Here is a 60948-nt window from a genome sequence, read left to right as displayed (position 1 = left end):
TCAATACACTTTCATGACTAAAACTCTCAACAAACTGGGTACAGAAGGTATTCATCGTAATATATTAAAGGTCATTTATGAAAGCCCATAGCTGACATCATATTCAATGGCAAAAAAAAAAAAAAAAACTTTTCCTTTAAGATCAGGAACAAGGCCGGATGTTCATTCTTGCCACTTACATTCAACAGAATACTAGAAGTCCTAGTCAGACCAATTAGGCAACAAAAAGAAATAAAAATCATCCAAGTTGTAAAGTAAGAAGTAAATTAATCTGTTTGCAAATGACATGATCTTACATAGAGAAAACCCTAAAGATTCAAAAAAAAAAAAAAAAAAACCCCAGTTAGAACAAAACTACAGTGATTAAAACAAGATAGTGCCATCATCAAGACAGATATAGACCAACAGAACAGAGTTGTGAGCCCAGAAATTAATCTTCAACAAGGCTGCCAAAACCACACAACGAGGAAAAGATAGTCTCTTTGACAAATGATGCTGGGAAAATTGGATATCCACTTGCACAGGAATGAAATCAGACCCTTATCTCACACCACACACACACACACACACACACACACACACACACACCAACTTAAAATGGATTAAAGACTTAAACATGAGACCAAAAATATAAAACTCCTAAAAGATAACATAGGAAAAAATCCTCTTGACAATGGTCTTGGCAATGATATCTTGGATATAACACCAAAGGCACAGACAACAAAAACAAAAACAGACATGTGGGACTTCATCAAACTAAAAACCTTCTTCACAGCAAAGAAAGCAATCAACAGAATGAAAAGACAACCTACAGAATATTTGCAAAATATTTGCAAACCATACACCCAACAAGGAGTTAATATCCAAAGTAAGACTTCTACAACCTAATAGCGAAAACAACAAAAAGAAAAAAAGAAAAGAAAAGAAAAAAGAAAAGAAAAGAAAGACCCAAATAAACTGATTACAAAATGGGCAAAGTTCTTGAATGGAAATTTCTCTAAAAATGATGTACAAATGCCCAACAGATACATTTAAAAAGTTCTCAGGACACCTGGGTGACTCAGGGGTTGAGCATCTGCCTTTAGCTCAGGGCACAATCCTGGGATTCTGGGACTGAGTCCTGCATCAGGCTCACCACAGGGAGCCTGCCTCTCCCTCTGCCTATGTCTCTACCTCTCTCTCTGTGTCTCTCATGAATAAACAAATAAAATATTTTTTAAAAAAGATGCCCAACATTACTAATCATCAACGAAATGCAAATCAAGACAACAATGAAATATTACCTGTTAGGAAGGCTATTATCAAAAACACAATAAAAGTAACAAGTATTGGTGAAGATGTGAAGAAAATAGAATCCTTTTACACTGATGGTGGCAAAATAAAATGGGGCAGCATGGAGGTTCCTAAAAAATTAAAAGTAGAACGACCATATGATCCAGCAATCCCACTTCTGGATATTTATCCAAAAGAATTGAAATAGGGATCTTGACAGATGAATGGATGAAGGAAATATGCTATACACTACCAAAATGGAATATTTTTCAGCACATTCATTTGGGGAATCATGGGAATATAAATAATAGTGAAAGGGAATATAAGGGAAGGGAGAAGAAACGTGTGGGAAATATCAGAAAGGGAGACAGAACATAAAGACTCCTAACTCTGGGAAACGAACTAGGGGTGGTGGAAGGGGTGAATGGGTGACGGGCACTGAGGGGGGCACTTGACGGGATGAGCACTGGGTGTTATTCTGTATGTTGGTAAATTGAACACCAATAAAAAATAAATTTATTATTAAAGAAAAAGGAAGAGAGAAGAAAAGAGAAAAAAAAAGAAAATAAAAAAGAAAACATCCTACCATATGTGACAACATTGATGAATCTGGAGACAACATTATGCTAAGTGAAATAAGCCAGTCACAAAAAGATAAATCTGCGAGTGCCTGGGTGGCTCAGTAGGTTAAGCCTCCAACTCTCGATCTCATCTTGGGTCTTGATCTCAGAGTCATGCATTCAAGCCCCACTTTGGGCTCCACTCTGGTCCTTAAGCCTATTTAAAAAAAAAAAAAAAAAGACAAATCTGTACGATTCTTCTCTAAAACAGTTAAACTCAAAGAAGCAGAAACTGGGAGCAGGAGAAAATGAGGAGTTATTCAATGTATATGAAGTTTTAGTTCTGCAAGATTAATAAGTTCTGGCAATCTGCCTTTCAACATAGTGCATTTAAATAAAATACATATTGTGCCCATAAAAATTTGTTAAAAGAGTAGATTTTACATCAAGTATTCTTACCAAAAACAAACAAAAGGGCATGAGGAAACTTACAGAAAGTGATGGGTATATTTATTATCTTGATTGTGGTGATGGTTTCACAAGTGTACTATATGCATCCAAACTCATCAAGTTACACTCATTAAATATATGTAGGGTTTTTCTGTGTATCAAATATACCTCAATAAAGCTGTTAAATAAAAAAAAATAAAAAATAAAGCTGTTAAATAAAAAAGGGGGTGTAAATAAATAATAAACTAGCCTTGGGGAGTGAGGATCCCAGACTTACTGTAATTGCCAATTTCCATGTTATAAATATTCCCACCCTGACCAATGTCAAGCTACTGCGATACTGGAAGAGATGCACACATTCTCACTGTACAAGCCAGCTCTGGTATGCCACTGGATAAGAACATTTTGGGGACACCTGGGTGACTCAGCGGTTTAGTGCCTGCCTTCGGCCTAGGGCATGGTCCTGGAGTCCTGGGATCAAGTCCCACATCGGGCTCCCTGCATGGAGCCTGCCTCTCTCTTGAATAAATAAATAAAATCTTTAAAAAATAATAACATTTTGGAGACAACTGGAGAAATCTGAAAGTAGACCAGGTATGTTGGATGGTATTATTGAATTTATACCGGTTTTCCTACGTGTGGTAATGGTAATGTGATTGTGTGGGAGAATGCCCCTATTCTTGTGAGGTACATACTGGAATATACTGATGGCATCCTGGTGTCTAAACACTACACTCAGATGTGTGTGTGTGTGTGTGTGTGTGTGTGTGTGTGTGTGTGAAGAGAGAAAGAAAAATGTACCAAGAGGTTAATGGCTGAGGGATACACTGATGTTTGTTAACAAAACTGTCCTTTCCAATTTTCTGTGAGCTTAATACTTTTCAAAAGAAAAAAACTAATTTGTTACAAACAGAAGATTTCATATAAAAATTTGGATTTTCATTTTCTATTGAAAAGATCCTAAAATTGCAATTTGGGCTCATGCTCTCAAATAGCACCATTTCCCTGAAGCTAACAGACTAGAGATGTGCTTTCCAGTCAATCAGTACCGGGCCCTCTCCTCCTTTGACTTATTTTCCTGACCCCTGTGGGCATTTGCCTTGATGCTCCGGATCCGATAACTATTCAATGAATGTATGATGGCTGCCTTCCAACCACTCAGTAGAGTAGAAAAGAAAAAAAGAAAAGAAAAAAAGATGGTGCCTATTTAGTATTCTATTGTTGCTTCTGTAATTACTCTTTTTTTCCAGTGCCCTAGGCTAATATTTAAAACTAATTTTAGGCTTTCTCAAACTCATTTTACCAGCTCCTTCTGCTGACTCTTTCTAAAAGGATGACATTGCTTAAATCCCTTATAAATTCCGGATTTTAGAATCATATTCCTGGGTTTAGAGAGCTCTAGACATGAAAGAACTTGATGAGTGACAGTCACCTAAACTGCTTTCTCCTCCGGCCCACTCCTGCGATGGCTCAAGAAGAGTCCTGACACCCGGGTGGCCCAGGGGTTAGCGTCTTGCCTTTGGCTCAGGTCGTGATCCCGGGGGTTCTGGGATCGAGGCCCACATGCGGCTCCGTGCAGGGAGCCGCCTTCTCCCTCTGCCTGTGTCTCCGCCTCTCTCTGTGTGTGTCTCTCATGAATAAATGAAATGAAATGTCATGAAATGAAACGAAATACAATATAAAACAAAATAAAAAGAGACTCCTGATGCGAGAGTTTGGCCGGCAGAACGCCCGTTTCGGGAAGGGCTGCGACGCCGCGGTGGCTTTGGCGCCCTCTGCAGGCCGCCGCGAGAAGGGCAGCCGCTTAAGCCTTCCGCGAAGTTTCAGGCTGTGCCTGGACTGTGACGTCGAGGAGGGTGGGGAAAGGGGCAGAAGTCGCTGATGCGCTTCGAATCCAAAGCCCGTATTCTAATTCGTCACTTAGCCCTCCCCTGAGACCACGGAAGTTTCCAGCTCTTGTGCAGCACAACTTTTTACGCCCAGCGAGTGGGACGCTCTCTGCTGTCACCGGGATGATGGGGCAGGCGAACGGCTGTGTCTCACGCTGAGGCCACTTGATCAAAGTCCCCTTTCCCTTGTTTTCCTCTTAGAACAAAGCGTTTGAGTTTAGAAAAAAAAAATTTTTTTTTTTTGAGGCAGACACTGTATTTGCTTTGCGAAATCATTTGTCAGGGTATCTTCTCTGTGCCAACGAGGTAAGTGTTCTGGATGACTCTTCTTTGCTGTTGTCTTTTTTTTTTTTTTTTAATGGGGAAATGTTTCCAGAAACTGTTTTTGCAGAGGATGAATATTCTTCTTGATGAACCCACTCCTTAAGAATGACTGTGAATCTCTTCTTCCGGAGCCTCTTGATTAGGGTTAAGATAACAGTTGAGGACAAAGTCAGAAAGCAAAAGAGCATTGCAAGGAAACCAAGTTATGTTGTAGGGAGAAACCATCTGAAAGCGAGGTGGCAGTTCAGAAGAATAGAATCTGGCACTTTCTGTAATTCTCTTCTCACCCCTGATTTCATCTTATGGAGGAGATAGTAGCTCCAGGCACTGGGAAACAGAAAACACTCCGCAGGGTGTAGGAAAGACTCTAACAAAGTAAGAGCATTGGTGGGTGATGATAAGAAATATACACAGATGATATATGTTGGCAAATTGAACTCCAATAAAAAAATTTTAAATAATTAACCTTAAAAAGTATATATAAACAGATGAGATTCCATACTCAAATAAATTTTGAGCAGTCACATGATTCAGAAATCACCCAAGTCTCTCCATGTCTCAAAAACAGCTCCTACCTTTTCTGGTCTGCCAGATATGGGATGGGGTTGTCATGTCGTTCAAAAGTCCCAATTCAGTGGTTCAGCTCATCTCTACCAAGGAACTTATTATAAGCAACGTTTGGTCTACAGAGGGCCTAGCACCCTTTCTAGTTTACAAAGAGCTTACATGCACTTTGTGTCCCCACCTCCCGGCCCCTCAAGTCTGCACTCTCTCTCCTACCTTTCAATTCACACCTATTTTGGTACCAAATACTTGCCATTCGGACATAAAAACCATTTTCTTGGGCTGGAAGGGGAAAAGAGAAAACTATTAGAAACCTCTGCTTTACAAATGTGGGAACAATCTCACAGGGAAATGAAGAATTTTGTTTAAATTTATACAGCCGGTTAGAAGCAGAGGTGGAACTAGAACCCAGGTCTTCCCATTTCCAATTTGCTCACTGACTTTCCTCAGTGATTGGAAGCATATTTTTTAAATGGCTGCCCTGGCTCAGAAATTTATAATGTGGAAATGTTATGTGATTTTAAGAGGCATGAATTCCCAGTTTGTTTTTGCTTGAGCTGTCTTTTCTAGGGAAAGGGAGGAAAAGAGAGGAGAAAATTAGGGAGGTAGGGAATGAACACTGAGAAGTATTTGGTGCTGGGCACTTTTGTATAAGTAATGTCACTTCATCTAAAACTCAAACAATTCTTCAACATAGCTGATTTGCTAGAATTGAGTAGTTAATCCATCTGTCAATACAATAGCTATGTTGATGTTTGCAGAAATCCAAACTGTAATATCAGGAAAAACTGGTTATAAATCCCTGTGACATGTACTTCTTCCAGGCTCTACTGACAAATACAGGCATCCCCATTTCCATAAGATCTCATCTAGAATGTTCCATGGAACTTTCCTTGGGGACTTTGTTCTATATTATGGTCAGTCTATCTTGCCTCGATGCAAGATTAAGAACCGCCCTTAATTCATGTAATATCTTTGTTGCATGGCAGGAGATGACCCATGACCAACTATTCTTCAAAAGACACTAGAGGCTTTGAATAGGAACTAACATTTTTGCTCCTGCGGTTCTTAGGGTCCAGAAGCACTAGGTGGCAGCAAAGGGCTCTTTTATTCCTAGGGTATCTAAAGTCCCAAGGGGCACCTAGCTTGCTCAGTCAGTAGAGCATGTGACTCTTAATCTCAGGATCATGAGTTCAAGCCCCACGTTGGGCATGAAGCCTACTTAAAAAGTAATAATAAAAATTAAAAAAAAAAAACATTTTAAAGTAAACAAAATCTCAAGGGGATCAAGGGCCTGACTACAGTAGAACTAAATTTAAGTGAGCACTTACTATGTAGGAGACACACTTCTATAATCCTTCCAACATATCAATCATTTAATTTTGTGACAAATATTTAAGAGATATTATTATTATTTCCATTCCCATTGTACTAAAATGAAAACCAAGGCCCAGAGATGATAAGCAGCTAGCCTGAGGTCACACTATTAATAAGTGATGGTAAGACTTAAAACAGTCTGATTTCAGAGCCCTCATTTTTAACCAAAATGTGAATCTGCCTCAGCTAAAAGAGGGTGTTTATACCACTCTAAAAGTTAAGTTCTATAACAGAAGGTTCCTTCTAGTCTTGTCATATAAAGAAGCTTAGCCCAACCTTCCTCTCTAACAGAGTGCCATGGCCAGGCGAGTTGCTGTGATTGGAGCTGGTGTGAGTGGCCTGTCCTCCATCAAGTGCTGCTTGGACGAGGACCTGGAGCCCACCTGCTTTGAAAGAAGTAACGACATTGGGGGACTATGGAAGTTTACTGTGGGTAACTTGTTACTTCCCATTTCTATCCATCGTAATCTGGCTGTCTGCTTTGTCCCTGCTCAGGCATGGTGGCTTCAGCCTACCTTGTTGATCACATAAAAAAGCAGTTCACTTCAACAACACAGGCTTGTGTACAGTGCTAACACTGTGCAGGATGCAGTGTGACAGGTGATAAACCTGGAGAGTAGGCAGGGCAGGGACAGTGGGAAAGGGGAAGAGATAAGTCTGATACACAAACACAGTATTGGAAGTTACAATTATTTCTAGACCACGGACATTAGGAGACTAACAATGTCACATAGGTTAAGCCAAATGGCACTGGTGAGTATGAAGCAGATGACACTTTTGGAAAGATGGAAGTTGGCATTAGGAGCAGAGCTCCAGCCCCCAGGCATTTATTCAAGTCTTTGAGAGGAGAATTGGCAGGAGTGAAGCAAGAAACCAGACCCTGAAAGGTCAGGTGGGGGGTTGGATAACCCTCACATTATCAAAATAAAAAGAGCCAAGGCACTGATCAATCCTTTGAAGGAGTGCAGTGTACCTCCTGGGAGGTTATTCTTGGAGCTAGGCCAGCTCTTGGGTGACTTAAGCAACAGAAGTAAGGACTGGGAGTGGCTAAATACCACCTGCTGGCTAGGATTGGTCCTGGTAACTGGGAATAGCAGGCTGTCCAGCAGGGACCTAGGGATCTGTCCCAGTGGTGGGGTGTAAAGTATCAGAAGGTAGGAAGTCTAAGTACTGGATGCGTCAGGGGTAAGAGAAAAGCAACATTCAGCGGAGTTCATGCTAGAAGAGTACTTCAAACTGGTATGAATGAGGGAAGCCTTCATGGAGAAAGTGGCATTTGCCAGTTTTTGATAGATGGTGAAGAAAACAGAATAAGCAAATGTATGTAAGCAGATATGATCACAGCCCTGGGATTATAGTATTATAGGATTAGGATTATAGTATGGGGGTGGGGGGTAGTTTCTTCTGTTGTACTGTAAGCCTGATTCAGCCACCAAATGTCAATGTGGAAAGAAAACATTGGGTCTGGTTTGTGTACCTTCTGCTATTTGGCCCCACAGTTGATTTGGTTTTTTTCTCCCATGCTAAAGTAATATAGATAAATTTTAGAAAATAATATTGAGTTAAAAAAAAAAAAAGAAAGAAAATAGGATGTTTGGGCAGCTCAGTTGGTTAAGCATCTGACTCTCAATTTCAGCTCAGATCATGATCTTAGCATCATGAAATCAAGCCCAATGTAGGGATGGAGCCTGCTTAAGATTCTTTCTCTTCCTCTCCCTTTGCCCTCCCACTGGTGTCAGCAAGTACAAACGCTCATGGAGACACACATTCTCTCTCTCTCTCTCTCTCTCTCTCTCTCTCTCTCTCTCTCAAAAGTATAAAGGGAGGCACCCAGCTGGCTCAATCAGTTGAGCAATGGACTCTTGGTTTCAGTTCAGGTTGTGATCCCATGGGCCATGAGATGGAGCCCTGCATCAGACTCCAGGTTCATTGAGGAGTCTGCTTATAGATTCCTTCACTCTGGGACACCTGGATGGCTCAGCGGTTTAGCGCCTGCCTTCCCCAGGGCGTAATCCTGGAGTCGGGGAATCGAGTCCCACATCAAGCTCCCTGCATGGAGCCTGCTTCTCCCTCTGCCTCTCTGTGTGTGTGTGTGTGTCCCTCGTGAATAAATAAATAAAATCTTAAAAAAAAAAAAAAAGATTCTCTCTCTGTCCCTTTCCTCATTCACACAAGTTCACTCTCTCTCTAAAATAAATGAATAAATCTTTAAAATATAATAAAAAAGAAAATAATAATTGCACTAAACAAAAGGAAAAATACAAATTAAATATAATATCAATATCCATGGGTCCTCACTATTAAAATCTTTATATATGTTGTACATCTGAAACTAATGTGACACTGTGTCAACTATATTCAGAATGATAATAATAATAAATGTTGATGTAGTTTCTCTCAACATCTATATACTATTTATTTCTCAAAAATGCAGTATAGGGACACCTGGCTGGCTCAGCAGTTGAGCATCTGCCTTTGGTTCAGGGCATGATCCCAGGATCCTGGGATCGAGTCTCACATCAGGCTCCCTGCATGGAGCCTGCTTCTCCCTCTGCCTATGTCTCTGCTTATGTCTCTGCCTCTCTCTCTCTCTCTCTCTCTCTCTCTGTGTGTGTGTCTCTCATGAATAAATAATTTTTAATGCAGTAATAGTATTAATTTTCCCTTATTTGAACAAGTACCAGTATGTATAATGTCTCTCTACCAGGAGGGGACAAGATGTACAGGGACCCTGCCCTCCTTACAGTCTGGTGATAAAGACCGTAAAGACATTACACTGCAGTGTGAATGGTTCTATGTTAGAAAAGCAGGACACTGAGAAAGCACAGCAGCTGCCTCAGGGAAGGCAACAGCTAAGAACAGCTAAGAAAGACACTTTTTTAAAAAAGAAGTAGAAATTAGCTTCGGCTACCAGAGTTTATTGGTGCCTTTAATATGCATGCTCTTGTTTCTTTGCTATGTTTTTAGTGTGCAACATTGAGACAACAGTGAGTTAGGAGTCCAGTGAGAAAACAGAGGCTACCAGTATGTGATTTTTCATACAGTTGAACTAGGACAAAGAAAGACAAGGCTAGAAGGGATATGGGTTGAAAGGGAGTTTTGTTTGGCTTTTAAAATTATCTTCAATATTTTAATTCCTGATGGGAAGGAGCCAATAAAGAGAAAGTGATTGAAAATATAGTAGTAGGGCACCTGGGTGGCTCAGTCGTTTAAGCATCCAACTCTTCATTTCAGCTCAGGTCCTGATCTCAGGGTCATGGGACCAAGCCTTGCATTGGGTTCCATGGTCAGCTCAGAGTCTGCTTGAAATACTCTCCCTCCCACTCCTAATGCACCTCCCCTCGCTTGCGTGCGTGCTTTCTCTCTAAAATAAATAAATAAATCTAAAACAAAGAAAGAGAAAAGGGAAATATACCTAGACAATAAACACAAAAATCAGTGAGGACTTCTGTGAACAAAGACAAGAGAAAGAGATCTTCATGAGTGGAGGGATTGATGACCGCAAAGAAAGAAGAGAAAAATAAACGAGTTAGACCATAGGCCCCATGTCCATGGAATCACTGAATGGCAATGTTAGTCTTAGAGAGTCCTGCTAAATTGCGTTAACTTCTTTGTAGTTTGAGAAAGATATGGTGTTTAATCATTCTAATCCCGCCAATGATTTCTGATAACTGTAGATCCAATACTACATTTTCATGGAACTCTTTGGAATTAGAAGTGGAACACTGACTGCTAATGATCTCTTTTCTTCCTGCCTCCCCACCCCATCAAGCAAACTATGTTTCACCACAGGAGATGTCTAAAGATGGGATGACCAGGGTCTACAAGTCATTAGTGACAAATGTCTGCAAAGAAATGTCATGCTATAGTGACTTCCCCTTCCAAGAAGATTATCCCAATTTCATGAACCAAGGAAAATTTTGGTACTATCTGCAAGAATTTGCTGAGCATTTTGACCTTCTGAAATACATTCGATTTAGGGTAAGATAACTTGGGTTATGGAAGGTTAATGAATGGGTCTGCCCATCCAATCTAATGGAAAGGGGATCCTAAGTAAATTTATTCCTAATTTTATCTCTATATAAATAAAGTAGGTAATAAAGATTCTTCACTTCTTCCATCTCTCATGGTTTATTCAAAAAAATCATTAAATTAGACTTTCCTGGTGCACCTGGGTGGCTCAATCATTGAGCATCTGCCTTTTACTCAGGTCGTGATCCTGGGTCCTGGGATCGAGTCCCACATGGGGCTCCCTATAGGGAGCCTACTTTTCCCTCTGCCTACGTCTCTGCCTCTCTTCCTGTTCTCATGAATAAATAAAATCTTTTTTTAAAAAAAATAGGCTTTCCTGATTCCTCTTCTGAATCCAAATTCTTATTCAGGAAGAAATTTAGAATTTTTTTTTTTTGAGAGGAAAGGAAAAATGAATTTTGTTCATGAAACCTGTGGGGAAGCAATGGCTAGGAATCTGAATCACAGAAATTATAATGAGCCAAAATTCCCTTCCTGCATTTTCCCAATGCATTCAGTATTATAACTCACCACTTCTAACTGGGAATAAAGACCGAATGTTTCTTTCTTCCAGTGAAGGCTTGCAGATATTTTGGGTCCTACTCTATATAACCACTTTTAAGTCTTTGCACCAGTTACTTAATTTCTTTAGGGAGGAGATAAACCAATATTGACAGACCCTTTAACCTGAGACTGATTTGACGCATATGAAATAACAAACATGGTTACCAAACCAGCTGTTACATGAAGTCTCAAGGTGATTGATAGAAAGTGAGTGTTTTTCTGCCTATTTCAGACCACGGTGTGCAGTGTAACGAAGCGACCAGACTTCTCTGAATCTGGCCAGTGGGATGTGGTCACAGAGACAGAGGGGAAACAGGAGCGTGCCGTCTTTGATGCTGTCATGGTTTGCACTGGACATTTCCTGAATCCCCATTTGCCTTTGGAGTCCTTTCCTGGTGAGTCATTTCTACCTGAGACTATGTCTACTTTTCTGAGTTCTTCTACAAGAAAGCCATTCATTTGTAATTGGAAATAATTGCTAATGATTATAGACAACTCCATGTTCACCCTCAGAAATAATATGTACAAAATAACTTTGAAAGGTATAAAGTGGGTGCGGGGGGTGCCTAGGTGGCTCAGCTGGTTAAGCATCTGCCTTTGGCTGACATCATGGTCACAGGATACTGGGATCAAGCCCCACATAGGGCTCCCTGTTCAGCAGGGGGTTTGCTTCTCTCCTTCTCCCTCTGCCTGCCAGTCCCTCTTTTTGGGCACTCGCTCTGTCTTGCTCTCTCTCTCTCCCTCTCTGTCAATTAAATAAATATTTTTTTTTATTTTTGATAGTTACACAGAGAGAGAGAGAGGCAGAGACACAGGCAGAGGGAGAAGCAGGCCCCATGCACCAGGAGCCCGACGTGGGACTCGATCCCGGGTCTCCAGGATCGCGCCCTGGGCCAAAGGCAGGCGCTAAACCGCTGCACCACTCAGGGATCCCAATAAATATTTTTTTTTTAAAGAAAGGTATAAATCACTAGGTAGGTGTCAGGTCTTCTTACTTATTAATATAAATGCTGCTGTTATTGAAGATTTTTCATGCCTGTCTGATTCAAGTTCAATGATCACATAAGGTTTATGTGTCATTAAAAAAAACACAAGCTTTTGAATTTTGTCATTGAATTACAGGTCATTTGAATCAGGAGTGGTCTGTAATTCAGTAACTTAAAGGAAGTGAGAGTCTAAAGAAACGTGACAGATTTGTTTTTAAGGAATAGAGCAGCAATTATACATCCAAAGAAATATTTTTATACTTCAAAACAGTCACCACAATAATAATCCATATATCTCATTATACTAAGGCTATAACCACAAAGGGAGTTTAGAAATTCCTTTTGGAAGTGCTTTTGACTCCAACAGCACATTTTTTAAAATGTACAGTTGGCCTTTGAACATCTCAGGGGTTAGAGGCGCTGATCCCCTACATATTCAAAAATCGCCATATAACTTTTGACTCCCCCCCAAAAAAAAACTAATAGCTTTCTGTTGGCTGGAAGCCCTATTGTTAATATAAGTCGTGTTTAACATGTATTTTGTATGTTATATGTATTATATGCCATATTCTTACAATAAAGTAAACTAGAGAAAAGAAAACGTTACTAAGAAAACCATAAGGAAAAGAAAATACATTTACAGTACTGTATGGTATTTACTGAGAAAAATCCATGTATAAGTGAACCCACACAGTTCAAACCTCTTATTGTAGAAGGGGCAGCTATGCTCATGATTAGCACATCTCCATCTTTTGGGATCAAATGATGATTATTAATATGCCCTACAGGGGATCCCTGGGTGGCGCAGCGGTTTGGCGCCTGCCTTTGGCCCAGGGCGCGATCCTGGAGACCCGGGATCGAATCCCACGTCGGGCTCCCAGTGCATGGAGCCTGCTTCTCCCTCTGCCTGTGTCTCTGCCCCCCCCTCTCTCTCTCTCTCTGTGATGTGACTATCATAAATAAAATGAAAAAAAATGTATAAAAAAATGCCCTATAGCTACTCTTCTTCTGTCACTTATAAGTCGCTTTAAAAGCAATTGAGTAGGGATCCCTGGGTAGCACAGCGGTTTGGGGCCTGCCTTTGGCCCAGGGCGTGATCCTGGAGACCCGGGATCAAATCCCACGTCGGGCTTCCGGTGCATGGAGCCTGCTTCTCCCTCTGCCTGTGTCTCTGCCCCTCTCTCTCTCTCTCTCTGTGTGTGTGACTATCATAAATAAATAAAAATTTTAAAAAAATCTTTAAAAAAAAAAAGACCACCAATAAAAAATAAATAAAAAAAAAAAGCAGTTGAGTAAGTGAAGTTTTGAAACTTCATTAAGAAATTGAAAAAACTTTTAAGGAAGAGTGTGAAGAATAAAGCTTGTAAACCTGGGCCAATAAAAAAAATTAAATATAAATCTTATAAATGTAATCTCAAATTAATAAAATATCCTATTTTTAAAAATGTTTTGGGAATCAAGTGAGACTTTGATGCATAATTTTGCAAAGAAGCAATGGTGTCAATGGTGGTGGGGCTTCAGACTTGCAACTAGTCTGGTGGCCAAATACACAGTGGGACAGTACCAACGAAATATAGAACCACCTCTTATAACAATATTTCTATGGGGAAATGTGTTAGAAGTGTGAAAAGATTGATGTTTTTGGAATGTAGTGTCTTACCAGGTTTTGGCTGGCTTACCCTCAGTTCCACTTAGGCTTTGACTCAGAGATGCTACTGCAAAAGATCAGTCAAGAACTGAGAAATGAGGATCCTTTTGGCAGGATAAAGTGGAATCTGGAACAGTTGGTTCCAAAGAAAGAGACTGGGCAAACATAAAATAGAATTGCAAGATAGGGGCCCCTGGGTGGCTCAGTGGTTGAGCATCTGCCTTTAGCTCCGGGCATGATCCCGGGGTTCTGGGATTGAGTCCTGCATCAGGCTCCCCACAGGGAGCCTGCTTCAACCTCTACCTATGTCTCTGCCTCTCTCTCTGTACCTTTCATGAATAAATAAGTAAAACCTTTAAAAAAAATCGTAAGGCAGTTTGGGATCATTTCAAAAGCAAACATTTCTATATACCTTTATGACCTCTAGGGAAGAAATGATTACATTAGAAATATGGTGTGCCCTTCTCTTTTGCCCCAAAATCCAGATTAGGGAGAAGGAAGAAATCCACACATACAGATTTCAGACTCCTCCTGAGGAGGTCTTAGTTTATGACCAGACTTTAGAAGGATTTGTTACAGGGGAACACCAGAATAGATATCCCAATTTCCTCTATGTTCCCAGGATGAGGAATCTTGGTGAGTGGACATGGTGTAAGGTTTCCTAGGGGTCCTGGCTGCTACAGTTCCCTTGGGGTAATGGCCCTCGATGATAAGTGGCATTTAGCATAATGGTTATGAACAAAGTTCTAAAGTCAGGCAGCTTGGACCACATCCTGGAACTAGTTGCATAATCTTGGGCAAATTTTTGTTTAAGATTTTATTAATTTAATCATGAGAGACAGAGGGGGAGGGGCAGAGACACAGGCAGAGGGAGAAGCAGACTCCTGGCCAGGAGCCTGAGGCAGGATTTGAAACCAGAACCCTAGGATCACGACCTGAGCTGAAGGCAGGCGCTCAACCACTGAGCCACCCAAGTGTCCCAATCTTGGGTAAACTTAACTCAATGACTCCATTTCATAGAGCGGTCATGAGAATTAAATTAAAATACTCAGAATAGGACAGAGCACATGGTGAGCACTCTGTCAACATTAGCTGCTATTGCTGTGACTCATGACCTACTGTGAACTATTATAAACGTTCTGAGAATTGTTCAGAAGAACCTGCTTCCTAAAAGATCTGTGATTCCCCCCAGACAAGGAAATATTCATCCTCCTTAGTTCCATAATAACTCCTGCTCTAGCAGCCATTCGGTCTCAGAGTGCCAGCTCCTCCTGTGTTCCAGGTGGGAACCCCAGGACGGGTCACACAGACCTAAGTTTGCATTGCTCTTCCACACACAGAAGCTGTGTAAGAGTGACTCTCTAACCACATACCAGTTGTGACCATTATTATAGGTTAGTGCTGTGAATGCCTAATTATGTTTGATCAGCTACTAATGTCTTTATGCTTGGTGAGCATTGTAAATGTAATTCAGGCGCATGGTCTTCCTTCCCCTCAGGTAGTTGCTCTGCATTTCCTAGCACATGACATTAGGGCAATAAGTATAAGATGAATAAATCACAGCAGTAAAGTGCTCCAGAAATATTTAGTGACTTGGCAAACTAAATCCCATGCCCCTCAGCAGACCCCAAGGCTCTCACTGTATAAGAGGACAATGCAATAATTGAAGGTTATAAGAATGACCTGGAATTATCAGTCTGTTCTACTTTTAGGACATAAAATATATAGTACACTTCAGAAAGTCTTCTGTGAAAAATAATAATTAAGATTTTGATGTTTCTGTGCTAAATTGCCCAGTTGTCTGAAGAATGCTCTCCCCTGAACGTTGAACCTCTTTGGCATCAAAGATGCATTTATTATAAGGCATTAATTAGACTTCCCCAAAGGAAGGAGATAGCATTTGAGAAGTGCTCAGTAGTCCTCAAATCACTCCCTGTCCCCATCCCCATACACGGATGTAAGATATGAAAAGGAAAATATGGTAAAGATGAAAGCTGAATCTTGAAGTAATTTACCATGATGTTAGCATACGTTTAATATGTGCCTGTTGAATGAAATCAGGTGCCCAACAGCCTTTTATGAAAACAGTCTGAAAGAAAAGAACTAGTGTAATGATAGATGTAGGCTATGACCCGAGTGCAGGGTTCCCAACCACCACCAAAACCTGAGATGTTTATTTTAAAAGCAAGTTACTGTGGCACTTATGGAATAAAAACCTCCAAAAGTGGAACCTTGGAATCCAATATTTAACAAACTCCCCCATCAATGTGATCCTCGTGAAAACTAAAGCCTAAGAGTCATTTCCATAGTCCAAGTAGAGGCAGCCTAACCCTTTGGTTACCATGGGACAAGAGTCAACTTGTGCCCATGTGATTCTTATTGACACCTGGGCAAATCCTGTGTCCTAAGTCCCTATTTCTCCACCTGTACAATGAAGTACTCATAGCACCTTCTTCCTAGGGTTACTTTTGGATGAAATCAGCTGCTAGCCCAGGAGTGCCTAGCACAGGACCTAGAGCAGAAGTGCTCTGGAATTTAGCTAGGGGTGTTGGTATGAAAGAATTATGCCCATCGTTTGTGGGAAAAGAAATGGAAAAAAAATTACTGGTACCAAATTAAAGATGATTATTTGGGGATCCCTGGGTGGCGCAGCAGTTTAGCGCCTGCCTTTGGCCCAGGGCACGATCCTGGAGACCCGGGATCGAATCCCACGTCGGGCTCCTGGTGCATGGAGCCTGTTTCTCCCTCTGCCTATGTCTCTGCCTCTCTCTCTCTCTCTCTCTCTCTCTCTCTCTCTGTGTGTGTGTGTGTGTGTGTGTGTGTGACTATCATAAATAAATAAAAATTAAAAAAAAAAACCTTAAAAAAAATTAAAAAAAAGAACTGTATCTTTAAAAAAAAAAAAAAAAAGATGATTATTTGTTATTTCCAGGGCCAACTCAATCACTTAAGTCATTTCAGGGAGAAAGCTTGAAATGTAGCACAAATTAGAGTCATAAAACCGGAATTTAAATCCTGTTTCTAGCACTTATTAATTAATTATATGACCTTAAACAAATCACTTAACCTTTCTATGCACTAATGGATTCACCTGTAAGACAAGGATGACTAACCCACGGCCAGGAGGATTACTACAAATGTGACCTGAGAGAATGCCTATGAAAGCACCTGGCGGAGCACAGTCCATTACAATTTTTTGTAAAACGTAACTTCCTGCTAAGCTGTACCGTGAATTCATTCGTTGAGTAACAACACAATTTATCGTGCACAACGTGATGACAGAATGATACTGGAAGAGAGACAGCAGAGGGTAATGGAGCAAAACATGGACACTAGAAGTCCAGGATCTTGCGTCAGAGTACTTGCATTTAAATTCCCAGCCCTCGGGATCCCTGGGTGGCGCAGCGGTTTAGCGCCTGCCTTTGGCCCAGGGCGCGATCCTGGAGACCCGGGATCGAATCCCACGTCGGGCTCCTGGTGCATGGAGCCTGCTTCTCCCTCTGCCTGTGTCTCTCAGGACGCCTGGGGGGCTCAGCGGTTGAGCTTCTGTCTTCAGCCCAGGGCGTGATCCTGGAGTCCCGGGATCGGCTCCCTGCGTGGAGCCTGCCTCTCCTCCCTCTGCCTAAGTCTCTGCCTCTCTCTCTCTCTCTGTCTCTCATGAATAAATAAATAAAATCATAAATAAATAAATAACAAATAAATTCCCAGCCCTCAAGGTACCTGGCTGGCTCAGTGGGTGGAGTGTGTGACCCTTGATCTCAGGGTCATGAGTTCAAGCCCCCCACCGTAGTGGAATCTAGTTTAAAAAATAAAAACAAATTCCCATCTCTCTACTTATTGACAAGTGTGATGTCACAAAAATCACATTATCCCAGCAAATCCGTTTCTACATATGTAAAATATAAGTAAAAATAGTATAGACTTCAAAGGGTTATTGTGAGAAAAATCCATGCAATCGCTGTGTTATTAGAACAGCAATACAAATGTCTTTTGGCTTTATTAACGTTTCCCTGCCCTCAATTTATTTTAAGGGCAAAGATTATAATCTCTATCTAAGACAACCCCATTCCATTCAGATGAACATTAACTTGAAGTCCCATCTGCCTGAATTTAGAAGTTAATATTTAAACAATATTAAAGTTTCTTATTACTCTGGTTTTGGAAGAAGGGAGGATGTACATGTGTCCCAGCCAACGTTGCCTATTTTCTGAAATAAAACTATGGGTGAATTGTCACACGCAAAAAAAAGACACCCCCCCCCAACTCTGCCTATATGTATGCTGAAATGCACACCTCTGTTTTGTAAGGGAGAAAAGACTTTTCCTATATACCCTACTCAGTTTGGTAGGCAGATTAACAGAGAGAAAGGTATACAGATTTATTAATTTTTAATACTAATATGTGGACATCATAGGAAAACAATGAATACCAAAAAAAATCTATGAGATTTGAGAGTTTACATACTATCCTAATCGGGAAAGCGGGAGTGGGTATAGGCAATCCGGGGGGAAGCAAAGTTTTCTAGAAAGATGAATGAACTCTTAGAAAAGAAGATGGGAGATACGACTATTTGTGACAATGTTTGTCTGGGCTTAGACTTCTACTATCCTCTCGTGTGATATGAGTCAATCTTTCCTGGTTAGTGAAACTGCCAGAAAGGAGATTTATGACCACAGAGTTCCTTTTGGAGGACTTGCCTTGAGGCAGGTGAGGAGAGTTTAGAGAAAGCCTCTTCTTGCCTTTGCTGTTTTTCAAGTGCCTTCGCCTGAAAATAATCAATATATCAAAGCGGCGTATTTTGTGTAGCAGGTCCTGAACTCCTTCAGTGATAAATAGTTCAAACATGACAGCAGTCCAAAAAAATAACATCAAGTAGCCATACAATTTCCTCAAGGAAATGGCAAGGCATTGGAAGACAAAGCCCTGGCCAAAATCTGAACAGTTGGGAATAAATACATTAATTTCTGTCAATCTTTACTTACGCCAGTGTGCAAGAGAGCCACAGCTGTTTGGTAATGATTTAAAATGCTATCAGAGCCCCTCCGACATCTGGCTAAGATTTGCTCTTTTTAAGAAGCCTTTTCTCCTTTCACTAATCACCATGTGTCTTTCACAAGTAGTTTTAAGACGAATGTTGAACATGAATGTTTTGCTTGGGAACATAACTCTTCTTTATATAGTAATATCTGGGCCATTCTACCCTATCTATCAAAAACCAAATGCATAGAAAAGGATGTTTTTCTACAAGGTGTCGCCACCACTATTTGGCAGTTGAAAGCTCATCCACATCACCTTATTTTTATGTATATGAATTGTCTTTTCCTTTTTTTCATGAATTAGTAGTGATGATTTACCAGATTCCTTTTTTTTTTCTTTTTTGGCACTGCATTGTCGACATAATCATTGACTCAAAACTAACTATGGATACTACGTTTTTTGAGCAGGGTCCCCCGCTCAAATATGCAATTACAGAGAACCTATCATTTGCAAAGCATTGTGTTAGGTAGTATCTGTGAACCAAGGTTGAGCCCTCCAGAAGCTTCTCTCCAGCGAAACCTCAGTAAATAGCTTAAAGCTCGAGTCCCTAATGCAGCCAACACATGTATTGATTCCCCTTCTCGGAACCGTCATTGCATCCCTTCTTGAATTCTTAATTATCCTTCAAATGTCGTTCTTAAAAAAAAAAAATCACCTCCTCCTGCATGCCTTCCAGGCTCAATCCAGGTCAGATGCCTCATTGGAACCATCCTAACAACTCCTGATCTAGGAGGCAGTATAGTATCATGCTTGACAGCTGAGCTCCAGAGTCAGAGGATCCAGTTCCTGTCCAGACTCTGCTACGTGCTATATGACCATGGGCAAGTTACATATCCTTTCTGTGCCTCACTCTCAGTAAAGTTGAATAATAAAATTATCCACCCTCTGGGGTTGTGAGGTTTAAATTAATATGTATAAAGTCCTTAGACAAGTGCCTTGGACTTGTAAAAGAAGGGCTGAATAGGGGCAGCTGGGTGGCTCAGTGGTTGAGCATCTGCCTTTGGCTCAAGTCGTGATCCCAGAGTCCTGGAATCAAGTCCTACATCAGACTCCCCTCAGGGAGCCTGCTTCTCCCTCTGCCTATGTCTCTGCCTCTCTCTGCATCTCTCATGAATAAATAAAATCCTTAAAAAAACAAGGGGACTGAATAAATGCTAGTTAGCTGCTGTCTAGTTATCTCTTCCTCATTAGAGGATGAACTCCCTGAAGGTAGAAACTACTTTTTATCCTCATAGGCCCTAAACTCAAAACAGCACCTCGGGGTAAAGAAAGACCAGATCCTGTAAGGTACAGTTATTTATTTACTTACTGCATTTTTTTTTTTACTTACTGCATTTTTAAAAAAGATTTACTTATATATTTTAGAGAGACACCTGGGGGTGGGGGCAAGGAGCAAAGGAAGAAGGAGAGAGAGAATCTTAAGCAGGCTTCATGGCCAGAACGGAGCCCAATAGGGACCTCTAGGATCATGACCCGAGCCAAAACCAAGAGGCAGAGGCTTAACCCACTGAGCCACCCACATGCCCCACCAACTGCATTGTTTTCTTGCAATGCCCCTGCAGACCTGATCTGTGGGGCTTTGTTCTTCCTCTGCCCCTACTTGCAATCTCGGGATATCCCTACTGCTTTTCTGCTCACCGTCAGATAATGAAAAGTCCTCTGATCACTTTAAAATCACCAAAAAATTCTCATTTGCATAACTAAAATGTCCTTCCCCGTGCAGTAATCAAAACTTACATGTAATGGTGAAGTTTCCCCCCTGGCCCAGCTTCTCCCTTCCTCTCCCAGTTTTTCTTTCCTCCGCATCCATCACCCACCAGCTGCAGTCTGCAGCAGTCTTCAGTCTCTGACCTTTCCAGAAGCGGAGTCAGGGAAAGGACCAGAAGACATAGTGGACAGGAAAGCTCTTTCTTGACCTGCACCAATCAGATACTAGTTTTCTCTAGCCTTGGGGGTGCCTAAGATTGATGTTCTGTGGGGTGCTTTCATGGGTTCTGCTTCAGAGAGGTGCTCCATGAAGGGATCTCTCAGTGCAACCCCTGGGCATAGGCCACGCCCCCTCAGGCTGGCAATGTACCTAGTTCTTCCCCTGTCATCTCCACACAGACTGTCTTTCAAGTCTCAGAGCCTAGGCAGATGCCTGTCTTCTGCAAAGTCCCTTTAAATTGGCATCAGCCAGGCTCTCTCCTACCTGGCTTTCATCTGGTGCACATGAAATATGCATCTCATCCTGTCAACAGGAGATGAAAAACTTGCTACCAGGGCAGCCAGTACCCCTTGCTGGCAGTTGCAGCCACAGGCTGTCAAGCTTGGGTCAAACACTAGGGCCCACGCTTCAGAGACTCCCAAGGGTCAAGATCTCACAGTGATCTCCTTGCAGCCCTCAAACCTGCCTCCATATCCAGGGGACATAAAAATGTCACAGCACTTTAAGTTCTTTCATGAAAGTCTTCAATTTCCAACTCCTGGCCACTTCAACTCCAATCCCCAAAAGTGAGTGAGGGGCTAGGGATCCTAAAACCGGTCTGCATACACATTCTCTGCAAATTCTGCACAGTGGGTTTAACACCTCCCTTGGAATATGGCCACCATTGTATTCAGTTTCCAGCTTTGGGGTTCTCAGGAAGCAAAGACTCCAATTAAAATATTGTTACACATATTACATATGCAATAAATGCTATTGAGTAAATGAATCGATCAACCACTGCATGATAGAAGAATAATGTATTCTGGGAGGTGGTTTCATTTTTTTCTTAAGATTTATTTCTATTTATTTTAGTGGGGGGGGAAGGAGCAGAGGGACACAGAGTCTTACACTCCCCACCAAGTACAGAGTCTGATGCGGGGCTCAATCTCATGACCCTGAGATCACAACGTGAGCTGAAACCAAGAATTGGATGCTTAGCCAACTATGCCACCCAGGCACTCCTAGTTTCATCTCTTTATTTTAAAATTTCAGAAGCACTTGAAGTATTGAAGTGAGAGATTGTCAAACCCTCTAAACTGCAGAGCTTCCCTTTCAGATTCCTTGTCAGAGTGTCATCTCACCCATCTGTGGGTCTGACGGTCACTGTTCCCATCACTCCTGTTCCCTCTGCCACCTCATAATTCCCACAGCTGCCACTGGAAACACCTCTACTTACTCTGTTACTACTGGTCTTCACTTATATGAATCCATGATTTACGTCTTTTATAGATGCCAAGGAGATAGTTACCAAAAATAAATCAAGAGAAGAAATATTTGAGAGCCCTTCTCATATATATACATACCATAATAGTAATACTTACAGGGGCACTTGGGTGGCTCAATCGGTTAAGCATCTGCCTTCAGCTCAGGTCACGATCCTGAGGTCCTGGGATGGAGCCCCGCATTGGGCTCCCTGCTGAGCAGGGAGCCTGCTTCTCCCTCTCCCTTCTGCCCTTCCCCCTACTCATGTTCTCTCTCCTCACTTCTCTCTCTCTCTCAAATGAGTAAAATATTTTTTTAAAATGGGGATACTTCTATTAGCAGAGTGTTAGGAACTTGGAAGATCAATCAGTAACACAAATATAAATAATGTAAGAATAGAGTATAAATAAGCATACAGTATAATAAAGCATTAAGCATATAATAAAGTAAAATAAGCATTAAGTATAAATAGCAAGCCTAAACCACAAAAAATAATTACTAATTATTAATAGTATTTTAAATATTAATAGTAATAATATTACTATGTTCAGGAGAACTTGCCACAAAATTTCTTTTGTGGAAAATGGTCATTGAACCAGAATTCAATTTGTAAATATGTTATATACAAAGACCATATTCCCATAGACTGTATCTGTTGGGTAAAATAACATGCATCAATAATCTACTTCTTGCTTAAGATGTTCGTGGTCATGTATGAGATGTTTGTTATTGTCTGCACTAAGCTTCATTTCTCCCAAGTAATTACCTTAAAAGGGAGCACTCATATGGAACATAAGTTCTCCTGTACTCCTAAATCTCCTGCAGGCTGTACTAAATCTGTGTCTGGGCTCACAAAATCCAGTGGAGAAGGAGATGATGTGCTGTTTCTACTTCCTGCAATTAGCAGCGAGAGCAAAAAGGCTGACATATTTCTGGAACTTCCCTTTTCCTACAGATGCTATGCCTGCATCCTAGGGAATTATAACTCTAGATACTTCTGATTTTCTGATCCCTCCTTCCCCTCAGGTATTCATAATTTTACAGGCCAGATCCTGCACAGTCAGGAGTATAGGAGCCCAGAAGGCTTTCAAGGCAAACGTGTGTTAGTGATCGGTCTTGGAAACACTGGAGGGGATGTTGCAGTGGAGCTCAGTCGAACGGCAGCTCAGGTACACCAGGGGAATCCACACCCTCACCCCATCACCATTTCTGGTGGCTGGAGAGAGGTACACAAGATTACAAAACACATAGGCCAACTGCTAAATCATGTGGACACAGCATGAGTGAAAAAAAATCCACATGTGATGAGATTGAACCATCTCCAAGAGGGGTTTAGGAAACTGTATGGATGTCAGACCACTAGGCATTTTTCAGAGGTACTGTTTCAGAAACAAGACCAAATGGACAAATTATTCCACCCAAACCAATTATCTTTCTTTCACACTCTCCCTTTGCATTTCTGGCAAAACCTCCATATAAAGATAGAAAAGGGAAGTTGTTTTCTGAACATATTTGCTTTAAAATAAAAGCAAGCTTTACTTTGTCCACAAAGTGTACGTGATGATTTCAGAAAGCCCAAGCATAGATTCACAAATTAGAAATCTGTTCCACTTTAACATAAATTATAGGACAATGATTAGATTTGGAAAGAACAGATTTTTATTTAACTCAGTTAAAATTGCTTTCTCAAGACATCACTTTAAGTTCTATATTATTTATATGCAAAAAATTGCCAGATGAGTAGTGCAAATATACTAGTACTATAATTTTTATACTGAACATGATAAAAATACTTAACAGATATATAGATCAGATAAAAGTGATTTACAAAAACAATGGCAACAACAGAAACAGTCATTTATTGATGGATGCACACATTTACCAGTTAAGAACAGATGTTATGAATGAAATCTTGCCATCTGTGACGATGTGGATGGAGCTAGATAGTATTATGTTAAGCGAAATAAGTCAGAAAAAGTCAAATACTATATGATTTCACTCATATGTGGAATTCAAGAAACAAAATAAACAAGCAAAGGAAAAAAATAAGAGAGAGAAAGTGAGACAAATCAAGAAACCGACTCTTCATTATAGATAACAAACTGATGATACCAGAGGGGAGGTGGGTGCAGGGATGGGTGAAATCGGTGATGGGTATTAAGGAGGGCACTTGTGATGAGCACCAGTTGATCTATGGAAGTTTTGAATCACTATATTGTACACCTGAAACTACTATAGCACTGTATGTTAACTAATTGGAATTAAAATAAAAAACTTTTTAAAAAAAGGACAGATGTTATAAGACTATCTGAAACACCAAGGGAAAATACTACAAAATGATGTACATATATTTATCCTTCCTTACTTTTTAGGTACTTCTCAGTACCAGAACCGGTGCCTGGGTTATCTGCCGCTCTTCAGAATGGGGCTACCCATATAATATGGTGGTTACAAGAAGATGCCTTAATTTTATTGCACAAGTTCTGCCCTCATGTGTACTAAACTGGATTCAAGAGAAGAAAATGAATAAAAGATTTAACCATGAGCATTATGGATTAAGTATTACAAAGGGGTACTTAATTTTTTTTTATTTAATGGCGAAATTATTGAATCAATATTTTTATTATGCTGCCTTTGTTTATTCTGTTCTGGGCTTAGCTCCTTAAGACAATGTCCATCAGGTAGCACAGCAGTTCTTGAAATGGGAATATTCTCTGGTAACAAAAGCAGTAATTCATTAGACTAGAAGAAAATGAAGTATAAAAACTTTTCATTTCTAGCTTGAAAATCAGGAAATTAGGGACACCTGGGTGGCTCAGCAGTTGAGCGTCTGCTTTCAGCTCAGGGCGTGATTCCGGTCCCAGGATCGAGTCCCACGTCGGGCTCCCTGCGAGAAGCCTGCTTCTCCCTCTGCCTGTGTCTCTGTCTCTCTCTGTGTGTCTCTCATGAATAAATAAATAAAATAAAATCTTAAACAAAATACAATCAGGAAATTAAAATTGGCTTTGAGGAATCTTGGAATGGCTGCCATCTATAAATGGAATATTTGCAGCATCACAAGTTGCAGATGACCAGCTAACTTTTAATAAATGTTGTCTCTGGCTGAATGATTAGAGGATGCATTTCCAATAGGGATTTCTAGAATTACATACTTTAATATACATCTATATAGGGTTGCAAATGGCAAGAAAAAGAAGACCTTTGAAATGAACGTAAGGTCATTAAATGTGCTTTTATTTTATGCTTGACCCAAATATTTCTCTTTGGGAAGACAGCTCGCTTTAACCTTATAAAGAAAATTAATGGCAATGGATGATTTGATATGTCAATTTATTTATGTTTTATTTTTAGAGAGTGAGACAGAGTGTGCACACACGTGTGAGCAGGGGCGGTGGGGGGGGTAAGACTGGGGGGAGGAGGATAAAGGGAAAGGGAGAGAAAAAATCCCCAGCAGACTCTACACCAAGTTCAAGGCCCCATGTGAGGCGAATCACAGGACCCTGGGATCATGGCATGAGCCAAAATCAAGAGTCAGTCACTTAACTGATTGAGCCAACCAGGCACCCCAATACATCAATTTTATAAAGACATTGTGTCTGCTGTGATTAAGTAGAATGATGTTCCCAATGAAAATATTTACCAGCATAAACTGATGCAGATTTTTTTTAACCCAGAAAGTTTCTTGGTAACCTCCCCTTTCCTAATGTCAATCATTTGAGGCCTCGGTGATATGAGACTAAAAACTGATTCTTAAATGGATTGTTGCATACTCGATCCTGACACTTCAAGAAAAGCATTGCTCCAGAAATTAATTCGAGAGCATATTTTAAATCCCAAGCAGGTTTAAACATTGTCCACATGCCTTCTCTTAGAAACGGGAGAACAAAATATGTCATTGCAACCCTAAGTGGGATAGGCTCCTTTGAACTTGACATTGGTCAGTTCACTCCCTTAACTTGGCAGATAGTTTCCTTGAATTAACCAAAGAAATAGTTTGCTCAAGTGTGTCACAGATATAAATAACTACAATGAATAATTTTCTCTTCTGTGTCAAAGGGCAAGAAAGATCATTGTGAACGATGAGCTGCCAACCTGCATCCTCTGTGGGACAGTCACTATGAAAACCAGCGTGAAGGAGTTTACAGAGACCTCTGCTGTCTTTGAAGATGGAACAGTGGAAGAAAACATCGATACTGTGATCTTTGCTACAGGATACACATTTTCTTTTCCCTTTCTCGAAGAACCCCTTAAAAGCCTTTGCACAAAGAAGATATTCCTGTACAAGCAAGTGTTTCCTTCAAACCTAGAGAGAGCAACACTTGCTATCATTGGCCTCATCAGCCTTAAAGGATCCATCTTAGCAGGCACAGAGCTCCAAGCACGATGGGCCACGAGAGTATTCAAAGGTACTTGACTCTATTTAAAGCCCTACACGATCAACTGAGTTTTCAAATTAGTGCCTTGCAATTTATCCAAAATGGAACAGATGTGAACTAGAGTAACATAAAATATCAGAAAAGTCTAATAGCTACCTAACTTCATCTATGGGTAATATTATCATGGGTGTGCTTGTATCACTAACGTGACAGAGTGGGGAAAAGGTTTTGATTCTATGGATGGAATAAATTTGGACAAGATATATAATCACATTTCTCAGATTAACCGAAATTATTGGAAGCTTCGGGATCCTCTGTCCTACTCTACTCTAGTCTGGTTGATTTACTTCTAAATCTTATCATTTATTTCTAGAAGTAGAATTTTGCACCTCTTCCAAAGCAAGGTATTGGAATAATGCATACTGTGAATAAATTTGAGTTCTGGGGAGATGGTAACCTTTGAGAAATGCCTATAAAATAAGTTTTAGAGACTCTGGAGACTGCTGTCAGTTTTTACTGTAAGAGTACAAATGATTGGGATGCCTGAGTGGCTCAGTGGTTAGGCATCTGCCTTCAGCTCAGGGCGTGATCCTGGAGTCCCGGGATCAAGTCCCACATCGGGTTTCCTGCATGGATCCTGCTTCTCCCTCTCCCTGTGTCTCTGCCTCTCTCTCTTTCTCCGTGTCTCTCATGAATAAATAAATAAAATTTTTAAACAAAAAAGTAAGAGTGCAAATAAAGGAGTCAGAGCTACGGGGGTCCAATCCCAACTCTAAAAACCCATAGATTTGGGATGCCTGCGTGGCTCAGCGGTTGAGCGTCTGCCTTCAGCACAGGGCGTGATCCTGGGGTCCAGGGACTGAGTCCCACATAAGGCTCCCTGCATGGAGCCTGCTTCTCTCTCTGCCTGTGTCTCTGCCTCTGTCTCTCATGTGTCTCTTTATTTATTTAAATAAAATCTTAAAAAAAAAAACTCATAGCTTTGTGAGGACCTCTCTGAATCTCAGCCCCTTCATCTGTAAAATAGGGCTAATAAAACCTCTTTCACAAGGATTTTGTTAGATGGATGTCTGCCAAGCACTTAGCACCATGCTTGGCACATAGTGAAGGCTATTAGTTGACAGCTGTCATTCTTCTCTCTTATTATCATACCTCTCTAAAGCAGGGCAAGTTTCACATTAGTAAGCATTTTAAAGAATTGCACTTGTATAATTTTTTAAATATAAAGAGCAATCAGAGTTGAGCCAATCAGCTGTCCTTGAGCTGTGTCCTTAATGAATAAAAACAATCACCAATAATTTATAAATAGTATATAACACAGTACTAAGGAGTGTCAACTTCTATCACACTGTACAAATGTAATAGACAACAAATTCCACACATTCCATTAAATGATCACAAATTTTTATTTCTTTAAGGCCAATTCAAGTGCTTTCACAACATTATCTGATTATATTAAAATCATAGAAGACTCTTAAGAACCCAGTGGGGGTTTTTTAAGTGTTTCATAATAAGCTCAAAAATCCTTATCAGAATGATAGAGCTGACAAAATGAAACTCGATTAAATCACACCACAGGAGTAATTACATGCTTCTCCAGAAAGCCTCTGGACGCAATCCAGGAACTACTAGTAAAGTCTTGCCCACTTTCTACAGGATAAAGTGATGCTGGTGGCAAGTACGCTACAGAGCTAAGTCAGACCTATCTCAAGTACATAGTAACCCCACCCTCTGGGGGCTGTACTTGGCTCCTAGCCAAAAGAGCAAAGCCCACACCTGAAACCATCTAGGTGAGAGACTGACACTGAGCACATCCTCACCACCACTCAGAGCCTCCGTGAGGCTGAGGGACCATCAGGTGTTTCCACCCTTGAGGCTTCTGGTGTAACAAAAGTAAAGACATATCAAAGCAGGGTTATAAAAATGAGCTCATTTTTAGTATTTACATTTAACCAAATAATGGCATAGATACAAATACAAAGAGGGATATACAAACCATATAACACAAATAATATTATATATGAATATATGTAATGTGCGAGTATATAAATGAGCTGGAGCAGGTGCTGATGACCAATGGGCCAGTGCAGGCCGAGGGCTGGGCCATGAAATATCCATCCTCATCATTCTGGCAGTAGAATAGTATGCTGGCTAAGTGGGTTTGGAGGAGGACTTTGCCTCCAGAGATGACCTGTAATTCCAGTCTAGCTTTGACTATTACATGTCCTAATGATGGGATAGTGGAGGGCCAGAAATGAGGGGAAGGAGAGCTCAAAGGGAAAGGCATGTGTGATGTTAATGTGTTTCCAATTTTTCACACAGGACTCTGTAAGATACCTCCAACCCAAAAATTGATGGCTAAGGCTACTAAAAAGGAGCAACTCATAAAACGGTATGACATAACATGCTGCTTATTCCAAGAAAACCTAATGTATTTCCTTATAAATACACACACACACACACACACACGCACATTCTCAATATAAGAGCCATTCCTAGAGAAGCACCATGGTAGCTTGGATATAACTGCACTAGAGTCAGAAGAATATGCTTTTTTGTTTTTAGAATATAACTGCACTAGAGTCAGAAGAATATGCTTTTTTTTAAAGATTTTATATCTTTATTCATGAGAGACACAGAAAAAGAGGCAGAGACACAGGCAGAGGGAAAAGCAGGCTTCATGCAGGGAGCCCAATGTGGGACTTGATCCCAGGACTCAGGGATGATGCCCTGAGCCAAAGGCAGACGCTCAACCACTGAGCCACCCAGGCGTCCCAAGAATATGCTTAAAAAAAAAAAAAAAAAAGATTTTATTTATTTATTTGACAGAGAGAGAGCACAAGCAGAGGCAGCAGCAGGCTGCCCACTGAGTAGGAAGCCCAATCCGGGGCTCAAACCGGGGCTCGATCCTGGGACTCCAGGATCATGATCAAAGCCAAAGGCAGACACTTAACCAACTGAGCCACCCAGGTGCCCTAAGGATATGCTTTTAATCCAACTCTTGTACCAACTAGATTTGCAGCCTTAGATGTGTCAGTGGGGGCGCCACATCCCCTCAGCAGAACACAGAGCCCAGCCCCCAACAGATGGCAATCTTGTTCACTTGGCCCCTGGAGTTCCACTGTATCTTTGTTCTCTTGCCTCTCAGGCTGCTCTGTCTCTTCATTCAGTGGTGTCACCTCTTCCTCACTCCAAACAGTTGGTGAACCCCAACCTTCATCCTCAGACCTCTTCTCCCTCTTCTCACGTCTATTAACACTCACTCTCAGGTGGCCTCATCCAGGCCTGTGGCTTTAAATGCCATCATAGTGTCATGGCTTCCATCTCTCTCCCCGGAATTCCAGAGCCCTAAATGCACGTCCCTCTAGATATCTCTACTTGGCTACCACTTAAGTATCTCAAATTGAATATATCTAAAAACTAATGCTCAACTGCCATCACCTGCCTACCCATCCTGCACATGGGCTGCTCTAGACTTCTCCCCTTCTTAGTCACTGGCTATTTATTCCAATTGGTCCATCAAAAACCCTAGAATGATCTTTTTCTCCCCTTTTTCTCTCAGACCCCACGTCATCAAATACTGTCAGCTCCTACCTTCAAACAAATCCAGAATCCAGACCCTTCTAACTACCCCCACAGCTACCCCAGACCAAGCCACTATCATCTCTCACTTGGATACTTGCTGTCACCCCTTATCCGGTCTCCCTGCTTTCACTCTGCTGTTCCGCAGTCGCATCTTGACACTTCAGCAGGAGTGAGCAACAAACACCACATCGTTCTTCTGTTCAGAATCCTCTGATTGCTTCACTCCCAGAAACTTCCCTGCAACTCTGCAGCCCTCCAGAGCAACGAGCTATCTCTCTGTCCTCACTGTCTCCTGCTGTCCCACCTCACCCATACTGCTGTAGTCACTCCAGCCTCCTCCCTGGTCCTCAAGCATGCCAAGCACAGCCCTTCAGAACCTTTGCACTCACTATTCCCTCTGCCTGGAATATTCTCCCCACCAGATACCTGCAGGCTCCCTCTGTCAAATATCACCTCATAAGAGAGAAGCCTTATCTGACAACAGTGTTTAAATATGGCAGTCCACCAAGTCCCTTCATTGCATCATCCCCCACCTTCCTTTATATTCTCTAATAATACCTGTTACCACCTGATTTATCACCTATCTATTTGGCCAGGGCGGGGAGCTTTATAGCCTGTTAATTTTCTCACTAGAATGTAAGCTCCTTGACAGCAAGGCCTTTATTTTATTCACCTAGGGTGATGCTTGTTACGTGATAGACACTTAATATTTATTTATTGAAGGAATATATAAATGAACAAGTGAATGAATGACATTGGAACATCATGAAAGTTGACTAACAACAGAAATGAGTAGGAATAAAGCTTCCATATACACTATACTCATATCTGTACATATTCAGTGCTGGTACACCACGTATGGTCCTCTCAACTCACAATTAACTTCAATAAAAATAACTTAGGGGCCATACATGTGATGCTTTCTGATCACATTCCTTTATTCAACAACTTGTATTTGGACTGATCAGATTTTTACCCTCATATCAAATTCAAGAACCTAAACCACTATCTAGAGCTCCCCTTCCAATTGCCGCCTTTTACTGTCCCCTTTAAAAAAATTCATTACTGGGATGCCTAGGTAGCTCAGCAGTTGAGTGTCTACCTTTGGCTGAGGGAGTAATCCAGGGTCCAGGCGAGGGCTCCCTGCGAGGAACCTGCTTCTCCCTCTGCCTGTATCTCTGCCTGTGTGTGTGTGTGTGTGTCTCTATGAATAAATAAATAAAATCTCTTAAAAAAATGAAAGGCCAAAGAATGTGAGCATAAATACATTTTTAAAGAATCTTTAAAAATAAAATAAAAAATAAATAAATTCATTACTCTCACAAATACCCTTTGTAGGTAAACTCCTCTTATTTTTTTCTTTGCAACATAGAAAAACATTCTCAAAGATGATTTGACCTCAATAAAAAGAAACAAAATGGTGGGAAAAAGGGTGACTTATAACTTGAAACTGAAAAATAAACCATCTTTTTCCCTCTCAGGGGTGTGATGAAAGACATCACTAAAGACAAACTTGAGTACATTCCATACATGGATGACCTTGCTGCCTGCATAGGCACAAAGCCCAGTGTCCCAATTCTGTTCCTCAAGGATCCCAGACTAGCTTGGGAAGTTTTCTTTGGACCATGTACTCCTTACCAGTACCGCCTCCTGGGCCCTGGAAAATGGGATGGAGCCAGAAATGCCATCCTGACTCAGTGGGACAGGACACTGAAACCCTTAAAAACTCGAACTATTCCTGATTCCACCAAGCCTTCCTGCATGTCACATTACTTAAAACTTGGCGGAGTACCTATCCTACTTGCCTCTCTTCTGTTGATATATAAATCTTCACTTTTTTTAAAATTGGTGCGAGATCATCTACAGGTTAGAATTTCCCCTTATCTAATTAGTATTTGGTGAGGATGAATCTGATTAATTACAAGAGTTCTCCTAGCCACATTAATTCTATCTCCAGATATTTCATGCATCCCTCCTCTCCTCTCTGCCTTAATTTGCTATCATCAAAGTTCAGGTCCAATCAAGATCTCTTATCTGAATTATTATACTTTCTTCCTCTCTGATCTCAATGTCCCCTTTCTTGCCTCCTTTTCCAATCCATATTCTACTCTGCTACCTGAGCAATTATTCTAAAATAATATTGTCACTGTTTCCATCAAGATCTTGGTAGGAATAAGATTGTGACATTCAAATTAGGAAGTTTGTTGGAGTCAAGCCAAGGATCACCCAGCAAGCACAAGCTGGAAGATAGGGGAGAGGCATGAACAGATTCTGCCTCAGAAACTTCAGAGGGAACCAACCCTGCTGACACCTGGATTCCAGACTCCTAGCCTCCAAAACTGTGAACAAATAACCCGCCTGGTATGTGGTACCTTGTGATGGCAATCCTAGGAAACTAACACAGACTGCTGTCATCACAGCGATCAGCCTCCTAAAGTAGAGACAGAGCAAAGATGATGGAGAGTATATATGGAAGAGTAGATGAAAAGGATCCAGTACAGACATATTACTTTCCAGTTGAAAATCCTTGAAAATTTCTCCTTTGATTAGAGATAATGGTCCAAATTCCTTAGCCTAGAAAAAGAGACCCTTCTTGATCCGAGCCCATTTGCCTGATCACCAGACTCCTGTCCTGCCCTACTTCAAACCTACCAGCCTGTGTTACTGACCTCTGAACTGCACCATATCTCCTCATTTTGGCACAAGCTATTGCCTCCAGTGGGAACTCCAACACCAAGTCTTTCAAGAGAGAGCTCAATTATCTCCCTCTATGAAGCCTTCCCTGAATCCTCAGAACAGAGTTGATTCCCACTTTGTAATGACCGCATTTCGTGTACTGCTTTTCATTGCCCTTTTGTCACTGTAGTGTATAGTTGACCCTTGAACATCATGGGTGTGAACTGAATGCGCCTATTTATACTTGGATTTTTTTTTGTAATAAATGCAGCAGAGTCCCATAAATGTATTTTCTCTTCCTTATGATTTCCATAATATTTTCTTTTCTCTAGCTGACCTTATTGTAAGAATACAGTCCATCATACAAATAACACACAAAATATATGTTAATTGACTACTTTATCAGTAAGTCTTCCGATCAACAGTAGGTTATTGGTATAGTAGTATTGTTAAATTTGGGGGAAGTCAGAAGTTTTTTGGCTGTGCAGGGGTGCATTGTTTAAGGATCAACTATAATATTCTTTTTGAATCTATCTCCTAACGAATGGTGAGTTTCTGAGAAAAACCATATCTTGTTCAGCTAAAACACTGCCTGATGCAAAGTATTGTTAAATAAATGTTTGCTGATTTAACAGTGGCCTCACCAGCTGACATTTCTTGTCTGTGCTCTTCTACCCACATTCTTTCTCCTGCGAACATGATAAATTTCCTTAGATTACCTCAGTCATGCAAATGAACAAGGATGGTTCACCAACAAGCAAGAAATCCGTATGGCAATTGTAGTAAATATAACTACACAGTAACTGGGAGCCATGTGTACTGGTTGAAAGCACTAACTCTAGAATTTGACCTGGATTATAATCTCAGTTCTGCACTAGCTGCGAGGGCTTGGCCAAGTAAGCCTCTGAGCCTCAGTATCCTCATCCAGAAAATGAGGAGAAAAGTAATAAAGGTACCTACTTTAAAAGTACACAGACAATATAGGATGTTAGACACAAAGTAATTTGACTATTAATAGCTGAAGAGTCTGAGGACATTGTCAGTGTTCTGAGTTATAGGACTTGAAATCCATTGCCTAGCTCTTTTCCCTCTTGCCTCATCAGAAAGTGTGGCCTTTGGTCTCCATGAATTCTCTCATAGTACTTTCCAACTAGGATCACTCTCTTGTCCTTGTGATCCTCACCAAATCCCCGAGGCCTATTGCCACCACCATAGCTGCCGCCACCACCACACCACCCAAGTGCTATTCAGATGGGCCCTCCAGAACGCAGCAGGTAAACATCAGTAAAGAAGGAATTGTTCTCAATCATTAAGAATGGACCTCCTGACATAACTTGTTGATATGTCTAGATTTTCACTAACAACATCACCCAGTAGAAGGGCACCTAATTCCAAATCCTCGAAACCAACTAAAATTGACCAACCGAAGCAATGTCATATTTAAGTCATCTATAGCCAAGTTCTTGAAGAGGAAAGCAGAGCTTTCCCATTTTGTTAAAAGACATCTCATTATATTATGTAATGTTGCGATTTTCCATGTATTAATTTTTAGATGAGAAATCAAATTCAGAGAAGTAAGTTTCCCCAAATCACAGAGCAAATAGGAGACAGAACAAAGATTTGAAGCCAAATATATGCGATCCTAATGTCCAACCTGCCTCACCAGTTGCCTTGAGAAAGAACTTCTCCATTCACTTCTTCCCACTTTAATTTGCTTATAAATAAAGCTCCAAGCTGGATACCTCCTCTTTACAACTTGAATAGATTTCTAAATACTGTGCTTATCACATCCCATGACCCCAGTTCTTGAAGAACAAATGTGTCATGAAAAAGTCACTGCAGATAAATCATTTTAAATGGGAATCAAAATTTCATAGTAAATAGCAGCAGTAGTATTTGGGTTTTATCAAGACATGAACTTGAGAAATAAAACCAGAAATTATAAAAATAAATTTTCTTAGTCTTTTATTTAACCAAATTTTTATTATAATTGTAACTATGTACTAACAAAAATTGCCTAGCTGTGTGACAATTTATGTAACAGCAAGATAGAACATCTTCTATCTCATACATTCTCATAACATTCTTGACCTCATGTTTGACTTTCAAAGCAAAATTACACGATTGGTCATTTTGTAAAAATTTCCAGTTTTCATTGATCTTACCAAGGAACTCTTAATTCTTTTACATTTAAATCATTCTCTTTTGGGTTTTTTTTTTAAGATTTTATTTATTCATGAGAGACACAGAGAGAGAGAGAGAGAGAGAGAGGCAGAGACACAGGCAGAGGGAGAAGCAGGCTCCATGCAGGAAGCCTGATGTGGGACTCGATCCCCAGTCTTCAGGATCACGCCCTGCGCCGAAGGCAAGCCTAAACCCCTGAGCCACCCGGGCTGCCCTAACTGCCATGGCATGGCAGTTTCTCTTTTGAAACTCCTGTCTTGTCATTATGCTTGTCAATTATCTCTATTTGTTCTTAAAATCTCATACTGATTTAACTCTGCTAAATTCAGATTTGCCAATGGCTTAGCTGTTCTTGCATATTGTCTTTATCAACTACATGAAGTCCTTCTTATTTTGAAGGCTTTGCCATTTCACTTGCTATTACGTATTTTGCGTTGTATGGTATACAATATCAGATGATCATTAGATGACCACAAAGACATTGATGCAAAATGATACCCAGGGTAGACTCTCCTGTTGAGTAAGTATATGTGTTTGAGAGAAAATAAACTTTTAAGTGGTCAGGTAATTCATTAATTCATTCAACAAATATCTGTTGGGCATCTACTATGTTCCAAGCACTATTCTAGAGCATAATGCTATGGCAGTGACTAAAAAGAAAGTCCATGGCTTCATGGAATTTATAATCAAATATGAGAGACACAAAATAAACAATAAAGTGCTGGATAGTGATAAGTTCCATAAAGAAACATAAAGTAAGTTTAAGAGTGTAACATGAGAGATTCAGGTAACAAATCCCCAGACAAGAAAAACTCTTTGTGATTATTTTTTTGCATTCTTCTAAGTTATATACTCTTTGAAGGCAGGAACAGAAAGAAACCTAATTGAGAAACATCTGGCTGGCTCAGTTGGTTAAGCATCCAACTCTTGGTTTCTGCTCAGATCATGATCTCAGAGTTGTGGAGTCGAGCCCCGCATTGGACTTCATGCTCAGCTCGGAATCTGCTTGTCCTCTCTCCCGCTATGCCCCTCCCTACTCAGTCTCTCTCTCTCTCTCTCTCTCTCTCTCTCTCTCTCCAATAAATAAATGAATAAAATCTTTAAAAAAAAGAAAGGAAGAAAGAAAAGAAAAAGAAAGAAAGAAAGAAAGAAAGAAAGAAAGAAAGAAAGAAAGAAAGAAAGAAAGAAAGAAAGAAAAGAAGGAAAGCCTGATTGAAAAGCAATTCAATAAAACAGTTCACTGAATTAAATTCGGTTTCCCCAGACTAACAAGGCTTCTCAGAGTCTCACAGATTTATTTTCAGTAGGCTCTGGGAACAGTCTAATGAATACAACAGTGGGACTGAGGCCTTTGGGCCCTTAGCAATATCTGTACCTCTGAGTACAAGAAATGCACTATCAGTTCTCCAAAGTCAGTAGGAGAAAACAGAAGTTAATGGTCAATGTTCACTAAAGATAACTTTCTCACACTCTGAAACTTCAAACTTATCCAGGAGAATAAGACTAAACTCTAACTGGGACTCCTAGGTGGCTCAGCGGTTGAGTGTCTGCCTTCGGCTCAGGGCGTGATCCCAGAGTTACCGGGATCAAGTCCCGCTCGGGCTCCCCGCATGGAGCCTGCTTCTCCCTCTGCCTGTGTCTCTGCCTCTCTCTCCGTGTCTCTCATGAATAAATAAATAAATTCTTTAAAGAAAAAAAAAAAAGACTAAACTCTAACTTGACCATAAAAGGAGATAGAGTTGCGGGTGGTCCACAGGGCATCTCTGTACCCCCCTGTGAAATGTACCATTCTTCTTCTGGATCCTGTATGATCCCAGATACGCTTCTTCCTCATTCCTAATGCTTCCTTCCTGTGAGAAGACCTGAATTGGTATAGCCCTGGGCCTCTCTCCATCTCCTTACTCATTCTGCTTATGAATCTGGGCAGGTACAATGATTTGACAAATCTAGGGCAAAATCTGCTCCCCAACCAGCTTTGCTGGCTCTCTGGTGGGAGCAAGCCTGCCCAAAGAAAGCATATGTTCTGCACTGCCCCAGGCACTGGGTGGGGAAGTCTCCCATTTCTGAAGTTTGATGAGCAAAACCATATATTCTAGCTTAACCTCTATCTATAACAAGTATTTTGGACTCAAATTTCACTCTTTTATTTTATAATTTGTTTAGAACCCAGGTGAAGAAATAAGTTGCTATTTAGGAGTAGAGACTAGAGACCCCAAACCTGTACCCTGGCATTTAATTATACCTCTATATTCCACTTCTGGCTACGTACTTTGCTAGTACGTCATCAACATGCCAGATAAGAACCCCTCTACTATCAGATCCCTTCCTTTCTATTTCTTGACTTGCTGTTTTATCAACTTCCCACTTCAAAGGTTGTAAACCTACTTTAGCCCACAACTTCCTGTCTGTTGACTCTATCTTGGAAACAAAAAGCAGCTGCCAGTAAAGGCTGACTGGAGAAGCCTAGATGAGTCCACCCTAATCTATGCTGCCATGACCACTTAATCCTCTTAGCGACCTAGGAGGTAAGTACTGTTATTATCACCCTCATTATACAGATGAGGGAATTGAGGAAGAAAGGTTACTTAATTCACCTGAAGTCACATAACTACTAAGGGACAGAACCAGGCAGATCTTTATTCTAGCGTCCCCACACTTAACTACATATCCCTGTAGAAAAGGAAAAAATTTTCCTTGACATTTTCAGGGTGCTGGCTAAGCCTGAAAATTAAACCGACCAATTAACAGGGGAAAAAAAGCATATGAATTTTGTTGACTTGGGACACTTGGGTGGCTCACCGGTTAAGCACATCTGCCTTTGGCACAAGGCATGATCCTATGGTTTGGGATCAAGTCCCACATCGGGCTCCCTGCAGGGAACCTGCTTCTCCCTCTACTTATGTCTCTGCCTCTCTCTCTCTCCCTGTGTCTCACAAATAAATAAGTCTTTAAAAAACAAAACAAAACAAATATTGTTGAATTTTTACACTTAACCCAGAAGAATGAAGGCCTGAAGAAGTGACCAGAGTAGAAAGCCTTATACATTTTAGACAAAGAAACAATAAATATGTAAAGAATTGAGAAGGCAGAGAGGTTTGGACTAGGGATAGTAAATGATGGAGAAGTGTCTAGGAAGATAAGGGTTAGCTCAACAAAGTTTGCTTGTACAGATTTCCAAGCCTCAAATTCCCTGTCTCTGGTGATGACAATGTCTGCCTTCCTCCTGGTGCAGAGGGTAACTTTCACATAGGACATTCATCACCTGTTTCAGGAAAGAGGAAGGGAAGCCGAGGGAAGGTCAGAGTGACCTTCCTACATCTGCTATTTTTCTTAGATTCTTTCATCTTAAGATATTCAATGTGCCAGGGTGCCATGTTTTGGGGTAGTGTGCCCTGTGTCACCATAAAGTTAGGTATAGAGGTTAGAATGAGAGTTACTTGCTCACACTTAAGAAAAATTATACAAAACATAGAAACAAAGCTGAAAGAATACCTGAATGCCCTTTCAATGTCACACTGAAGCATTGTTTAACAATCCCCTCAAGGATTATTTCATTTTCTGGGAGAATTTACTATTTTCTGACTTTTCTATTTACTATTAATTAGGGGCTCATATTCTGTGAAGTTATGTTAACTTGTAGATTTATATCCAATAAAGATGCAAATGATTTCTCTCTAGCAGAAGAGATAATCCCAAAGGTTATGTTTTATTGCCCTGTAAAACATTAATCAGTTTTGTTTCTAACCTAGATCATTTATTCTAAGATTTCTTTATTGAACTGCCTATGAATACGCACTTCCATAAATTCTTTTTGAACTGGCCTGATCATTGTACTGGTTCCCTCACTAAGTAATGAGATGATTAAATCTTTGACAGGTATCCATTCTATGTTTGCAAAAGAGAATTGCCTTTTAACTTCCGAAAATTACACACTCCAGAAGTGGGTGAACCATTTACAAGGGCTCTTCTAAATAAGTCGTTTTTGCTTATCGAAGCCTGGTTAGCTCAGCGGTTGAGCGTCTGCCTTCAGCTCAGGGTGTGATCCCGGAGTCCAGGGATTGAGTCCCACATAGGGCTTCTTACATGGAGCCTGCTTCTCACTCTGCCTATGTCTCTGCCTCTCTCTGTGTCTCTCATGAATGGGTAAATAAAATCTTAAAAAAAAAAAAAAAAAGACCTAACAGACTTGGGTTCAAATATGACCTTGTCCATGTTCTAGCTCAACAATTTTGGGAAATATACTTTCTTACTTTAAGTCCCACTCTATGTCTATGAAATGAGGATAAATATTTCTATTGCACAGAGTTAGTGTGAGCATTAAGTAAAGTAATATACCCAGTATCTAACATAGCACCTGAGTCCTACTGAGTGATTAGTATACATATCAGTTGCATCTCCCTTCTCCCATGAGGATGCCATCAAATGTCTTACAACCGGCTTTCTAAAAGTCCTGTTTATAGTGCTTGCAGATTTCCATGATCCAAATATTCCTACTGTGGCCGATTTCACTCCACCCACCAATCTGAATGCAGAATTTGGAAGAAATACCTTCAATTGGCCTTTGCACAAGCTGACTCACTCTCCTCCCATTCTTCACGGGTACTCCTTCTCTTTCAGATCTCTGCTCAAACACTTCTTCATCAGGGGAACTGCCTTGATTCCCCAGACTAGGTCAAGTGTCCTATTATTTTTTTCACAATACCATTTGTCTTTGCTTCAGATCCTTCTCACAATTTGGTAATAATGCATTTATGATTTTTAATTACCTCTATGACACCCATTAGACTCTTAAGTGCCAGGAACACAGAGACCATACCTATTTTGCTCTCCATTACATTCCCAGCACCTAATTCAATGTGTGGTACAAAGAAGGGGCTCAATAAATATGTGGTAAAGTAATCAAACAAATAAGCAAGTAAAGATGAATAGGTAAATGGATGGAAAAATGGATGAATGGATGGGTAGAATTGAGTTTTTGTCATTCTTCCAAATTTTACGCAGTTTATGCTCTTCTAACTGGCGTTCAAGCCTCCTCTGAATGCTTTTCTCCAAAGTTGCTCAAATCAGTCTTTATTAGAAGCAAAATATTTTTGATGACTGGAGAACCATGGTACAGTGGCATACTTCCTGAATGACAGTCATCTGACTACTTAATACCCAAGGACTAAAAGTCACTTGATTTGTTCAGGGCTGAGTTCTGTCAGTGAACTGGATATTCCAGTGCCAACCACTGCCTCTGCTGACTGTGAACTTGCTGCTTGCCCACTGTGCTTCAAAAGTCAGCCTCTGTAATTGAGACGGCTCTCCAGAGTCCACCTTGGAACTTGGGTCCACATCCAATTTTCTTCCCTTCTGCATATGTTTCTCACCACTACTCATACATAATGCCATATATCCAAGTTACAGATTAAGATCAACATTTGTCTAGCTTCGTGGCCAACATGTACATGAGAAAATGCTCTGCATCACTAGCCATCAGGGAAATACAAATCAAAACCACAATGAGATACTACCTCACACCAGTGAGAATGGGGAAAATTAACAAGGCAGGAAACCACAAATGTTGGAGAGGATGCGGAGAAAGGGGAACCCTCTTACACTGTTGGTGGGAATGTGAACTGGTGCAGCCCCTCTGGAAAACTGTGTGGAGGTTCCTCAAAGAGTTAAAAATAGACCTGCCCTACGACCCAGCAATTGCACTGTTGGGGATTTACCCCAAATATTCAGATGCAATGAAACGCCGGGACACCTGCACCCCAATGTTTCTAGCAGCAATGTCCACAATAGCCAAACTGTGGAAGGAGCCTCGGTGTCCACTGAAAGATGAATGGATAAAGAAGATGTGGTCTATGTATACAATGGAATATTACTCAGCCACTAGAAATGACAAATACCCACCATTTGCTTCAACGTGGATGGAACTGGAGGGTATTATGCTGAGTGAAGTAAGTCAATAGGAGAAGGACAAGCATTATATGGTCTCATTCATTTGGGGAATATAAATAATAGTGAAAGGGAATAGAAGGGAAGGGAGAAGAAATGTGTGGGAAATATCAGAAAGAGAGACAGAACATAAAGACTCCTAACTCTGAGAAACGAACTAGGGGTGGTGGAAGGGGAAGTGGGCGGGGGATGGGGGTGAATGGGTGACAGGCACTGAGGGGGGCACTTGACAGGATGAGCACTGGGTGTTATTCTGTAAATTGGCAAATTGAACACCAATAAAAAATAAATTTATTATTTAAAAAAAAACATTTGTCTAGCTTGACTCTCCCAGAGAAATAATTTTCATTTGTAATCAGAAATATTTTCCTGTAGAAATATTACCATCTCCACTATCTACAGATATATTTTTTCTGAAAATGGAATTTTTGTATTTTTTATTTTTTATTCTTTTAGAAATGGACAGCAGGGGGGAGGCACAAAGGGAGAGAGAGAATCTCAAGCAGGCTCTGCATCCAGCATGGATCCTGATTTGGTACTTTATCTCACAACTCCAGCCAAAATTAAGAGTCAACACCTAACCAACTGAGCCATCAAGTGCCCCTGAAAATGGATTTTTAAAAAATTATATTGATTCAAACATATGAAAAATGATTAAAGAAAATAATTTAGGTGATGCCAACTTTAATACATGAAGCAGACATTCTCCATTGGGAAAATATCCATTTGTTTACATGGCACCTGAAGCAGGAGTGGCCTAGAAATTTATTTCAATGAATGTAAGGAGTTATTACTATTAATTTAGAACCTCAGAGGTCTATCTCTTTAGATCTTATACAGACTTAACATATAAAAATTTGGGAGGAAAAAAAACAAAGTTTAAATAAAAATAATTTGTATGAGACATCAATTAAGCATGTGTGATATTATATTATGATTTACAATAAGAAACATCCTTTTGGTCTTGTTCTCATTTCTGGCACAGAGATTCTAAAACCTTTGGAATTTCCTAAGTGATAGAGTGAAAAAGATGACTTTCGGATTCATAACAAGCCCTGTTCAACCATACCTGAGTTTATGTTAGTGTAGTGACTTTGGAAAGTCCCTAAAAATGGGGGCTGGTTGCCAGGGGAACCAACCAAATGATTAATAGGTTGGAACTTTCAGCTGGAGATTGAGTTAATAATCACTAGTGGCCAATGGTCTAAATATGAAACCTCAAAAACATGAAAAACAAAACTGAACAAAAAGGACAAGTTTCAGAGGGCGGCTGGGTTGGTGAACACATGGAGGTGCTAGGAGAGAGTCATTCTCACAGAGGGCATGATAGCTTTGCACTCCTCCCCTATAGGGGAGGAAGAGCTTCTCCTTCTACCCTCAAGGTCTTCAAGAGGGTTTTTTTTTCCCTAAAGATTTTATTTATTTATTTATTTATTTATTTATTTATTTATTTATTTGAGGGAGAGCACATGAGCAGGGGTAGGAGCAGAAGGAGAAGCAGGCTCCCTGCTGAGCAGGGAGCCCACGTGGGACTCAATCCCAGGATCCTGGGAGAATGACCTGAGCCGAAGGCAGATGCTCAACCAACTGAGCCACCCAGGCTTCCCTTCCAAGTGGTTTAAAAAATAAAATGACATGAGACATATAAGCAAGAGACAAAATCCGAGTTTTATTATATGTTCACAGAGTCCCAATAAAGAAATTGAGACCCAAAGAAATGAACAAGGCAGGCAGTTTTTATACATCTTAGACAGAGGGAAATCTGTGAGGAGTTGACAGGATAGAGAAAACTTAACTTTGGGAGCTTCATTTAGCAAGAAACTTTAAACAGACTTTGGGCTAGGGTGGTAAGTGAGTAAAAAGTAACCAAGGTTGTTTACCCAGACTTTTTGGCTCTAAATTTCCTACCTCTGGTAATAAGGATGTCTCTTTACCTCCTGGTACACATAGGGTGTCTTTCACATGGGAGATTTATTTCTTGCCTTCTCGTGACAAAGGGTAGTGGGAGAGTCAGAGTGTTCTTTTTGCATTAGCTATTTCTTAGGTAATTTTTATTTAAAATAATCAGTATGCCAAACTGGCACATTCTAGGGTAGCTGTCCTTGGCCAATACGACCCACACCTTGCCCTATGTATCTCTTACATCTGGTTGTTCTTGAGTTATTTTGTTTTATAACAAATCAGTAATGTAGCAAGGAAACTTTTCTTGAGTTCTGTGAGCCATTCTAGTTATTTAATAGAACCTGAGGAAGGAGTATGAGCCCCTCCAATCTATAGCTGGTGGGTCAGAAGCACAGATTACAACCTAGACTGGAGATTGGCCTCCTACATTGGGTGGTGCAGTGAAGCAAGGCTTGTGTTCCAGAATTGCTTGATGTGTGGAGAACCCACGCACTTGGTGTCAGAAGTGAGGAAGTGCTTGTAGTAGAGCAATAAGAACAAAGTAGACTCAGTGGAGTGCTTTTCCTTTACAGTACACATGAATTCATCTAAGTAAATAGATTAGGGTGAATCATTAGCTTCATGAAACTTTGTAAACCTTTCATCTAGCATTGCAAAATTCTTTCTGGTGGATTTTTGCAATTCTGACCATTTGCGCTTATGTACAAAGTGTGACCTGCAGGCCACACCAACGAAAGCTTGCAGTGAAGCTTGGCTAATCTGAGGAATCCTTGGATCCTAGTAATGGAGAAACTGAGATCTACTTAAAGAGATGCAGCCCAGGGCGCCTGGGTGGCTCAGTTGATTAAGCGTCTGACTCTCAATTTCAACTCAGGTCTTGATCTCAGGGTTGTGAGTTCAAGCCCAGCATTGGGCTCCATGCAGGAGCCTACTTTAAAAAAAAAAAAAAAAGTCCAACCCTAGTCTGATGCAGTATTTATGATCAGATCTCACAGATGGAGAGGGGTCAATAAAATGTCCAACCTGCTGTGTGTGCAGTTTCCTAGGAGAGGGAGTGAAAAATTTGGTCCATGCCTGGACTTGAGCCTTTCTAAAGTCCAAGCTAATAATGAAGCAGTTTTCCTCCAAGCAGCAAGCTATGTCTTTTCACTTACTCGATTAAGAATGAAACAAGGTTCCAGGGATAACCCATAATTCCACAACATTTTAAAAATATTACTAGTCATTTTATCTTCTATCACTAACGTAACTTGTATTTTATAGTATAATTTAAATGTATAATTTAAAGTATAATTTAATAATTATGAATAATTAAGAATGAAACAAGGTTCCAGGGATAACCCATAATTCCACAACATTTTAAAAATATTACTAGTCATTTTATCTTCTATCACTAACGTAACTTGTATTTTATAGTATAATTTAAATGTATAATTTAAAGTATAATTTAATAATTATAGTATAATTTAAATGAAAGAATGCAATATTAAGAAGCCTTATGAGGCAAACCACATTTTGCTAGGTTGTTCAAGGAAATTAAAAATAAACCTGCTATAAAAATCTCTTGCTGAATAATAAAATGTGTTCAAAGCTTAGCATTACAATTAGATACTTCTGTCATGCAATTTCCAAAAATTTATCTCCTCAAAAGGAAATCCTTCAAGTGAAAGGGAAATCATTAAAAAAAAGAAGAAGAAGAAAAGAAAAAAAAAAGACTAAACTTCAGAGATTGCATCTTCTGGTTTTTAATAACTAAAAAGGAAATGAATAAAAAATTTATTTTCTTGGAGTACCCTTATGCACACAAGTTCTAACATCTCAATCTTCTCCAAGATGAGCTCACTATAGTTCTTCAAGCAGACTTTAGAGTCCCCATAGGAGTAGTAATGAGAGTGCCTGCCATTCATTCTGAAAACATAAATAGAACTATATGAACGCCCATGTACACATAGAGCTCATCTGACCTTACTTTACATCATACCAGACAATCTGGTCTCCTTCTACTACCCTCAGTTAATTTTCAGGTAGCTGACAGGTGAAAAACCATCAACAAATCAGTTATAATGATCCCCTGGCAATAGCCAAAGCGATTAATAGACAAAAGCAAAAAACACAAAAGCAGAGAAAAGAAGCAAGCAAGAAGGAAGACAAGGAAAGGCAAGAACTCCAACTCCAATAGAAGAGTGCTCTGGAGTCACGTGGGAGAATTAAACCATTATCCATAACTCTTGAGAACACTGATAACTTGAAAGGCAGAAAAAATCAGCTACAATAATACAGCTTTATGGGGCCATTGGGCAGAGGGCATCCATCCTCTCTAATGTCCTAGGAGGGAAATGCTAAGTGACAGCCTACATTTATACTTAAGACACATTAGTTGGACTAAATCATCTTCCTCTGAAAGGAAATTTGGCTTCTAACAGCAGCTAAAAATCATTAGGACATGCTGTGGCTGTGAAAGCTATAAAGGCAAACTCAGAAATTACTTTTCAATTAAAACTAAAACGTAACATAGAGGTGCCTGGGTGGCTCAGCCAGTTACGTGTCTGACTCTTGATGTCAGCTCAGGTCATGATCTCAGGGTTGTGAGATGGAGCCCCACACTGGGCTCTGTGCTGGTTTGGAGCATGCCTGGAATTCTCTCTCCCTCTCCCCTTGCCCCTGCCCCCCACTCATGATATCTACCCCCCCCAAGAAAAAAAATGTATTAAAAATGAAACTGATTTGCCTTTTTGGGACGCCTGGGTGGCTCAGCGGTTGAGCGTCTGGCTTCGGCTCACAGCGTGATCCCGGAGTCCTGGAATCAAATCCCATATCAGGCTCCTTGCATGGACCCTGCTTCTTCTGTCTCTGCCACTCTCTGTGTGTCTCTCATGAATAAATTTTAAAAATCTGAAAGAAAGAAAGAAAGAAAGAAAGAAAGAAAGAAAGAAAGAAAGAAAGAAAGAAACTGATTGCTTCTGTAATTCCAAACAAGATGTTCAAAAAATGGAAAAAGGGCAGCTTAGCTAAATTAAGTAAACTATCCCCACCCCCACAAGAAGAAAATTTCATTTTGAAATATTTTTTAGGGTATTGGATAAAAATCAGTCTTACTAAGACTTCTGGTTAAACATGCCAGATAGAACACATGTTATTATGTTTATTTCATTTCTTTAAAACTCCACCAAAACAACAGTAAAGGAAAACAAAAAATAATGGGAGACAATAGCTGATGGGCAATGTCATCACATTTTAAGTAGATTAAAAGCAGATGGAATAGTAATTAACTAACAAAGTGGAGGAAGTTTACAACTTAAACTATTACAGTATTCACTTTCAACAAAGCAATTTTGTTTAAGTGAAAAAAGAATAGGTTTACTTAAGAGTAATAGAGGAATTGCAATTGCTGAACCATGGCAAGTCTGAAGAGGCAAAGACAAGGTCAGCTTTTATTAGGTTTTAGGGAGAAACTGAAGAGTGCTGTCTTGAACAAAAGTTTATTGGGGATAAGAGTGAGATTGAGGCAGTTTCTCCTTGGCTACACTGGTGGTTAGTGCTTTGTTTCTGGGGCAGGGAAGGAAGGATTTTCTTTCCTTTTCTTAAAGGCAGGAGATAAACTTCCATGTGAAAATGTGCCCTCCCTTGTCAAAATAATTCTTATCTTTTCTCCCTGCTGATTATGCAGTTTGCAACAAGTGTTAGATACATGCAAGCTCCCCCTTCAGGGCATCTGACTCCATTTTAAATGAGATTTTCTTTACTTTTGCAATAAATATCACAAGAAGCCACAGAAACTTTGAAAAAGCTCAGGATCTAGGGGCACCCAGTACAGCAAAGGTAAAGATGGGGCAAGTAGGTAAAGCCAAGTGTGTTAAAGACTCCATTCTACAGTAATCAAGAAACTCCCAAAGCACAAAAGTCCAGGACCAGACTATAGTGCCCTCACAGGTGAATTCTACCAAACATTTTAAGAAGTCAATACCTATTCCTCTCAAACTATTCCAAAAAATAGAAGAGAAAGAAAAACTTCCAAATTTATTCTATGAGGCCAACATTATCCTGATACCAAAACTAGATAAAGATACTACAAAAAAAGAGAACTACAGGCCAATATCTCTGATGAATATAGATGTAAAAAACCTAAACAAAATGGGGCACCTGGGTAGTTCAGTAAGTTAAGCATCTGACTCTTGGCTCAGGTCATGATCTCAGGGTCATAAGATTGAGCCCCACATTGGACTCCACACTGGGCATGCATTCCTATATTTATAGCTGCACTATGTACAACAGCCAAAGTAGAGAAGCAGCCCAAGGGTGTATCAATTGATGAATGGATAAGGATGTGAGATAGATAGATAGATAGATAGATAGATAGATAGATAGATAGATAGACAGATAGATATCCTATATATGTATATAATATTCCATTGTGTGTGTGTATCAATTGATGAATGGATCCGTTCATCAACTGATACACACACACACACAATGGGATATTATTCACCCATTAAAAAGCATGAAATCTTGCCATTTGCAATAACATGGATGGAGCTAGATAGAACAATGCTAAGCAAAATAAGTCAGAGAAAGATGACTACCACATGATTTCACTCACATGTAAAATTTAAGAAACAAACGAGCAAAGGGAAAAAGAAAGAGAGACAAACTAAGGAACAGACTCTTAATTATAGAGATCAAACTGATGGTAACCAAACAGGACAGGGGTAGGGGCAGGGTGGAGAGGTAAAATAGGGAATGAGGTACAACTTGTCATGGTGAGCATGGGGTGATGTAAGGAATTGTTGAATCGTTAAATTGTACACCAGAAACTAATATAACACTGTGGGGTAGCTAATTGGAATTAAAATAAAAACTTTAAGAAAAAGAAAAAAAAGTTTTCATTCTGAAGAATGAGCCCCAGCAATCCCTTCTCCCTGCCTTATGTCCAATAATACCAGCAACCAGGAAGCAAAGTAGCACTTTCCTCTAGAAAATCTGAATGGCTCCAGAGAAAAACTTCTGGATTCTAACTTTTAGAGGCTCCCCAGGAAAAAAAAAAATTAAAAAAGGAGAGAGCCTAGAAATCCCAGCCTGGGAGCCTGGGTGGCTCAGTTGGTTAAGCTCTGCCTCTGGCTCAGGTCATGATCTCAAGGTGCTGAAATCAAGTCCTCATTGGATTCTCTGCTCAGTGGGGAGCCTGCTTCTCCTTCTCTCTCTGTTCCTTCTCTTGCTTATACACTCTCTCTCTCTCTCTCTCAATCTCTCTTTAAAATAAATAGATAGGGATCCCTGGGTGGCGCAGCGGTTTGGCGCCTGCCTTTGGCCCAGGGCACAATCCTGGAGACCCAGGATCGAATCCCACGTCGGGCTCCCGGTGCATGGAGCCTGCTTCTCCCTCTGCCTGTGTCTCTGCCTCTCTCTCTCTCTCTCTCTGTGACTATCATAAATAAAAATGAAATAAAATAAAATAAAATAGATTAGATAGATGATAGATATAGATAGATAGATAGATGATAGATAGATAGATAGATAGATAGATAGATAGATAGATAGATAGATAGATAGATGATATAGATAAATACCAAATATTGTTTTAACACTAAAATGAATATGAACAGTTTATGGAGCAAAATACAGTATTTTCATTAATTTTTTAGATAAATAGGGAGACTTCAAAGAAAGTGGGCTATGTGGGGGCTCTGCTTCTATGTGCTACTTCTCTCCCAACCCTCTGAAGTACTTTGCCCAGTGGCCAGGCCTTTAGGAATATTAATGCCTGAACAGTTGCATAGGAGTTTGAGAAACCTCACCAGAAACAAGGAAACATTAACAAATAGCTCCCCCTGCTGATCCGATTCTTTTTTAAAAAAATATTTTATTTATTCATTTATTCACACAAAGAGAGAGGCCGAGAGATAGGCAAAGGGAGAAGCAGGCTCCAGGCAGGGAAAGCGATGCGGGACTCCATCCCAGGATCCCGGGATCACACCCTGAGCCAAAGGCAGATGCTCAACCACTGAGCCACCCAGGCATCCTTGCTGACCCTGTTCTTAAAGAAGCTTTCAAAAGACACTCTCCTGGAGGCAGGATTGATGGGCATTTAGTGAATCCTCATATAAGGCTGGACTGGTCCAGTTTACATACTATGTTAATCCTGGGCAGCCTCCTGTCACTGTGGGATTACTAATCATCTGCTAAGTATCTTAGAAAATTTTCTCCTGTGTCTTCCTAAGGAGCCATTTACAGTGTCTATGTTTTATTAAATGAATTGCGTGCCTCTGTGTTTCAGTGGGAGACACGATCCCAAATTGATGGACTGGACTAGATCAGTGGATTTTGACACCTCTGTTGCTTACTTCAGGAGACCAAAGATACTGGAATGGGAGTAAAAAACCAAAGCATGACTTAGCCACAACCCCATATACACACACTTTTTTTAATGTTTTATATATTGGAGTACCCAGTGATACTTTATTAGGGAAAATGATGCCTTGCTAAAAATGTGGAAACCACTCATTCCTATTAACTAGTAGAAAAGAATTCTATGTACAGATGTTAAACTCTGTCATCTGGCTTACTCTGATTCCTGGTTCTGCATCCAAGTAGTGATGCTAAGTAGGTAGCTGGAGATTCATATCTAGCATGCCAGAAAGGCAGTAGGTTCTCATAAAGATAGCACTGGTAATAAAGAACGCTATTTCTGCAATGAAGTCAGCAGGAGTATTTCTTATTTTGTTGTGTATTGACTGACAGTACAAGTCACCAAAAGCAATTCTAGGAGGGACCAAAATAGCCCAGTACAAGTAAGCAGGTACCTGAAGTTCTACAAAGACTACATATATTCTGTAGAAATCTTTCCTGAATGTTATTCCTCTCAAATGAGCTTTTGGCAAAAGTTCAGGTCCCTACAGATAAGTGGTCAATTAAGAGAGTACCTGCACTTTGAAAATCAATTCTGCCAATGTATATAGAAACAGCTGAGGAGCACCTGAGTGGCTCAGATGGTTAAGCAGCTGCCTTTGGCTCGGGTCATGATCTCCAGGTCCTGGGATCGGGCCCCACATTGGGCTCCCTGCTCAGTGGGGAGTCTATGTCTCCCTTTCCCCTCTGTGTCTCCCTCTGCTTATGCTCTCTTTCTCTCTCAAATAAACAAAAGAAAAAAATCTTTAAAAAAAATAAAAGAAACAGTTGACAGCTATAAGGACCCAAACTTCTATCCCATAAAGCTTGTATATGATGACGTTAGCCAGAAAAATTAGTAGCTCATGTTGCCAATTGTCCAAGTGGTAAAAAGGAAAAAAATCATAATAACAATAAGACTTCAATGAAGTGTTTTTTTTTTTAATTTTTATTTATTTATGATAGTCACAGAGAGAGAAAGAGAGAGAGGCAGAGGCAGAAGCAGGCTCCATGCACCGGGAGCCCGATGTGGGATTCGATCCCGGGTCTCCAGGATCACGCCCGGGGCCAAAGGCAGGCGCCAAACCGCTGCGCCACCCAGGGATCCCTCAATGAAGTGTTTTATTTTCATTTTAGTTGTGAACTTTGTGGTGGACCCTTCAAAATATTTCAATGGCAAAATGTAATCCCAGGTAATTGTATGAATTAACCTGATTGTTTATTTTACATGAACCAATTAAATGTCAGAGGACGCCTGCTGAATATGAGCATATAAAATACATGTGGCCCCTGCCCTCTTAGAGCTTACATTGAAGTGGGAAGATGGAAATCCAACAAATCATCATAAAATAGATTCATAATTACAGACTGTGAAAAATCTTTGAAGAAACAGTCCAGGTAGAGAAAATGAGTGACCTAATTTAAACTGCAAAGGGATGTGTGTTAAGGAAGCTCTTTCTGAGGAAGTGACATTTAAACTGAGATGTAAAAAGCAGTAATACTTCTCCAGCTAAAGAGTGGGAGGATTAAGGGTATTTCAGGCAGAAGACAGCAGGTAGGAAGTCCCTAAGGCAAAATCCTATACAGCACAAGGCTGGAAGTAAGTCTCATTGGCTGGAAATCAGTGAGCAAGAATGGTAGAAAATGCTCTGCATCACTGGCCATCAGGGAAATGCAAATCAAAACCACAATGAGATACCGCCTCACCCCAGTGAGAATGGGGAAAATTAACAAGGCAGGAAACCACAAATGTTGGAGAGGATGTGGAGAAAGGGGAACCCTCCTGCACTGTTGGTGGGAATGTGAACTGGTGCAGCCCCTCTGGAAAACTGTGTGGAGGTTCCTCAAAGAGTTAAAAATAGATCTGCCCTATGACCCAGCAATTGCACTGCTGGGGATTTACCCCCAAAGATACAGATGCAATGAAACGCCGACACCTGCCCCCCGATGTTTCTAGCAGCAATGTCCACAATAGCCAAACTGTGGAAGGAGCCTCGGTGTCCATCGAAAGATGAATGGATAAAGAAGATGTGGTTTATGTATACAATGGAATATTCCTCAGCCATTAGAAACGACAGATACCCACCATTTGCTTTGATGTGAAGGGACCTGGAGGGTATTATGCTGAGTGAAATAAGTCAGTCTGAAAAGGACAAACATTATATGGTCTCATTCATTTGGGGAATATAAAAATTAGTGAAAGGGAAAGAGAGAAAATGAGTGAAAATATCAGTGAGGGTGACAAAATATGAGAGACTCCTAACTCTGGGAAATGAACAAGAGGTAGTGGAAGGGGAGGTGGGCGGAGGGTTGGAGTGACTGGGTGATGGGCACTGAGGGGGGCACTTGGCAGGATGAGCACTAGGTGTTATGCTATATGTTGGCAAATTGAACTCCAATAAAAAAATGTTTTTAAAAAAAGAATGGTAGAAGAGGATTTGGAAGAATCAAAGCCAATTAAGCCCAGTAAATTAGGACCTTATAGGTTATGGGAAAGATGTCTGCTTTTACATAGGTGTTGTAAATAAAAAGTATTAGAGGGATTTTTTTTTAAGAGGGATTTTTTTAAACAGCTTTGTTGAGGTATAACTGACCTACTGTACAGTTTATCCACTGTAAGCCCACAGTTTGATGAGTTTTAATAAATTTATACAGTTGTGCAGCCTTCATTACAATCATGCAAAAAAGTGCTTTGTATCCATATTGCACCTATTTATTCCCACCCCAGTCCAAGGCAACCACTAATCTGATGTCTAATGCCACCATAGGTTTGTTTTCCTAGAAATTTCATATAAATAGAATCATACACTCTGTAGACTTTTGTGTCTGGTTTGTTTGATTGCACACGACATTGTTAAGGTTCATCAGTGTCACAGTGGGTAGTAGTAGTTTGTTATTTTTTATTGCTGAGTAGTATTCCAAGGTACGCATGTAGCACATTCATTCATTCACCAGCTGATGGACATTTGGATTGTTACCAGGGGGTGTCTATCATGAATAAGGCTACTATGAACATTCATCTACAAGTCTTAGTATGGACATAGGTTTTATTTCTCTTGGACTGATTCCTAGAAGTGAAATTGTTAGGTTCTATGATAAGTTCCTATTTAACTTTTTAAAAAGCTGCCAAACTGTTTTCCCAAGTGGCTGTATGATTCTACATTCTGACTGAAAATGCACGAGGCTTCCAGTTTCTCTACATCCTCATGAACACTTGCTGTTGTCAGACTTTTCGATCTTAGTCATTCTAATGGGTATGTATTAGTATCTCTTTGTGGCTTTAATTTGCATTTCCCTAGCAAATAATAATGCTGAACATCTTTTCTTTTCTGTGCTCATTTTTCCTGTTGTATATATTGTGGGGTTTTTAAAGATTTATTTATTTATTCATGAGAGACACACAGAGAAAGGCATAGACATAGGCAGAGGGAGAAGCAGACTCCTCATAGGGAACCTGATGTGGGACTTGATCCCTGGACCCCAGGAGCACGACCTGAGCTGAAGTCAGAAGCTCAACCACTGAGCCACCCAGGTATTCCTGTTGTATATATTGTTTAGTAAAATATTTATTTGAATCTTTTGCCCATTTTTAAAATGAGGTTGTTTGTCCTATTATTGAGTTGTAAGAGTTCTTTATATATTCTGAATATAACTTTATCAGATATATGATTATAAATATGTCCTCCCAGTCTGTAGCCCATCTTATCATTTTCTTACTATATAGGAATTTGAATAAATGGGGATAACAGTATGCAAGTTATGAAGCTCTAGTATAGGCAGATGATGTTAGTCCTAATGGGGATAGTGAAGGTGGAGAAGAACTGACAGATTTCAGATATATTTTAGATAGAATCCAGATAGATTAGACATTTGATATGAAGGAAACAATATCAAAGAAACTCATGATTTATTTTGTATGAAAATAGATTGGATAGAGGCACTATTTTCTGATATGGGGGAGATGGAATGCAAGTCAAATTTGAGAATGAGAATACCATGAGTTCAGTGAAAATAAGATGGGAAGGAAGTGTGGTTTTGAGATGTTTGTGAGCTTTCCAAACGGAGCTCTCCAGTGATTAGAGATAGAAATAGGGACGTAGAGCTCAGAAACAATGAGTAATAATGAATAATATGAATAACATTTTTATAGGATAGATTCTTAGAAATAGGATTGTTGGTCAAATAGATAAAATCATAGATACTGTTATTTAAAAAATTCAACTGAGAAAATTTTAAAGATCTTACTGGCTTTATTCAATGATTCATGAATTGGGCAGCATCCAATCTAGCAGAAATGAGCTCTGAAGAGCTGTACCAAATGAAAGACTTTTATAAGCAGAAGGGAGTAGAATAGGGAAGTTATACTAGACAAATAAAGCTGGTTGATTATTGCAGGGTCATTTTCTTTTAGGGAATGGCAGGAATCTATCAGACAGATTACCTAATTCATGCTGATCAGATGATTCCTGACTGACTGGTTTAAGATTCCATTTCTAGAAGAGCTGAAGCTGTAAGTAAGTCTACATTTGGTGACTTGGGCTTAGCATTCCTTTTTTTTTTTTTTTTAATTTTTATTTATTTTATGACAGTCACACAGAGAGAGAGAGAGAGAAAGAGAGGCAGAGACATAGGCAGAGGGAGAAGCAGGCTCCATGCACCGGGAGCCCGACGTGGGATTCGATCCGGGGTCTCCAGAACCACGCCCTGGGCCAAAAAGGCAGGCGCCAAACCGCTGCGCCACCCAGGGATCCCAGGCTTAGCATTCCTGACTCCATTTTGGCCTGTTATTTTGCTTTTAACACTACCAAATGCTATTCAGTGTCCTTTCTCCTTTACACCCCTTGCAAATCTAGATAGTAACTTTTTTTTTTTTTTTGAGAGTGAAAAAGAGAGAGAGAGAGAGGGAGGATGAGCACAGGCATCGGGGAGAGATAGAGGGAGAGGGAAAAATAGATTTCCCATGAAGCAGGGAGTCCATCGCAGGGCTAGATCCCAGGACCCCAAGATCATGACCCAAGCTGAAGGCAGACATCCAACTGACTGAGCCACCCAGGCACCACTCTTTTTTTTTTTTTTTTAAGAATTATAAGGAAAATACACAGCAAAATGGAGCTGGCAGGTGGTAGAAGTGGAAGATCTGGAAAACCTTAAATCACCAAACATGCTGCTCAAACACAGCTTCCCGCTGTGAAGAATAGTGATTTGTTCCTTATCCCACCTGCCTTTCCTGATTCCAAGAAATCTGCTCCTAACAGGACTGGGCCCAGGGAGTACCATTTTCTAATCTGTTCTCTTTCTGGGCGTTTCGGACAGGTTGTATAGTTTTCAGGCTTCCAAGATATAGAGGTCAGTATAGAGAAAGGAAGGATGTTGCAGCCGTTTCTTACAGCATCTTGCCTGGCCCCAGCCCTTGGAATTTGTTGGTGCCAAAGAAATGAACCCCATGGAATTAGGGCAACATAGGCAGTAGAACAGTGAACAATGAGGCTGTGTCAAAGAGGGAGTGAGCAGCATCATATCTGGTAGAAGCTGGCCATGAAGTAGATAGCTGGCACTTGGGCATCTCCCATGCCTCCCCCTGGACTCACAGTACAGTTGAAGAGATGCAGAGGAATTTGCAGGAAGAGGCAAATTGGAGCCTGTAGTTTACCTGTTCCCAGGGTGTCAATAGCCAAGACTTTTCCTTGGCCAGGAGTCTCAAAGGGTGCGCCTTTCACCTTATGTAAGATAATGTGCATAACCTGCCAGCTTCAGAAGTCCATCCAGATTGAGGCATGGCACTCATCTCTGCCAGTACCAATCTTCTTTCCAAATGGCCCTTTATATAAACTTCTGTCTCCTATATTTTAATTTATAAATAAATGTGAAACACCAAATTTTGTTTTGACTTCACATCTACCTGATTCTTGGTTGAGCAACTGTGATACTGTGATTTATAAGAAATACATATATGGTGATTCAGATTACCAAAATATATTTCTCATATATATTTGGTCTTTGGACACAGTTTCTGCCTCACAGTTCCCAAAACTCTTGGAATTTCCTGAACAATAAGAGCAGTGGGAACAACTTTTTTCATAATATTTGATCTCCTGTACTCAGTTGTTACAGAGCCATAAAAGTGAAATGAGTGTATTGTTATTTACAACTTTCTTTCCACCACAACTGGGTTTATGTTAATGATGTGACTTTTGGAAAGCACACCAAGGTTGGTATTTTCAGTTCTATTCCTTGACTTCCAGAGAGCAAAGAGGGGTAGAAGTTGAATCAATCATGCCTATGTAATGAAGCCTCCATAAAAACTCAAAAGGAAAGGATCTGGAAAGCTTGTAGGTTGGTGAACCCATGGAAATTTATGGAGAATGGTATGCTCTAATAGGGTATGGAAGCCCCATGCCCTTCCTACATACCTTGCCCTACGAATCTCCTCCTTCTGGCTATTCCTGAGGTGTATCCTTCTCTAATAAATCAGTGATTTAGTAAATGAAATGTTTCTAAATTCCGTGAGCCACTTTGGCAACTTAATCAAACCAAAGGAAGGGGTCATGGAAACCTCTCGTTTATAAGCAATGACTCAGAAGCACAGGTGACAACCTAGGACTTGTGACTGGCATCTGAAGCCAGAGAGAAGTCTGGTGGGACTCAACCCTTAACCTGTATGATCCGATGCTATCTCTGGGTAGATAGTGTCAGCATTGAGTTGAACTGTAGGACACTCCTCTGGTTTCAGAGAATAGCTTGGTGGTGATGGTATGGGAAACCCCCCTCTCCACACACAATGGAACACAATGGAACTGGTCCCACACATTGGAATTAGATACAGAACTTTTAGCAACTTTTTAAGTAAAGTCTTGCCTTTCTTCCTTTGTGATTCCACAACTACTACTGTTTGTGTGTTTGTTTTTTAATTAATGATTGTAGGAGATTTTTCTGGTATAGAAACATTAACCCTCTGTCTATTATGTATGTTGCACAGATCTTCTCCCAGTCTGCCTTTTATCTTTTACGTTATTTATGGTAACTTTCATCATAAAAACACTTTTAATTTTACAAGAGTACTTCTGTTTATCTGTTGTGGCTTCTAAGTTGGGTGTCTTGCTTGTGCTTTCTCCTCCCCCAAATTACTAAAATAATCTTTGTTTTATTTTAATACATTATAGTAGAGTCCCTTATGCTTAAGCCTCTAAACAAGGTGAAATTTCTTTTGTGACACACTGTGAGATAAGAATAAACTTTTTTTCCTAAATAATAACTGATTTTCTCAATATCATTTATTTTTTTTAAGATTTATTTATTTACTTATTTATGATAGACATAGAGAAAGAGAGAGAGAGGCAGAGACACAGGAGGAAGGAGAAGTAGGCTCCATGCTGGGAGCCCGATGTGGGACTTGATCCCGGGACTCCAGGATCACGTCCTGGGCCAAAGGCAGGCGCTAAACCGCTGAGCCACACAGGGATCCCGCTCAATATCATTTATTAAATATTCCATCATTCCTCTTTGTTTTGAAAGGCCACCTTAATATACTAAATTCCCATAAATTACTGGATTCTTTTTTTTTCTTTTTTTTTTAATTTTTTTTATTTATTTATGATAGTCACCCAGAGAGAGAGAGAGAGAGGCAGAGACACAGGCAGAGGGAGAAGCAGGCTCCATGCACCGGGAGCCCGATGTGGGATTCGATCCCGGGTCTCCAGGATCGCGCCCTGGGCCAAAGGCAGGCGCCAAACCACTGCGCCACCCAGGGATCCCTACTGGATTCTTTAAAGAGGATCTACTGACATTTTTTTTACAGTAAGAGATTACAGTAAATCCTGATAATGAAATCATGGTATCAGCATATAGGAGTGCTTATCTCCTTAGCAAGGGGTCATCCACACAGCTCAGAGAGAGATGATGTCAAGCCATTACAAAAGAGTTGCTTTAAAATGAAGGTGTAGACTACATCACATTACATTTTACTTCCAACTGAATTAAATTTATCTATTGACCCAGATTTTCATATGCCATTAAAGTACAGCTTCTACATTAGTTTTAGTAGCTCTGGGGATTCTGTAAAGCTAAACAGCGAAGTTCAGAATAGATTCCTGACCACAGAGGCAAAGGCCAAGGAAAGATCAATAAAAACTGCAAATAACTATGTGCTTAAAAAAGAGATTTCAGCACAAAGTGATGAATAAGATGGTGGTCAATAATGGAAGAGCAGTGCCTAATTCTCTTTGTCTTGTCCTGTTAACTATTTACCTGACAGACCCCAGCTTGGAATTTGTCCAGAAGACTTACTGGCCAGCATTTTAGACTTAACAACTAGTGAGTTCAAGGTCTATAATCTGTGGGGAATGGAGAATTGACCATTAAAAAATAGAAAAGACCAACCTTTAAGCCCAACCAAATGGGCCCATTCTAATGGGGTTACAATACAAACAAGTGCTACAAAATAAAGCCACTACTCCACAAGTCTTAAATATCCTAGAGGCAGGAGATTCCCATCAGCACTTTGTTTATTTGGAGCCATGCAGTATGAGGGTGTTCTCAGTCAGAAAAAGGGTTAGGGTTGATTTCTTTATTTGATGTTCTTCTATTATTCTATTCCTAAGAAAATAAGAATGAAGATTTTTGAGTTGAATCAGTTTTTCCAATGTTATTATTCAAAAGCAGAGCAATTTACTAAGTCCTTTCTTCTCAAAATCCATGATCTCGAAATAACTCCTATAAGTATCATTGTCTTCCCTGTCTGTTAACTGGCTGATAAAAACGCCTAGAGGGTGGAGGAAATGAAGCAAAATGCCAATGCAAGTCCGACTTCCATAAAGTGCTGGGACCAGCCCTGATTCCAGGTCAGGCACCTGAGTCCCCATGGCTGTCAGTAAATCACCCTGTGCAAATGTAAATCCCTCTACCAACAGGAAAATGTCCCATTGCCCTGAGAATAGCTCAAATCTGCCCAAGAGGAAGAGGTTTAGATTCGCAGTCCTAAACTAAGACAGTTGCAAGTGATTTCATTAATCATTTTTTTTTTCTAAACCAGCCAAATATTTTATTCGGAATATCAAAATGTACTCATCACTTACTCTAGATAGAAGTCTATTTCCTATCTATAAAATGTGTTGGGACAGCCCCGGTGGCTCAGCGGTTTAGCGCCGCCTTACGCCCAGGGCCTGATCCTGGAGACCCCGGATCAAGTCCCATGTCAGGCTCCCTGCATGGAGCCTGCTTCTCCCTCTGCCTGTGTCTCTGCCTCTCTCTCTCACTCTGTGTCTCTCCTGAATAAATAAATAAATAAATAAATAAATAAATAAATAAATAAATAAATAATAAAAATAAAAGAAATTGTTATATAAAATGTGTTGGCAGGGTGCCTGGGTGGCTCAGTGGTTGAGCGTCTGTGTTCGGCTCAGGTCATGATCCCGGGGTCCTGGAATCAAGCCCCAAGGTGGGCACCTTGCTCAGCAGAGAGCCTACTTCTCCTTCTCCCTCTGCCACTCCCCCTTCTTGTGCTCTCTCTCACTCTCTCAAAAATAAATAAATAAAATCTTTCTTAATTTTTTAAAGATTTTTTTATTTATTCAAGAGAGACAGAGAGAGAGGGAGGCAGAGACACAGAGGGAGAAGCAGGCCCCCCGCAGGGAGCCTGATGCAAGACTCCATCCTGGATCCCAAGACCACAACCCCAGCCAAAAGCAGGTGCCCAACCGCTGAGCCACCCAGGCGTCCCTAAAATCTTTTTTAAAAAATGTGTTAGCTTGAATGATATCCTGACTCCATCTTGCTCAGGAACTTATATGATTCTCTAAGTGTAGGTCTGTAGGAAGAATTGGCACAATAGCAGTTTCTGAGGAGGCAGGGCGAACCTTTCTCAGAATGCTTGCTCACCATGAACTGAGAAACACAAACAGGTAGATGAATATAAGAGTAGCATCTAAAGGGATCCCTGGGTGGCTCAGTGGTTTAGCGCCTGCCTTTGGCCCAGGGCGCGATCCTGGAGTCCCGGGATCAAGTCCCACGTCGGGCTCCCGGCATGGAGCCTGCTTCTCCCTCCTCCGGTGTCTCTGCCCCTCTCTCTCTCTCTCTCTCTCTCTCTCTCTCTCTGTCTATCAAAAATAAATAAATCTAAAAAAAAAAAAAGAATAGAATCTAAAACAAAGGAGGCAGCATGCTAAAGGCACTTTGTACTTCCTGGTTCACATTCAGAATATCATATTCTGCTCTAGGAAACACATCCTAACAATGATGCTGATAAAGTGGAAGGTAGTCAGGAGAGGGTGATCAGGATGGTGAGGCATGAGGATACCTTGTGCTGTAAAGAACATTGGAAGGCTAGAGGGTTAGGTCAATATTTGGAGCTCCTGGGAAGATTGACAGGGGGCTTACCATCAGAAACTACCTAGGAGTCCAAATCAGAGAAAGAAGCTATAAATGGACTGGTTGCCCAGCCTCTCCTAAGATCACAGGACTAATGTCAGTCGGCCTCACCTCTCTGTTTACCTTGGTGACTCATGACAGTTCAGGTTTCCAGATCATCCATCATCACCAGACCCTTCTCCCCATATAACACTGTATGTACCTAACTGGCCCAATCTTCCTGAAGCACTCGAACTTTTCTACTACATCCTGTGGAACTCACAGATGTCATTGGCAAAACCCTCCTTTTCTCCAATGCCCACACAAATTCAACTCTTTAAAGAACATGGCAATTAGAATCTAGATTCCATGACCTCTTTGTTTCACAAACCACCCGTCAACCACCCATGGCTCACCCTCATTCTCTGAGGCTTTAAAGCTCCTGGTTTTCTGTCCCTTGTTAGCACAACTGCTGTCACTAGTCTTAGTGATTCCACAGCCAACAACTTGGCCTCTCAGGTCCTTGACCTCATCATCTCTGATGATCATTTCCTATTTCTGAAATCTTGCTCCGGCCCTCTCATTCTCAGATCACCACTTTTCCGGATCTCTAGATTTCCTGCTGTCCTCAGCAAGCCTCCAGCCTCCCCAGAAATTTCACCAGAGTCTCCAGTACTTTCACTGTCTGCCTCTACCCTCCTTCTTACCCATTTCTCTAGCTTGTACTCTCATTGTTCATCATTATAATCATTCTTTGATGGCACCATTGACTGCCCCGCCCCTCTCTTTATTTTTCTGAGTTGGAGGCAAAACTTGGTTCCTGTGAAAACCCCATCTCTACCTACCCAGCACCTGCACCCAGATGGCCAAAAATGGTTTAATTAACTAACACACTGTGGTACTGACTGGTTCTAACTTTGAAATCATGGTCACAGGTCTCAACGGAGTTGTTAGCACTATGGAGCAATCTCACTTCATGCACTAGCAAATTCACTTTCCCTCTGGCCCAAATGCCAGTTCCATGCTTCTTTCTCTTCAAATTTCTCCAAAGCCCATTTTCACAGCCCCTCTTGGCTGTATCTTTCCTTCTTTGAATGTGGTTTGATTCTGAGCTCTCTTCCCTCTGTACCTACACTCTCCCATTTATCTAGGCTATGGATTTAATTACCAACTATACAGTGAGCACAGATTTATTTCTCCTCAAGGCCCCAAATTTGGACATCCAACCAATGACTCCCCTTGAACATCCAATAGGCACCTCAAATTTACCATAACCAAAATCTCTGTTTCCCACACCAAAACTCTGCTTCTCCCCCAATTATTTCCATCTCATTTTCTTAGTTGCTCAAGCCACAAACTTATGAGTTTTCCATGATTCTTTTCTTTCACTCACTCCTTACATCCAATCTGCCAACAAGATCTGAGTATTTCAGGGACACCTGGGTGGTTCAGTGGTTGAGCATCTGCCTTCAGCTCGGGGTGTGATCCTGGAGTCCTAGGATCGAGTCCCACATTGGGCTCCCTGCATGGAGCCTACTTCTCCCTCTGCCTGTGCCTCTCCCTTTCTTTGTGTGTGTCTCTCATGAATAAATAAATAAAATCTTTAAAAAATACTTTAAAAAAAAGATCTGGGTGCTTCATAACTTAGGAATGGAAACTGACTTTTTAATACCTTCAAAGCTGCCACGTGAGCCTAAGCCCCCACCATT

General features: G+C 40.5%; 1 protein-coding gene across 1 annotated transcript; it reads left to right on the top strand.

Annotated features, from left to right (window-relative positions):
- The first annotated feature begins 4228 nt into the window (after positions 1-4228).
- Positions 4229-33120, top strand: LOC129508958 (dimethylaniline monooxygenase [N-oxide-forming] 4). The gene is made up of 9 exons (XM_055324273.1): positions 4229-4477; positions 6728-6865; positions 10229-10417; positions 11244-11406; positions 22878-23020; positions 24224-24423; positions 25908-26257; positions 28550-28619; positions 31294-33120. Exons 2-9 carry the CDS (start codon positions 6734-6736, stop codon positions 31712-31714), a joined length of 1668 nt encoding a protein of 555 aa, XP_055180248.1. The 5' UTR covers positions 4229-4477; positions 6728-6733; the 3' UTR covers positions 31715-33120.
- The last annotated feature ends 27828 nt before the right edge of the window (positions 33121-60948 follow it).

Source organism: Nyctereutes procyonoides, unplaced genomic scaffold (assembly GCF_905146905.1).
Source record: "Nyctereutes procyonoides isolate TBG_1078 unplaced genomic scaffold, NYPRO_anot_genome, whole genome shotgun sequence".
Taxonomy (NCBI): Eukaryota; Metazoa; Chordata; class Mammalia; order Carnivora; family Canidae; genus Nyctereutes; species Nyctereutes procyonoides.
Note: the sequence above shows the minus strand (reverse complement) of the source record. Positions and strands in the feature narration are given on the sequence as shown.

What these genes read in the sequence shown, in the direction of transcription:
- LOC129508958 (XM_055324273.1), top strand. Translation starts at nt 6,734, where the DNA reads ATGGCCAGGCGAGTTGCTGTGATTGGAGCTGGTGTGAGTGGCCTGTCC. An exon ending in TGAAATACATTCGATTTAGG is followed by an intron (nt 10,418 to 11,243) that starts GTAAGATAACTT and finishes TGCCTATTTCAG; the next exon opens with ACCACGGTGTGCAGTGTAAC. An exon ending in TCAGTCGAACGGCAGCTCAG is followed by an intron (nt 23,021 to 24,223) that starts GTACACCAGGGG and finishes CTTACTTTTTAG; the next exon opens with GTACTTCTCAGTACCAGAAC.